This window comes from Cryptomeria japonica, unplaced genomic scaffold (assembly GCF_030272615.1).
Source record: "Cryptomeria japonica unplaced genomic scaffold, Sugi_1.0 HiC_scaffold_623, whole genome shotgun sequence".
Lineage (NCBI taxonomy): Eukaryota > Viridiplantae > Streptophyta > Pinopsida > Cupressales > Cupressaceae > Cryptomeria > Cryptomeria japonica.
The window spans coordinates 1-72,089 of record NW_026729424.1 but is presented as its reverse complement, the minus strand read 5'-3'; the positions used below and the strand labels follow the sequence as shown (position 1 = coordinate 72,089).

At 36.3% G+C, this 72,089-nt stretch overlaps 4 protein-coding genes and 2 long non-coding RNA genes across 6 annotated transcripts; 2 read left to right on the top strand and 4 right to left on the bottom strand.

The window, feature by feature from the left end:
• The first annotated feature begins 18,324 nt into the window (after nt 1–18,324).
• On the top strand, nt 18,325–25,001 carry LOC131872502 (nudix hydrolase 8-like). The gene is made up of 6 exons (XM_059216079.1): nt 18,325–18,431; nt 23,543–23,741; nt 23,836–23,901; nt 23,990–24,127; nt 24,730–24,764; nt 24,881–25,001. Exons 1-6 carry the CDS (start codon nt 18,325–18,327, stop codon nt 24,999–25,001), a joined length of 666 nt encoding a protein of 221 aa, XP_059072062.1.
• Nucleotides 25,002–28,680: 3,679 nt separating this feature from the next.
• On the bottom strand, nt 28,681–29,476 carry LOC131872501 (nudix hydrolase 2-like). The gene is made up of 3 exons (XM_059216078.1): nt 29,418–29,476; nt 29,204–29,312; nt 28,681–29,117 (listed from the first exon to the last, which is right to left on the bottom strand). Exons 1-3 carry the CDS (start codon nt 29,474–29,476, stop codon nt 28,935–28,937), a joined length of 351 nt encoding a protein of 116 aa, XP_059072061.1. The 3' UTR covers nt 28,681–28,934.
• An 83-nt stretch (nt 29,477–29,559) lies between these two features.
• LOC131872498 (uncharacterized) lies at nt 29,560–30,719 on the bottom strand. Its single transcript, XR_009370646.1, has 3 exons — nt 30,646–30,719; nt 29,724–30,571; nt 29,560–29,616 (listed from the first exon to the last, which is right to left on the bottom strand). It is a non-coding gene; the product is annotated as an uncharacterized LOC131872498 (long non-coding RNA).
• Nucleotides 30,720–50,549: 19,830 nt separating this feature from the next.
• Nucleotides 50,550–57,178, top strand: LOC131872500 (nudix hydrolase 8-like). Its single transcript, XM_059216077.1, has 6 exons — nt 50,550–50,656; nt 55,720–55,918; nt 56,013–56,078; nt 56,167–56,304; nt 56,907–56,941; nt 57,058–57,178. Exons 1-6 carry the CDS (start codon nt 50,550–50,552, stop codon nt 57,176–57,178), a joined length of 666 nt encoding a protein of 221 aa, XP_059072060.1.
• Nucleotides 57,179–60,857: 3,679 nt separating this feature from the next.
• LOC131872497 (nudix hydrolase 2-like) lies at nt 60,858–61,653 on the bottom strand. Its single transcript, XM_059216076.1, has 3 exons — nt 61,595–61,653; nt 61,381–61,489; nt 60,858–61,294 (listed from the first exon to the last, which is right to left on the bottom strand). Exons 1-3 carry the CDS (start codon nt 61,651–61,653, stop codon nt 61,112–61,114), a joined length of 351 nt encoding a protein of 116 aa, XP_059072059.1. The 3' UTR covers nt 60,858–61,111.
• An 83-nt stretch (nt 61,654–61,736) lies between these two features.
• LOC131872499 (uncharacterized) lies at nt 61,737–62,896 on the bottom strand. Its single transcript, XR_009370647.1, has 3 exons — nt 62,823–62,896; nt 61,901–62,748; nt 61,737–61,793 (listed from the first exon to the last, which is right to left on the bottom strand). It is a non-coding gene; the product is annotated as an uncharacterized LOC131872499 (long non-coding RNA).
• Nucleotides 62,897–72,089: the final 9,193 nt, after the last annotated feature.

Genomic DNA, 72,089 nt, shown 5'->3' with positions numbered 1-72,089 from the left:
AATATATAACAAAAAAGTTGCAATCATACAAATAATAATATATTGCACTTATTTCTTATATAATTCAACAAAATATTTTATCTTAAAGCATCAAATGATGCTCTCTCACCATCTATGGGTGGTCTAGCATAATATGTGAATTCTTTGTTTGAAATTACTGCTTTAGTAAGTGTCTCCTCTCCAAGTGACTGTACTTTAGGTGAAGCTTAGGATAGAGTGTCCAACAAAGTTTAACATCCGATTGTTTCCATGCAATACTTGTTACAGAGTATTTATTTGTTTTCAGAAAGGGTCAACGCGAACAAATAGTCGTAGCATATATGGAATGTCAATAAAATACGGAGAGTCGCAATCGAAACCTGCGTGGCAAGGTTAAACGCTTACTGCTTCGTTATCACTGTTTCAGCCTTCGAATATTTAGTCACGCGCTTTTCTGTTTTCTTATTGTTATTATTGAAACGTAGTACCTAGCGCGCTTACTTGTTCACTAACAAGAAGTTTCAATAGCCTTTCTGCGAATTTCTGATAAGTTTTTCAGGTATCCAATTCCATTATTGCTACGGTTACGCTGTAAGGAAGGGTAGCGGTAGTTAGTTGTTACCCGCGCCGAAGCATTCGTCTGAAATCCCAGAAACTTTCTCTAGTTGTTGCCACGATTTTATATATATATATAAACTCTACCACATACTATTATTGCACTGGCGCTGATTTAATTCAATCTGTTTTGCACACGATTTGGAAATAGGAAGAAGCCAAATTCAATCCTGCTCGCAGGGGTACTCAGAAGCCAAATTCAATTTGCATCGCTAGTTATTGAATATTTTTTTGGCGGGTGGTGTTTACACTGCACAATGGCATTCCCAACAAACGAGGTTTCGGCTACCACTAATGATGTTGACACTGTTTTGTACGAAATATGTGAAGTGCTCAAAGCCCAGGAAGACAGATATGATGGTGTGGTTGTTGACATTGGGAATATGCAAAACGATGCTACTCGTTTTGCAGCTTCGCTCAGGGCATCACTTTCTCATTGGGCACGCCAGGTCAGTGTTTACTGCTTTGTTAACTCTAAATACAAATCTCTCAAGACATTAGTAAGTAAGTGCACATTTCTTATCATGGGAATGTAGCAAGCTTTGGATAGCAATGTGAGTTGAGAAACACAAGGGTTAAGGTGATAGCATAGTCTTTTTATACATGATTTTATGTGGTTTCCTTAGTTCCTATAGTCATTACCTACACTTTCTCATCATATTTTGCCCATTACCTGCTACAACTAGTATTTTTTGTCGTTGTCACCTACTTTTCTTAGCATTTCACATACACTAATGTTACAATATATTACATTATGTTACAAAAGTGTAAGTTATGTCAACATGCTCCTTTGATCCAATCTTCACCCAATATGATCCAAATTAGGAGGTTTTGTACAATGTTTATTTGTTGATAAGTCTTTGGCCAATGTATGTTTGGATGGGGTTTGATTGGTTTTTGTTTTTGTTTGGTTTGGTTTTGAAGTTTGAGCAAGATTCTTGAATATTTTGTAAAAGAGATTGTTGATTTAACATAACAAAATGCATAACACATAAGGAAGATAAACGAGGACTTTCATTTTTGCTTAAAAGAGCAATGAACATACCATTAACATGTGCTCATAGGTTTGATGTAAAATTCCAGCCAATAAAAATATAGAAATCAACTCCAAATAATGGTAAAAGCCTAAACAGACTCTAAGGTTTGAAATCTTTCATCCCAAAATGTAGCAGCTGACTAAAATAGAGTTGGAAATAGATAGTAATGGCCTCTAGAAGGTTCGCCCTGCAACCAATTGTAGAAAATATGCCCTCAAACTGATTGATTTGCTCATAAATCCTCAAAGAAGGCTGCCATATGTACACTGAAGTCGTATTTTGATGGAAATTGATACCCTGAGAGATGGGTTTTCATCCAAATCGCTCATATCTTCTAGAAGTTGGCGTTCCTAGAAGCCCAAAACTGTTGAAACCCTCATGCAAGCTGTTGATTTGAGATTGGAGAGGTAAGAATGAATCCAAATAATAGACAAAATGCCTTTTCATCTATTTTGGGGTTACTATTTGGCCTTAAAATCATAAAATATCCTTGAGGGTCTAATTTCTCATTGTGAACTTGGCCCCCTTTTAAAAAACAACTGAAGTTACTAGGATGGGGGGCACTTTTTACTATTCATCTTATGTTTCTCTATTACTATTCACATAGGGCCAACTTTAATATTTCAATTTTAACCATGGATTCAACCCCAAAACTCCAATCTAAAAGGCCCAAAAAGCTCCCTACTGAGTTCCACAATCCCTAATTGGGTCCCCAAACCACACTTCTGACCTACAGGACCCCTAATAGTAGGCCAACCTCAGCTCAAGTTTAAGATGCCTAAGGAAGGGACATTATAGTCCTCCCTTCCTGAGATTGCTTGCCCTCAAGCAAACACCAAACAACTCGTTTCTCCACTCTAATTAAAATACTCAAGCACCACAAACCACATGAAGCAACATATTGGAATCCATATGGAATAATGTACCAAGCAAATCAATATCTAGATCCCATACCAAAATGAAAAATTTGTTGTAGAAGATGAAGTAGGGGAATATCAAATGATCACCATGAAGTAACCATACAAGCATGTAGAATACCAAAACAATGTGAAAGCGAACCCCCACATGCCAATGAACCAACATAAATGGCCACTCAACTTCGCTATCATAACTTTGATCAACAATACATGAGATATCAAACCTGTCAACAAACCAATGCCAATCAACAAAAATAACCACACACTCCAACTCTATCCCGAAGGTATATCTCCAAACACTCTCATACCACTGGGAAACTGATGTAGACAATGAAAAGTCTGGATATGCCATATGATTCCAACTAGGACAGTCACTAGTCCATAAGGAATCGAAGAATATGAAGTCACCAATCAACAAAGATATCACTGCCATATCAAGTGAAATAGGTGACAAACTCAAAAGTGAAGTATGTATGCCAACACTGCTCAACACAAACAGCTCTTGAGTGGCTGGCCCACTAAGAAAAAAATCAACAAAATCACTATCATCACTGAGAGAATGAGCAAATACTTCAAATGGAAACTTTGAATTAAGCAACTCATGTCTCTCATCATCAAATGAAAGGTGAAAATCGCAAACATGTTGAAGATTGATCTTGGCTTGTTGAGCCAATAACATGGCTTGCCTTGCCCTTTCTAGCCAATCATCATTCATTATTTGGGTCTGAGTTATATCAGTTGATCTAAAGTTTCTAAACCCACTCCTAAAATGAGATATACCATGTGACTTATCATGACCAAAGCATTCTTCATGAATACCCACCATAATAGAATTATTATGACTCATTTCCCAATGATTAGGAGTGCCAACATCATGAAAAGGGGAGGATAAATCACTGTTCTTATAAGTCAACGAATGAGGACTTAATTGTTCCCTTGTATTCATACCTTTAGATTCATCAAGCATATTGGCTACATCAAGGGTTGGTTTTAAAGATATAACTACTAAAGTTACCAAAGCATGATGCAATTCCTTTGTACCAATGAGTTTTTTGAATGTATACCTTTATTAAGTCCCATTGCCAAGAATGAAGTATCATCACATGAAGATATTATATCGCCACTAGCACCATGTACCAAAGTTTTCATGTTATGAGTATAAGGAGATATATTGTTGCTGTCATAAATGGAATTATAATCCGATTTATCCCCATACCTCCAATTGGTATTATCATCATCAAGATATGCTTGCGTACACTTGGCTGCCACAATTTTTGGGTTATCATTATTGGTAGCCTTTCTTGAGACATGGACCAGCTAGGACTCGAACCTAGGACCTTCCATATGTTGTTGGAGTGCTCTACCACTGAGCTATTGGCCCCTCTTGGACCAGTCCATCATCGATCCGGGTGTGGCTTATTTCCAACACCAACACCCCCTCCTTAAGCCACACCTCTCGTGTGCTTGGGGCTCCTAGCCTGGACCTAGCACTGATACCATGTTGAGACATGGACCAGCTAGGACTCAAACCTAGGACCTTCCATACGATGTTGGAGTGCTCTACCACTGAGCTACTGGCCCCTCTTGGACTAGTCCATCGTCGGTCTGGGTGTGGCTTATTTCCAACACCAACAGCCTTCAACACAATTTGTTTACTTCTATAGGTAAACTCAAGCTCCATGTTGTCTTCTTCCCTAACCAATTATGTCTTCCAAGTGTGATCAAGGAATGATATAATTATGAAACAAAGACACAATGCCCAACCTTGCATGCAATGGGGTTCTTTAATTCTTATCACATGCTCTTGCATAACAAGATGAATGAAACCATGTAAAAATGGGAGATGGTTAATCATCATCATGAGACCCACCTTTATTTTGTACCTTCCAAGTTTGCCTTCATAGATGCTTTCATAGCTTGTTGTCCAAAGGTGCATGATATACTGAAAACTCCCCTCATGAGCTATCAAATTTATCACCTCAAAGTTGTTGTTATAAATTAGATCGGCAACTAAAATGAACTCAATGATGTATGCATAACCATGCATAAGAAAGAAACCCATCTCATACACCTTACCTATTGAGTAAATGTGTCTCCACACTCTCCAATCCAACCCATAAACTGAGGTAGACCTAGATAAATCTAGAAATACAATGTATAACAACGTAGGACAGCCATGTGTCAACCATGAATCCATGAAAATTATGTCACATCCCAACCAATAAACAGCTGCATAAGCATATGAAATAGGTGATAAATCCATAGTTGTATTGTAGTTATCTCCCTTAATACCCAAAGTCAACGAATGAGTGGTTGATCCACTAAACATGTAACCCATTAAATCATGATACACCTTATTAAAATTGCCAATATCAACTAAAAACTTAGAATTTTGGATGTTAGACAACTCTTGCTTCTCATCATTTATGGAGCCGTGTGAATCAAACTCTTGTTGAAGGTGAAGCTTGGCTTGATGAGCCATCAATTGGGCATTCCTTGCCTTCACTTGCCAACCCTCTTCCATTCTTTGCAACTGATTTAATGTTATTGTCCCTAAGTTTACAAATTCACTCCTCTCATAGGATGCATTATCACAAATATTATGTCTAACCTTTGCATCTTTTACCCCATTAATTGGAGAGCCCATAGCACTTACTTTTTCATGAAAATAGGCAGCTAACTCATGGGTATATAGAGATATAGTGTTGCGGTCCTTAATCGGGGATTCAAGATTGATTGCACCCTTTCTTTCGGTGCTTTGTAAGTCTTCAATATTAGAGTACACTTGCATACACTTGGCATCCCAAACTTGTAGCATTTCATGTCTTGAAGCCAAGTCATTATCATGCGCCATCGATTTATCACAAATTGATTCATGCCCTTCTTCAACTGCTGATATAAAATTAGATTGTTGGCAATTTGAAGTTTCAACCTTTACCTCATTCTTGTGAATCCACTCACTAATGTCTACCATGCTACATTTCTTGTCACCACTATCCCTCTTGGATTTGTGCCCATGTGATGTCACAATATTGTTGTCCGGACTCAAAGAACCAAAATTATGCTCATACCTTTCCAAGGTGTCTTTATTGCTCTTTCTTTTATCTTTTTGAAGGAAGATGGTTCCTCCATGAGTGTTGGCCTATGAGGTGTGACCTGATGCAAGTAACATAAATTTCTAGCTGCTAAAGTTGATCTATCTTTCATTACAAACCAAACATTATCAAGTTGTAAGATCTTATTATTAGGGAATCTCTTAGTCTCTATAGTCAATTGTCTGATACAAAATGCCTCATATGATCTTAGCAATTGTTCTTTCATTGTAGATAATGCATGTTTAATGAAAACAAAATCAATAATGTCTCCTTCTACACAAATGGGTATAATAGTAGTGGTTGGTCCACCAAGTGCGTGTCCATTATCATCATAGTTTTGAACCTTGAAAGAACTCTCTAAAAGAGGAAACTCATGATCCTCATGATGCAAACTAGATAAACATTCTGAACTTTCTAAATTATACCCCTTCCCTTGTTCACACACAACATGTTCTTCTTGTTTGTTTACCTCAAGAAGGTCTTCCTTTGCATGCTCCACTTGTATACATTCTTCTCTTGGAAGAAATAATGATCTAATGTATGATTCCCTTTGTTTCCTTGCATTATCTAGCCGATTGCATAGTTCCTTGCCTCTTGTAGATGTTGTCTTGCTTGGGCAGCAAGCATCTTTGCCTTCTTAGCTCTTTGTAACCACCCATCACACATATCTTGTGTCCTTTTAACATCTTCCATGTTATGATGTACAAGGTTAGAACCTTTGTGGCTTGAATCCACAATATATACTTCATGTTTGACTCCTAAATCTAGAGTGCCATGTTTCGGTTTTTCTTCATGTGTAGGAATTTTGTCATCATAGGAATGAACTATCACACTAGAAGATGCATTGTGATCACCTAAAGAATCCATACCATTATTATCCATACTAATCTCACGCCATACATCAAGGGGAGCCATGCTTATCTCTCCTATAAAGTCTTCTTATGGATCTTCATGCAAAAATGATGAAGCCTCATGTGAGTCATTCCCCAATGCTATCCTTTTATCTTCAAGAACCAGATTTGCATGCTTATCAAATTCTTCATGTAGATTTCTGCATACTTCATTTGAATAATATTTCCTCTTACAGTGGTGATTTGAACTTATAGATACCAACTCATCATCATCATCTTCGGATATACCCATAAATTGTGTGAAGGAAAGGAAGTAACATATCTTCTTAGGAAGGGGGCAATACTTATGATAGTTGTTCATAATTGCATCATTTGTTGCCATGGCATGAGGTCTCTTAATTGACCTTGTAGATGGAGATGAACTCAAACCAAACTGAGGTGAAAAGAACTGATCTTTACCCAACAGGTTGGCAAGATCATGGCTCTGATACTACTGAAAGATCCCCAATCCAATTTTCACCCAATCTAATCCAAATTAAGAGGTTTTGTGCAATGCTTATTTGATGCTAAGTCTTTGGTCGGTGTATGTTTGGATGGGGTTTGACTGGTTTTTGTTTTTGTTTGGTTTGGTTTTGAAGTTTAAGCAAGATTCTTGAATATTGTGTAAAAGAGATTGTTGATTTAAAATAATAAAATGCATAACACATAAGGAAGATAAACAAGAACTTTCTTTTTTGCTTAAAAGAGCAATGAACATACCATTAACATGTGCTCATAGGTCTAATGTAAAAGTCCAGCCAATAAAAATATAGAAATCAGCTCCAAATAATGGTAAAACCCTAAATAGACTCTAGGGTTTGAAATCCTTCATCCCAAAATGTAGTGGCTAACTAAAATAGAGTTGGATTTAGATAGTAATGACCTCTAGAAGGTCTACCCTGCAACCAATTGTAGAAAATCTACCCTCAAACTGATAGATCTGCTCATAAATCCTCAAAGAAGGTTGTCATATGTACATTGAAGTTGTATTCTGATGGAAATCGATACCCTAAGATATGGGTTTTCGTCCAAATCTCCCAAATCTTCCAGAAGTTGGCGTTCCTAGAAGCCCAAAGCTATTGAAACCCTCATGCAAACTTTTGATTTGAAATTGGAGAGGTAAGAATAAATCCAAGTAATAAACAAAATGTCTTTTTATTTATTTTGGGGCTACTATTTGGCCTTAAAATCATAAAATATCTTTGAGGGTCTAATTTCTCATTGTGAACTTGGCCCCCTTTTAAAAAACAACTCAAGTTACTAGGATGGGGGACACTTTTTACTATTCATCTTATGTTTCTATGTTACTATTCACATAAGACAACTTTAATATTTCAATTTTAACCATGGATTCAACCCCAGAACTCCAATCTAAAAGGCCCAAAAAGCTCCCTGTTGAGTTTCACAACCCTTGATTGGGTCCCCAAACCACACTGTTGACCTACGAGACCCTAATAGTAAGCCAACCTTCGCTCAAGTCTAAGATGCCTAAGGCACATTATAGTCACCTAAAATCACCACAGTCTTGTGTGTTGGGATTTAGTTTATTTGTATATGCTTCTTTGTTTTAATATAATTTTGACCTTCTTCTAGTTTCTTCTATGCCTTGAGTTTGGTCTAGTTTAAATTAAGAATGCTCTCTGAAATCTATAGACTCTCTAGGAAGTGACTTCAGGTTTGCATTGCATACATGCTTCTAATATTTCATCACTATCAATGCTATCAATTTCGCTCTTGAGCTCCAATTCTCCTTCAATATTCAAATTTTCCTCCTCTTGTTCATCCAAAAGGCTAGAGTTAGTATAGAGATTCTTAACATACTCTCTAGCCTAGTCTTGCGCGATTTCCTCAATATAGCTTGTATCCTCCAGGTTAGCTAAAGGGATTCTAATTATTATGGTGTCATCAACAAATTATGAGATATCCTCTTTTTGGCAGTCTACAATACCATTTGATTTTACAAACAATCTCAGGCCTAGTAGAGCCTGGAATGTGTTAAAAGGTTCCACCACCTCAAAGTCAACACATTGTTTGATTCCTTTGATATTAACCTCTACATTCTTCCATGTGCCTAAAGTTTTCATTCCAAAGCCATTAGCTAAACAAACATTCATGGGTGTTTTAACTAGTTTCAATCTGCCTAATTTTTCCCATGTTGCAGAGGGTATGATATTGAGGTCCACTCCAAGATAAATCATTACATACTTAACCTTATGATCATTTAATTGGACATGTATAAGTAAGGGACCATCCTTCTAATTCTAGTCCTCTGAAAGTTTATTCACATATGGCTACTTTAACTTAACTACCAAATCTTTCTCTCTAGCCATGGCAGCCTGATCCTTTAATATCCTAACATCTTGTTTAGTAAAACATGCCACGTCTTCCTATATCTATTGCTAAATGGATTGCTTTGCCTATTCTATTACCTTATCATGATGCTTCTTATCCAATTGGAACAATGTCAATTTATTGGCTTCCTTAGCTTCTTCTAGGCTATAATAGTCATTGAATCCTTCTTTGTTAAATTTTAGGATCAGACTGATAAATATAGATAGCAAAATTAGAGAATCAAATCCTTGAACACAAAGAACACCAAAATACCCTAAAAAACACCTCCCTCTTGGAGATGAAAAACCTAGCAACTAAATCCAGATCTTTATTAGACAAATCAGTATGAGACTTTACAACTATACTTCAACACTTGAAGTATTCAGAACAGCAGGGTAAGCATAGTAGAATAACACAATAAGAACTTATCTGGAACACAACTTGCAAATCAAGGAGAATATTCTGTGTCTTTCAAGTTTGTTGACCCTAGAATGAAGTCGTTGTCATTAGGGATGACTTTGTTGTTCTTGACAGTATCTTCACTGTCCTTAAGTATATCTTCGTTGACTGTGGAATGATGTCCGCTGACCTTAGGAGAAGGTTGTTGCTGATAGGAATATAATTCGTTGATCACTGTGTAAATGCATTATTAAGATGGACCCAAGCATGTAACAAGCAAAGCAATCAAATGTGATTATTGGGCTAGACCCAAATGTGTAACGTGAGGTAGCATGGAAGGAAATTAAATATAATTATTGAGCTAGACCCAAATGTAACGTGAGGAATGTATTATGACAATGTAATATAATTTAGATAAACATGCAAGCCGACTTAGTGGTAATTGGGGCCAAATGGTTGACATAAAACTATCAACAAATCGAGTCATTCTACAATCATATACCACGGATATAATTTCCTCTTCTATATCAGCCAACTCTCCTTGTGTGAAATTACTTAAGGATATTGATAGGCGAAGTTGAAGGCTCTCCTTGTGCGAACTTGAAGGCTCTCCCTATGTGATTCTGCTCCAGCCTATCTCAGACATCTGTTGTTGATCTCCTTTAGTCATATGTTGTTGATTAGAGTTGCATCCATCATTGCTCCGCTAACTTGTTGTTTGGAAAGCAATCTGAGATAAGTTCGCCATATTGTAATTGCCTACATTTGAGACAATACATATTATATTTAAGGTTGGGTTTTTCACCTCCAAGAGGGAGTTTTTCCCAGGGTATTGGTGTTTTTTGTCATGTGCTTTATTGTTGTTATTGTTTATTCATAGTTTAATTATAATCTAATTGCTTAAATTAACATCTGATTGCTTAAAATTAACATGGTATCAGAGCTTTAGGTTCATTCAAAATAATCAAATTATTAGTTGTCCTTCACTTTCAGTTTGATGGTTTAGTTTTGCAAGATGGTTACAGGTCTGAAAGTAGAGGATAGACTTGAAGGTGCCCTCAATTTTACATCATGGAAGGTTTGTGTCCTCCTTGCTCTTGAAGAATTAGAGCTATTACAGTTTGTGGAAGACATGGATCTGACTGAACCTTCGGATCCGGAAGAGCTAAAGCAATTCAAGAAGAATGCTCTCAAAGCAAAGAAGTTCCTTATTGATTCTATGAAGGATCATCTTGTTCCAGTCATCTCCAAATTGAAGACAAATCGAGAGATGTTTAAATATCTAGAAGGGATAAATGAGATCAACAACATGAACTGGACACTTACATTGAGGCAGCAACTTCTTCAAGTCAAAATGTGCAAAGGAGATTCAGTCATGTCCTTCTTCATGAAGATTTCAGAATTGAAGGACCAACTCAGCGCCATTGGAAGCGAAGTTGTGGACAAGGATATTGTCATGATTGTTTGAATGGTCTTCCTGACTCTTGGGATCCTTTCATTCAAAGCATAAGTGGAAGAGTTGAATTCCCTTCCTTCGATCACCTTCGATCAGATTGCATTCAAGAGGAGTCACGCCTTGCTACCAGAGAAATGCATAAAGGCTCTCCTGGAGGAGATCAACATGTGCTTGCATCTCAACATGTTCGAAGAAAGGGAGACCATTGGAAGAAGAACAACTTCAAAAGAGATCTAGAGATTTCAGACCTCCTACTTTCGATTCAAGGAAGAAGCCAAAGGGATCTTTCACGTGTCTGTTGCTTCATATGCGACAAGTTTGGACATTATGCCAAAGAATGTCAGAATCCGCCCATGCAAAAGGGGGCCAACCTAAATGAAGTTGCAAAATCAGAGGATAATGAAGACTATCTCTTCATTTATGCCTTGTCTAGCAATGTGCCAATCGATAGTAACACTTGGTTGATAGACAGTGGTGCATCTAAACACATCACGGGATATCGGGAGCATCTCTCAGACTTGATGGAGAAAGAGTCCAATCTTCATGTGGTAATTGGTGATGATGCTCAGTATTCGGTAAGAGGTTTTGGTAGCACTTCTTTAAATTTAGAATCTGGCATGTCCTTACATCTTAGTGATATTGTATTTGTCCCTGGAATTAAGAGGAATTTAATTTCTATTTCTGCCCTAGAAGATAAAGGTTATCAAATAGCATTTTTTGAGGGTAAAGTACTTGCATGGCCTAAGAAATATAGTATTAAATATTCTCATGTTATTGGAAATAGATATGATAGTTTGTATAAGCTTTCAGCTAACCCCATTTGAGCACTCATTCATGAAGCCCTTGAATCTTGCGAACTATGGCATAGAAGGCTCGGTCATCTTCACTATCAGGCACTTCCTTCACTTGAAAAGATGGTTAAAGGTATACCTAAACTTAATCAATCTCATGATGATGCTTGCAAAGATTGTGCATTAGGTAAGAACACTAAAAGTCCATTTCATAAAAGTGAAAGTAGAGCTAAGGAAAAATTAGCACTTGTTCATTCTAATCTATGTGGACCCGTGTTTGTTCCTTCACCTAGCAGATTTCTATACTATGTTACATTTATTGATGATTTCTCTAGAAAGACTTGGATTTACTTTCTAAAATTTAAAGAATCTAATGAAGTGTTAAGTAGGTTCAAAGAATTTAAAGCTCTAGCTGAAAATATGTATGGTGAAAGGATTAAAGTGTTAAGATCTGACAATGGAGGTTAATACACCTCAAGTGGCTTCAATGACTTTTGTGTAGAAATAGGAATTAAGAGGGAGTTCTACGTTCCCTACAATCCTCAGCAAAATGGTGTAGTTGAACAAAAGAATAGAGCCATTGTTGAAGTTGCCAAAGCTATGATTCACGATCAAGACCTGCAAACCTCCTTATGGGCTGAAGTATCCAAGACTGCAGTGTACATTCAGAATAGATGCCCTCATCGTGTCCTAAAGAACACAACTCCCGAGGAAGCTTTCACTGGAGTCAAACCAGATATCAGCCACCTAAAGATCTTTAGAAGTCCTGTATATGTTCATGTGCCAAAGGAAAAGAGTATTAAGTTAGAGTCTTTAAAGTATTTAATGGTGAAATGCTAATTCTCGTTCTATATGTGGATGATTTATTTCTAACTGGTGAAGATAATCTCATCATTAGGTGTAAGAAAAAATTAACTACTGAATTTGAAATGAAGGATCTAGGTATAATGCATTACTTTCTAGGGTTAGAAGTGTGGCAAAGACCTAATGAAATTATTCTAAGTCAAGGTAAATATGCTATTGATATTTTGAAAAGATTTGGTATGATGGATTGTAAACCTATGTCTACTGTTATGGAAACTAACTTGAAGAAGTTGAGTATTTTTGCAACTAACTCTGATTTTGCAGATCCTTCAGAGTACAGGCAGTTGATTGGATCCTTGATGTATCTAGTCAACACTAGACCAAATATTTGCTATGCAATGAGTGCACTTAGCCAATTCATGAATCAGCCAAAGAATGTTCACTTGGTGGCAGCCAAGCACATCCTGAGATACTTGCGTGGAACAGTTGGCTATGGACTGACGTATCCAATCAACACAGTAATCAATTTGGAAGGCTACTCTGATTTTGATTGGGCTGGAAGTGTTACTGACAGGAAAAGCACTTCAGGAATCTATTTCAGCTTGGGTTCCGCTATGATCTCTTGGGCCAGTAGGAAACAGTCCTCAGTTGCATTAAGTACTGCAGAAGCTGAATACATTGCTTCAAGTGTGGCAACTAGAGAAGCAGTTTGGCTTCGCAAGCTAATTGTTGGGTTGTTTGGACAACCTTGGGAATTCACTATTATTTATTGTGATAATCAGAGTTGTATTAAAATGTCTAATGATCGTGTGTTGCATGACAGGTCAAAACATGTGGAAACTCACTATCACTATGTTCTTGATATGGCACAAAGAGGTGCCATCCAGCTGAAATATATCAGCACTGATGAATAGGTTTCATATGTTTTCACCAAGCCTCTAGCTCGAGTGAAGTTTGAGTACTTCAGAGAGAAGCTTGGAATTGTGGAGAACACAACATTGATTGAGAGGGAGTCTCAGTATCAGTGATGCCATTTAGTTTGCATCCTCCACCCTCTGCGAGTAATGCAAGGTGGAGTCACCCTCTGCGGGCAATGCAAGGTGACATTGTATCCTTCCCTAGGAGAAGGTTGAGGTGTAAGACCTCTTCCACCCTGTTGGGTCTCAAATCAGTAGATTGGATAGGTTCTAAGGAAATGTCAACTCCTATGATCAAACCCTCCAATTGACTTGGCCAACTTATAGAGCGAACCTATTTGGTTACTAACTCTCTCACTTTAGGCTCTGCGGGACCTAGGAGGGTATTCCTACTCACTAGTTGTTCCTTCAACTAGTGCTTTTTATAGAAGATTTAGTGTCTTAATCTGATATCTCCCAGTCTTAGAATGGCATAAGTTTCTTAAACAGGCTTATTTGAGATGTGTGTATTGATCTATGTATCTTACAAAAGTATATATGTTACACTTTGGCTAAATTACCTACTATACCTACTCTACTAATCCTAATGCTTAAAAGTAAAGGGTAATTGTTATGGTTAAAGGGTTTGTTTACAAATGAGCAGTGTATTTCCTCTTATTTAGGCTACAGAGTCTTATATTTCACTAGGACTTCATGTATGCTTCTATGAGACAATTTTCAAATCTACCCCTTTGGTAAATCTGTCAGTTACTTTCCCTCAAAAAGATTCGTTAACTGTTTTATTCTATAATTTGCTTGAATGAATTTAACCCTTACTTTAAGAGACCATTCAAGGAAGAATTACCAGGAACAATTACAATTCACAAGTAAGTCTTTTATTCAAACTTATAACGATAAGAACATAAACTTCACTAAGAAGACACAAGCAACCTTATCTTCTTCGAGATAATATCGTAGAACAACTGCCTACTGAAAATATGTTAACTCTCAACACATATGAGAAAGAAAATGCAACTGGTTATTTTTGATAAAAAGTTTAAAAGTACAAAATTGCCTCCATCTCAAGTATCTCTCCTCCCCCTCTCTTTACATTTTACATCGCACATATATATGTGATTGAATGGTTTTCATACCCCTTTGGGTGAAAAGACACCCCCCTTTTAAATAAAAATAATTCCAAATACCGAAATTGCCTTAGTTTATGTAATTAATTGTCACTTTACAAGTTGTTTAGGCATATTAGAGGTATTTTAAGGCTATTTTATGGGTATATAATGGATAAATGGTCTTTAAATGATGTAAATACCCTCTTTTACTCTATGGAGCTTATATATTCATTCTTGCAGGCAATGCAAGATGAAAGTCATGAATGGATCATGACAAGTGGCAGAATTCCTCCCTAGCTAAGAGGGAGTGTTGAAAATAATAGCTAGCTCGGATACCTGATTATTGAATTTTAATGTTGTCAATGACAATTAAAATTCATATGTATTATCTCTCATGTAAATGCATTATTAAGATGGACCCAAGCATCTAATGTGCAAAGTAATCAAATGTGATTATTGGGCTAGACCCAAATGTGTAACGTGAGGTAGCATGGAAGGTAATTAAATATAATTATTGGGTTGGACCCAAATGTAACGTGAGGAATGTATTATGACAATGCAATATAATTTAGATAAACATGCAAACCGACTTAGTGGTAATTGGCGCCAAAAGGTTGATATAAAACTATCAACAAATGAAGTCATTCTACAATCATATACCACGGATATAATTTGCTCTTCTATATCAGTGAACTCTCCTTACTTGTGTGAAATTACTTAAAGGTATTGATAGGCGAAGTTGAAGGCTCTCCTTGTGCGATTTTGCTCCAGCCTATCTCAGACAACTATTGTTGATCTCCTTTAGTCATTTGTTGTTGATTAGAGCTGCATCCTTCATTGCTCCGCTAACTTGTTGTTTGAACAGCAATCTGAGATAAGTTTGCCATATTGTAATCTAAGATAAGTTTGCCATATTATATTTAAGGTTGGGTTTTTCACCTCCAAGAGGGAGGTTTTCTCAGGGTATTGGTGTCTTTTGTCTTGTGCTTTATTGTTGTTATTATTTATTCACAGTTTGATTATAATCTAATTGCTTAAATTAACATCTTTCACCAGGGATTTCTTCTTGTTTTTCCCAGTATCAGTGCTAGTCTAGTGAACACATATAAGCTTTCTTCTTTCCTATGTTTTTCTTCTTCTTCTTTTTTATTATCAAGTCTCCTCTGAAGTTGTACTCCTATGAAGTCTACAGAGTCCACATGTCTGTCCAGTGGCAGCCTTTTATGTTAAAATTAGACTTTCAGATTTAATGGAAAACTCATAAACTGAATCTTAATTGATTTGTTGTTTAGTTTAGTGACTTTCAGAATTAGGCATAAACATAAAGATGAACAATAATGAAACACGACACGCAAATACCCTAGGAAAACCTCCTAAGAGGAAAAACCCAGCAATAAAGGCCCATAGGTTTGATTATGCATTCAATTCCAAAAGGTAACAATGTGTACTTAGTTGCAACTCAAATCTGAGATCTATATTCTGCACACTTGCATAAATCTGATCTGCTTCTTTATCATGAACAGGTTTGCACTAGGTTCTTACTTCCACAGGGAATAAGTCTGCCCTTTCAAGTGAATATATTTGCTTCGGGTCTATATCAAATCTGCACCTTGAAGAACTTGCTATCAACAGAAACAAAGTATCATATCTGCACCTTGAAGGACTTGCTATCAGCAGCAACAATATTCGCTATGATCTTGAACAAATTCGCTATAATCTCCTTGAACAGATTCGCCAAGTTCAGTAACAACTTTCACACCTTTAAAGCATATATCCTTTTTCGTTGTTTGTGTGTGTATTGAATAGCAAATGACTTTGTTATATATGAGTTCTAACGTGCAAGTTTACCTTTGGGGTCGGCCCCATATTTTGGCACCCATATTTTATATTTAACCTTCACACGTTACCTTAATTGTTCTGCCCTATTTAAGGGTCACATGCTACATGGGAATAGGACCCAGTTGAGTTTCCACATTACATCAAGAAGAAGGGCCTAGCCCTATAAGGATTCGAATCCTTATTTATTTTCCTCTCTAAGTTACAATAGACTAACACTCCCTCTTAACTAGGGAGGAAAATAAATACATAACCAAATTCACATGGAGAATCCCATGGCATGAATAATTACAATGTTTAAGATTAGGGCCCAGCCCTAATAGTACAATCAATATACAATTTGTGATTTGATCACACAATTACATTACAATGAACCTTTACATGATCTTCTCTTGCAATGCCTGCAAAGGATGAAGCCAACACTTCATAACTTCACACTTTCCTGGGGACCTGCATGTAACACCATGATCTTTCATCATGCACATCCGTAGAGGATGACAGAGACCTTTCCATACGCACACCTACAATAATTAATACTCAAAGATATATATAACTATACAACATAAATCATGCACAACCGCAAAGGATACATATGTTTTTTTACTGAGAAGAACAACCTGTCACCTTGCACACCGTAGAGGGTGAACTCACCTTGCACTCCATAGAGGGTGAGAAATAACTGCCACCTTGCACTCCGCAGAGGGTGGAAAGAACTGCCACCTTGCACTTCGCAGAGGGTGGACTCACCTTGCACTCCGCAGAGGGCGAGAGAGAACTGCCACCTTGCACTCCGCAGAGGAAGGACTCACCTTGCACTCCGCAGAGGGTAGATGATACACCCAGTGTATTATAGAATATAACCAGAACACTTGTTAGTTTCAACATAGAATAAAGGAAAACATTTGTAATAATCAAGTAACACATTTATCAATTCCATCATTAGAGCAATAGATCACAATGATTAGAAACCAACAATAAGATTTTACTGAGATAAAGAGTATTTTAAAGATGTCATGGGACTCCCTCTAAAACCCTATCTAGAAGATAAATCCACAACAAATTTATGACTTAAAGTTGGAACCAAACTTAAATCTAAAACAAAATTTAACTTAAAGATGGATCAACAAACCAATAGATCAAAGGAGGAAATCTTCACGATTGTGAGGATTTGATACGTCATTTATGTTTGCATCTTCTTGCTCATCCTGAATTTGATAGTCCCTTGCAAAGTGGCCACGCTTGTTGCATCGGAAGCATCGGATGTGGGATAAGTCTCTTGGTCTTTTCTTTGAAGGAGGGGTAGGAGAGCTGAAATCTCTATTTATCTTGAAAACATTCTTCTTCCAATGGATGTCTTCCTTCTTAGCCAAGAGGACATGTTGCTCATCATAAGGGTTCTTAATTTTTCCTTTCGCAGCCAACCGAGACTCTTCTTGAATGCAATCTCCCATTACTTGATCAAACTTAGGAAGCTCAACTCTGGCACAGATTCCTTGAACAAATGGTTCCAAAGAGGGAGGAAAACCATTTAGGGTAGTCATAGATAAGTCATTGTCTTCAACACTCTTCCCAATGGTGGCAAGTTGATCTCTCAGCTCAGAGATTCTCATGAAGTAAGCAGCAACAAGTTCTTCTTTCTCTAATTTGATGTAGGAGAGTTGATTCCTTAAGGCAAGGATGTAGCTGGTATTTTTGACTTCGTACATCTTTTCCAATGTAGAGAACATCTCCCTAGAGGACTTCGTCATGGAGATGGATGGCAGCAAATGGTTTTTGACGGAGTTTATTATTATCCTTTGAGCTTGGAAGTCCTTCTTCTTCCAATCTTCTTTCTCACTTGCACCCTCAGGTTCCTTAGCATTCTTGCTAACATATGCAGCAAGATCATTCAATGCCATCATTATCTTGACCTTCCAAGAAGAGAAATTTGTGTGACCTTCCAACCTATCTTCAGACCTAATATAAGAAGCCATGGGGACTAAACTTTTGATCAGCAGGTTAGAAGGAAGCACAAATCTGATTACAGCCTCTATACGAACCTAGGGCTCTGATACCATGTTGAAATTAGACTTTCAGATTTAATGGAAAACTCGGAAACTGAATCTTAATTGATTTGTTGTTTAGTTTAGTGACTTTCAAAATTAGGCATAGATGAATAATAATGAAACACGGCACGCAAATACCCTGGGAAAACCTCCTGAGAGGAAAAACCCAGCAATAAAGGCCCACAAGTCTGATTATGCATTCAATTCCAAAAGGTAACAATGTGTACTTAGCTGCAACTCAAATCTGAGATCTGTATTCTGCACACTTGCATAAATCTGATCTACTTCTTTATCATGAACAGGTTTGCACTAGGTTCTTACTTCCACAGGGAATAAGTTTGCCCTTTCAAGTGAATATATTTGCTTCGGGTTTGTATCAAATCTGCACCTTGAAGAACTTGCTATCAACAACAACAAAGTATCAAATCTACACCTTGAAGGACTTTCTATCAACAGCAACAATATTCGCTATGATCTTGAACAAATTCGCTATAATCTCCTTGAACAGATTCGCCAAGTTCAGTAACAACTTTCGCACCTTTAAAGCAGATATCCTTTTTCGTTGTTTGTGTGTGTTGGCTTGACGATGATTGTAATGTATTCATCACTTGTTGTCATTGATGAAACACTCTCACACACACATATGATTACATTGACTACCAGTGTAACTTCAATTGGTTTACACTGACAATCGGCATGTTTAAGGTCTATCTCTAACCGGTACTTTGTGTCAACCGACATGTGCTTAAGAGATAACATGTGGCTACACTAAGTCAGCATCAAAATGAAGATGAAGATGGAGATGGAGATCAAGCGGAAGATTCCAGGACAACGATTCACATGTTTTGTTCCAACCAGTATTGACTGTTCTAACCGGTATTTGATTTTGTGATGAGTTACTAGCACTGTTTTCTTGGCAGTCATTTTGTAATGAGTTATGATTACTTGTCTAGATACACTGCACCTAGGAAATTGTGTTTTGATTTCCTTAGGCCGGCATAAGATTTGAATGTCTATTTAAAGACATCTTAGTGAATCATTTCAAATATAATACTGAAAGTGATAGAGAGGAGATTATGCGAAAAGAGTGAAAGCTTTTGTTGAAAAGCGAAAAGTGTTAAAGATGAAGAGCATTGTTGAATGTACTTAGAATGATCTGATCAAGCAAGTATTGTGCTACGCAGAACAGATCAAACATTCTTGTTGTTTTCTAATCACTGCAACAAAATCAAATCCCCTAACCGGGTAAGCTCTAACAAGCTTCATTGTACAAATCCTCTAACAAGGTGATCTATCAGTTTGGATTCTTAAATCCTCCAGCGAGTTTACTCCTAAATGGGTCTTCAGAAATAAGCTGAATGAGGATGGCACAGTGATTAGAAACAAAGCCAAACTAGTGTGCAAAGGATATGCCCAAGAGTAAGGAGAAGACTATGGAGAAACCTTTGCTCTTGTAGCTAGATTGGAAGGAGTTCGTATGCTTCTTGCATATGCATCTTTTAAAGGCTTCAAAGTATATCAAATGGATGTAAAATCTGCATTCCTAAATGGTGTACTTGATGAGGAGGTGTATATAGAGCAACCAGATGGATTTGCCCTATCTGAAGATAGTGACATGGTGTGTAGGCTACATAAAGCCTTATATGGTCTAAAGCAAGCACCTAGAGCATGGTATGAACACCTGCATTCCCATCTTGTGAAGATTGGATTTGAGAGAACAAGTGAAGATGGCAATATCTACTTGAAGTCTGAAGGAGATCAGATCCTGATCTGTGAGGTATTTGTTGATGACATTATCTTTGGTGGAGATGACAAGATGAGACATGAATTTGCATATGAGATGAAGAAAGAGTTTGAGATGTCACTCATAGGGGAGATTAAGTTCTTCATTGGACTACAGATCCAGCAAAGGAAAGATGGAATCTTTATCACTCGGTCCAAGTATGTCAAAGAGGTGTTGAAGACCTTTGGCATGGAAGATAGCAAACCGGTTGGTACACCGATGGTGACCGGTTGTAAACTATCCAAAGAGGATGACTCTGTATTGGTTGATAAGAAGGAATACCGATCAATGATTGGTAAGATGCATTATGTAGTGCATAGCAAACTGGATATTGCACATGCAGTTGGCATTACTGCAAGGTTCCAAAAAAGTCCAAGAGAATCTCACTTGGTTGCAGTCAAGCGGATTCTTAGGTATCTGAAAGGAACTATTGACTATGGGTTATGGTATCTATACAATAATGATTTTAACCTGAAAGTGTTCATAGATGTTGATTGGGCTGGTAATGTAGATGATCGGAAGAGCACAACTGGGTGTGCATTCTTCCTCGGTGGTAGACTGGTCTCATGGATGAGTAAAAAGCAGAGTTGTATCTCTCAGTCTACAGCGGAAGCAGAGTATGTTGCAGCTTTCATGAATTGCACTCAAACAATTTGGATGAAGCATGTATTGAATGGCTTCAAAGTTCCAGTGTCTGAACTGGTAAGTATATTTTGTGACAATACTAGTGCAATTAATATCTCCAAGAATCCGGTTTTACATTCTAGAACCAAGCACTTTGAGCTTAAGTATCAGTTCTTGAGGGAAAAGGTTCAGAATAAAGAGATTGCACTGGAGCATGTTTCCAGTAAGGAGCAGTTAGCAGACATATTCACTGAGCCTCTCCCAAAGAATACATTTATATACTTAAGAGGTGAATTAGGGGTACTACCCCTTCAGGAGGTGAACTAAAGGTATATGCTCCACACCAGTCATGTATTGCATAGACAAATTTTTCTTTAGGATTGATGTGTTGAAGGACGCTACTCCTCAGGGGGAGCGGCATAATGGAACAGGGAAGCTTGTGCCTCCACTTTGACATTGTTGTCAAAGGGGTAGAAGATGTGAAGCGGAGAAGATATCTGCAGAAATTGGGGGAGAAGATGTGAAGTGGAGAGATATCTTTGTATATTGTCATCAATGCCAAAGGGGGAGATTGTTGGCATTATGTGAACCGGTATGTGGACATCATGACATTGTATGTTGTCATTGATGTCAATATGTTCAAGAGGTGTGAATTGGCAGATGTGAGAACTGGTATAACACTGTGAACCGACATTTGTGCCAAAGTGAAATGGTGTGTTTGTTCAAGGTGAATCGGCATACAATTATGGCAACCGGCACATGGAAGTGTTGTATGACTACTGGTTGGTAGTCTCAACTTCAGGGTTTCTGGTTGATGTGCTTCAAGCCTATGTGGCTCAACTGGTGATATTGTGTGATGAGTTAGCATTGTAAAGAAGAACAGATCGTGTTGCCACATAATCCTGTGTGCGTGAAGGATCTTGCATGAGGGAGATTGTTTCTATCTACCTCAGGAATGTGCGAAGTCTGTTAAACAGTGATAACGTGTGATTGGTTATCAGCCGCCATAAAATCGGTGGAAATGGACGATGGAGAATGTCTTGAGATTGGATCAAGACTGTCGCATTTAAAGCACTATGCTCAACGGTCAGGATTGAACCGTTTGAATTCCTTAACCTAACAGGTTTAGGGTTTAGGGTTTATGCTACTGACCTATCTATTTTCCTATGAGGTCAATGTTGTGTCTTGCTCTAAATTTGTTGGCAAAAGTTGTGTGTGTGTGTATCCAAGAGAAGGGATACGTAATTCTTGCCAAACCAAAAGGAGAGAAGTGATACCTACAGAGTGTAAGTGCAGAAGGTGAAGAGGAGCTTAAGTGGATCTGCATTGATATTGAGTGTTGTTACCAGATCATTGTAATACCTGTTGATGTCTAACCACCTCAACAGTTGGAAAATCCCTTAACAGGGTAGCCTTAACCGGCTTGTTGAAAATCCTTTAACAGGGTAATTCAAAGCTACCGAGTTCGAAATCCTTTAGCTATTGAGTTCTTTAAATCCTCTAACAAGGTAACCTTTAACAGGGTTTAACCCTTAATCGAGTATTGTAGCCATCCCTTGACTGGGTGATCTCTAACAGGATCGGTTCCTAGCAGAACCTATTGTAATGTCTCTAACCAGACAAGGATCCTAACAGAGCGGACTTCCAAAGAGTTCAAAAATAGTTTGTGGGTATTCATCCCCACCGTGGTTTTTCCCAGTTGGGTTTCCACGTGAAAAATATGTGTGTCGTGTGTGATGCTTTTATCTTGTGATGCTTTGCTATTGTCTGTCAAGCATATGATGGTTCTGTGTTTTATGCCTATCAATAAAACATGTTGAACTAGCTGTTATTATGATCTGATGATAGATTACCTGTTTATGCATAAGGGTGAAATGGTAGTGTAGTCTCGAGTTGAGTGAAAAGCTAAGTGAGTAACCAATTAATGCTTGTCTCAAACATTCTTAGCTTTACCAGTTGCACTCTGTTTCAAACCGGTGTCGTTGTCTGCCAGTCATTTGAAGTGTCTACGGTTAAACCGGTTTAGGACTGTATTTTTTTCTGTACTGATTCATCCCCCCCCTCTCAGTACCGGTTTGGTACTATTCGCTCATCATTGAGTTATCATTCTCTCAATTTCAGCTAGTCAAGTTCTAACTAATTTGAAACCGTTAATTAAGATTGATTGCTTAATATTTTACATACCTTTTTTTTCATCATTGTCATTGTTAAGCTTGAAGTCTAAGCATAGAAGGTAGACATAGTCAAGTGAATTATATAGGAAGATGAGAATGACTAGTATTGAAATTTTGAGTCGGATGAATGGCTTGAACAATAGACGATGTAACAAGATGTAAGAAAATGAGGATAAGAAAACCTCAAACCTCTCTCAAAATATTTATTTACTTTTAAAAAAGGTCAATTTCAACAAATAATCGTCGTATATGAAAGTCAATAAACTGTGGCAAGGAGGACACAAGGAGAACGAACCTGCACAAGAATGTTAAATGCTTACTAGTACGTTAATCAGTGTATTTCCTTATTTGAGCTTTCTTTACCTTCACGATGTTCATGCGCTTCCCTGTATCACAATTGTTCATAAGTTTTTCCTTTTTATCCATTTCTTTGCCCACAAGTTTCAAGTTTTCCTATTTCATTTTTCTGACAAAAGGTAGTGGTAGTTGGTTGTTACCATCCCCAAAGAATTCCTCTCAAATCCAAGAAACTTCAGTTGCCACTTTATATATATACATATATATATATATATATATATATATATATATATATATATATATATATATATATATATATATATATATATATATATATATATATATATATATATATATGTCCTCTCTATACCACAAATTATTATTGTAGTCATATCAATTCATTTTGCATTTGCAAATCCAATCTTGCTCATAGTTGTATTCAAAAGGTTGACAAGTCACTGCTTAGTCGCTTACACTAATGATGTTATCAATGATGCTGAAACAATTTTGAGCAAAATATGTGATGTTCTCAAAGCCCACGAAGACAGATATAATGGTGTCATTGTTGATATAGAGAATATGCAAAAGGATGCTTCTCGTTTTGCAGCTTCACTCAAGGCATCACTTTCTCAATGGGCACACCAGGTCAATGATTCCCACTATGTTAACTCTAAAATACAAATCCCTTAGTAATAAATAGTACCTTCAATTCATACTTGTTGGATAGATGCGCGTATAGGGCAAGAAAGCGATCTGGATTAAAGTGCCCAAGGAACAGGTGAAACTAGTCCATGTTGCGATTGAGGTTAGTTTTCCAAAACTTTGCTACAACTATTAATGTTTTACACTCCAAGCCATTTTTTTATGCTTCAATAGTGTTTGGTGAATTGCAGGTGGGATTTTGGTACCACCATGCAGAGCCTTCATATGTGATGTTAGTGAATTGGATCCCTCAAACTCCTCCTACCATCCCTGATAATGCTTCTCATCAAGTGGGAATCACAGCTTTTGTATTCAACAAGGAGGGAGAGGTAAAAACATAATCCAATTCTTATATATTGTAGTTACTCTGCTTAATATTCTCCTCCTATCCATAGCAATGTAACTGTCAAGTGTGAAAAGACATTCACTATTTTGAGTGGTTGTTCGTGTTAAGAGGATTTTCTTTTCTTACATAACTGGGAAAATGTAAAGTTACTATAATGATTACCCATAAATTTTATTTTAATAGTGGTTGTGGGTTAGTGGTTTGAAGTGAAAAATCTGATACATAAATTATCGTGACAATGGCAATATAGGTTCTAGTAGTTCAAGAAAAGTGTGGCCCTTACAAAGATTTCGGGTTGTGGAAGATGCAAATAGGAAGGATTAACTAGGTATCAGGTTTAAATATCCTCATCAAACTAAATTTATGGCAATGCCCTTTTTCATGAACGCCCACTAATGCAATTATCGACTATTTATTTCTGATAAGGGGAAGGCATTAAGGAAGGGGTCATACGAGAAGTTCAGGAAGAAACAGGTAAATGTCACCTAGCTAACCATTTTCCTCTGAATCAGGATTTTTACCTTCTGTTCAATATAATTTTCAACTTTTTTTGATAATTTGAAGAATATTCATGCGCTTTTATAGATTGATACAGAATTTGTCCAAGTGGTTGGGTTTAGGTAAGAAAAACTTTCATTACAGAAAGTTGTAACTTGTTTCATGGTTGGTACGAAGAAGGATAAGGTTGAAATAGTAATTTTTAGCTCTCTAATAGTTGTGGGTGCATAAATTGCAGGGATGGTCATAATGCCCCTTTCAAAAAATCTGATCTGCTCTTCGTGTGCATGTTGAGATCTGTTTCTTCTAACATTGTTGTGCAAGATACAAAAATTTCAGCAGCCAAGGTACATGTTTAAGCATATGGTGGTAATTCTATGTCGCTAAATTGGAATTTAATTTGGGTTCAAGCAATTTTTTGTTTTTTTTTTTCAATGGATGGCGATGGAAGAATTTGCATCTCAACCTAAAAACCAACAAAGCAGACTTCTAAAAGATATAATCGGCATGTGTGTTGCCAACATGGAGGGACGATGTAAATGATTTTCGAGCATTAGGATATCGTCTAACTCACGCAAACCCTCTGCTTTTTATTGCGGTGTCGTTGATTCTCAATAATCGGACTTTGCAAATTTGAAAACATAGACAGAATGGATGTCAGCAACTTATTACATCCACTGTAATCAGGGCTAGATATTATTAGTCCTAGTCGTTTAAGTCAATTGGTTTTGTATTTAGAATATTTAGGGATTAATTTTTACTTTACTTGTATTGATTAAAAAATTTATATAAAAATAATAATAGTTTTTGAAAATGAATATTCATCTTTGATAAATTGAGGATGTAAATTTTTCATAAACAATATTTAAGAAATCAATTAATAGTATTTATTGATATTTTTATTGACTAAATTTTGTTTACTATTAGAACTTTCACATAACACAAGATAATTAATAAGTTTTTGTGCAAGACAATATACATGTCTTTGCTCCTCCCATTTTACAAAAATTGACACTAATGTTTAATGCATGGAAGCATATAAAACATTTTAAAACAACATTTCATCGTTCTAAGTTTAGACTTGATGGTTTATAAATAACAACATTTATTATAATACAAATAAAGTCAACATTGTTATTTATACGTATTTAAATTTTGTATCTCAACATTGAGTTAGTAAAGATTCTATTAATATATGATTACATATTCAAATAGAATCAACAATAACAAATCTAAAAGCATTATTCTTTACCAAACAAAATGAAACTTCATAACATTTTATTTAAATTATTTGTATATTATTAAGTACGATAATATATTTATTTAGTATTTATAATAGATTATTGATTATAAAATTTAATCATGTGAAAATTGAAAAACAAAGATATAATGGATGTCAATTACTTCATTAATATATTTATTGAGGTTAGTTCTAGATAATATTAATGCATGCAATTTATGATCCTTTATTATTTATTCTTAGTTTATGTTTGTCAAAAAATTATTAAAATATTTTCATGTAAAAAAGATATTTTATAAAATTAAGATGTAAATTTCTATTTAAAAATATTTAAAACACTAATTAATGATATTTATTAGCAGTCAAGAGAACAAACATCAAATGGTGTATTTTGAAAGTCACCCCGCAACCATTTACCTATAGGACCACCTTGACCAAAAATTATTTCTAGCAAGGACAGAAATCACAAAGTACTAAAGGTGCCAAAAAACCATGTGAACACAAGCCACATAGATCTAAAGAAACCCAAAAGCTTTATGGTAGAAAAAGTATCTAGCCATTCCAAAAAAACACAAAAAATTATACCCAAGAAATGGACTAGCACAAAAACACTCATAGGGTTTTCAAAGGCATCCCTCAACCTTTTACAATAGAAATCACTATAGCAACGACATCCTGGAGCACCTTGATAGGTCCAATGTCATCAGAACCAAGGGAACACAACATGCCCACAAGTAACTGAATATGGCAAGTACTCAAATAACTAGAAGCAATAGAAGCACAAAATACCACCATAGTGAATTTGCAACAACACAGAGTAGAAAATCTGGTAGGAGCATCAAGAGGGTCCACCGAGCAATAAGAACCTTGCTATCCACCAAATGGTCCAACTCATTATAACTAGGAGTAAACTACATCATACAGACCAATGCCATATTAAGAGCAACCTCAATAGGTTCTTCAACATCAATGAGCACAACAAGTCCCCTAAGAAGATCCACCTTGAAAGAATCCTCGATCAAGTTAGCCTTCCAAATTATCGCCAAGGTAAAAACAACCACAGTTAGGTTAGCAAAAGTAGAGAAATAGAAGATTATCCAAACGTCGTACCAACCCAAGCCACAAACTCAATGCGCAAGATACTGATGCACAAAATACCATCCTATAAAGAAAAAGGATTCAAGCCCCACCTGAAGGCACCAACTATGTAAGGAAACACCAAAGAAGGAATAAAAAACAGTTAGACCAAGGAGTTTTGATTTGGAGTTATTATGTAGCCAGCTTATTCTTTGTTGTGTATAATTTTATTCTATAATTTTGTGATTGTTATCTATTTATTGAAGCCATTGGTTCTCTTGAATAAAAAACTTCTACGTGCCTAAAACATACCTCACTGCATGCCTAAAAATAAACTTTTAACTCACAAGTAGAGTTAATTAATATGATAGGAAATGAAAGCCTTTTATTCCAAAGTACAATTTTCTATCTCTGGACAGTATAGACTTTAGATTATGGATTTTGGATAATTGGAGTCTTGTTGCATCTATTATTGAATTTTTAAAATCTACCTTCTCACAAGAATGGATTGTATTTGGTATGAATTCTTTAAACACAAAAATCCTACTAAGGATTGATCCCTTAAGGTGCAGTTAGCAATGGATAAGTAGATTATTGAAACAAAATTGATTCCATGTTTCTATTTCAAAGTAGTATTATAATACAACCAGTCTCACCACACTGTAACTAGCTAATATCAAAGTTTTATGTATAAAAAAAATTAATTAGTCACTAGAGCTTGGTTAGGAATTAGGGGAAGTAAAATAAATTTATTTCTGATACCTAAATCAAAGCAAGTATGTAAAATAAAAAGTTTGAAAATAGTACAGTTGGAGGAGTTTAGGAGTTGGATGCAAATAGACTATGCAAGAAAGGGCAATATATACACTATAGCAAAAAGATATCTATGAAAGCAATAGGTTTTGATACAAAATATAAGGGAATTCTAAATAAATGTAGAAATAACAAGAAAAAAATGTAGACGCGAAGATAAAAAATATTTCACAAATTTCAAGTGTCATATTTTACAGCATAGATAAGAATGCACATCATACATTTTCAAGTAAATCATACGAGGGTAAATTTTAACAATAAAAAAATCATTCATAAAGACAACATATTTCAAGAAAATATCGCCTTTGATAGAGTGCATGGCCACATTTATATGTATAGAAAAGACTATGGTCTGAATTTGGTATAACAAAGATGTAGTAGAAATTTGCATAGATGTATAGTTGGCTATGACCATTAGATAACTAGTTAGCTAAATAGTTATGAATAGTTGTACTCCGCATGAACATTTTGTAAAGCTACTATTTTTTAAAAAGCATCTTCATGCTTCACATGCAATGAAAGAAAGTCGTTAAAGATGAAGTGGAAGTTATCATAAGTGCGTAGTGCCATGTTATTTCAACTGTACAATGTCATTTTTTTAAAGTAAAGTTTGTGTGTGTACACACTATCGTCTAATGATATATTTGGTGACTCTTTTATTTACATCTTAAGAATACAATTTAAGAGTATGAGAAATAATTTTAGAAAGATGATGTATGAGTTCATTTATAATATATTTATATTACATAAAATCAACCATTTATTTATGTATAAGTCCACTAAAGTCTAATTTTAATGTGTAGAAACAAAATAAATCAACAAACAAATAGTTCTTAAGCTCATTTCATAAAAACAAAAGAAATCATAAATATAAATTCTTCAAACATGAAATTGTTACAAATCTTTGTTTCAAATGATCATAGTGTCAAATATACAATACAAATATTTTTCAAATATAATTGAAAAATTTGTATTTATTTCAAAACTTGATTAAAAAAGATATACTCGTCCAACATGTTAACTTAAATATAATATTCTATCGAGGAAATCATTGTTACACGGAGCGTGCTAGGAATATCTAGACATGACTAGGACGAATGTATTGAATGAAATTGCTGAAATCCATTCTATCTTTGTTCTTCAGTTTGCAAATGCCGATAATTTACTCAGAATTAAGGGCAGTGCAGAAGAAAGCAGAGGGTTTGCGCGAGTTGGACGATATCCCAATGCCTGAAAATCCTTCACATTGTCCGTTGACGTTGGCAACACACACGCCGATCATATCTTTTAGGAGTTTGCTTTGCTGATTTTTAGGTTGAGATGCAAATTCTTCTATTGCCATCCACTGAAAATAAAACAAATTTAAGCCCCACTTAAACGATATTGAAGTTATCCAACTGAACGATATTGAAATAATGTTTAAACACGTACCTTGGCTACTGAAATTTCGGTATCTTGCACAACAATATTAGAAGAAAGAGATCTCAACATACACACGAAGAGCAGATCGGATTTTCCGAAAGGGGCATTGTGACCATCCCTGCAGTTCAATCACAACTATTAGAGAGCTAGATCAAACTTATCCTTCTTCGTACAAACTATGAAACAAGTTACAATTTTTTCTAATGATTAAAGTTTTGCTTACCTGAACCCAACCACTTGTACAAATTCTGTATTAATCTGTAAGAGTACATGAAAATACATAAATTATCAAAAAAAAATGTCGGAAATTATATTGAACATAAGGTAAAAATCCTGATTCAGAGGAAAAAGGTGAGGTAAGTGGCATTTACCCCTGTTTCTTCCTGAACTTCTCTTACGGCCCCTTCCTTAATGCCTTCCCCCTATCAGAAACAAATTGCCGATAAGTACATTAGGTATCGTCTTGTAATTTCATGTAAAAACTGCAGGGTCTTGAATTTAGTTTGATGTGGAAATTTAAACCTGATACCTGGTTAATTCTTCCTGTTGGCATCTTCCACAACCCGGAATCTTTGTAAGGGCCACACTTTTCTTGAACTACTAGAACCTATATTGCCATTGTCACGATAATTTATGTAAGGAAAAAAAAACCTCTTCAAACGAACAACCACTCAAAATAGTGAATGTCTTTTCACACTTCACAGTTACATTGCTACGGACAGGAGGAGAATATTAAGCAGAGTAACTACAATATATAAGAACTGGATTACATCTTTACCTCTCCCTCCTCGTTGAATACAAAAGCTGCAACTCCCGCTTGATGTGAAGCATTATCAGGGATGGTGGGGGGAGTTTGAGGGATCCAATGCACTAACATCACATATGAAGGCTCTGCGTGGTGGTACCCAAATCCCACCTGTAATCCACCAATCAGTATTGAAGCCTAGCCAAATGGGTTGGAGGGAAAAAAACGTCGATGGTAGCAGCGATGTTTTGAAAAACTGACCTCAATCGCAACGGGTACTAGTTTCGCCTGTTCCTTGGGAACTTTAATCCACACCACCTTCTTTCCCTATATACCCAACAAGTATGATGAATTGAGGGTACTATTTATTATTGTCTTGAGGGATATGTATTTAGAGTTAACAAAGCAGTAAGCCCTGACCTGGCGTGCCCATTGAGAAAGTGATGCCTTCAGTGAAGCTGCAAAACGACAAGCATCGTTCTGCATATTCTCTGTGTCAACAATTACACCATCATATCTATCTTCATGGGCTTTGAGCACTTCACATATTTCGTTCAAAACTGTTTCAACATCATTAGTGGTAGCCGAAACCTCGTTCGTTGGGAATGCCATTGTGCAGTGTAAGCAGCGACCTGCCAAAAAATAGTTCAATACCTAGCACAATGAAATGAAAAGGAACCATAGTGGTGCAGGAAGAGATGCTAACCTTCTGAGTAGCTCTGTGAGCAAGATTGAATTTGGCTACTTCCTAACAGACTAAATTAAATTAGTAGTGCAATAGTAATATGTTGTAGAGGGGGGAAGTGTATATATATATATTATTGGCAACAATGAGAGGAGGTTTCTGGGATTTCAGACGAATTCTTCTGCGCTGTTAACAACCAACTACCGCTGCCCTTCCTTACAACGTAAGCGTTACACAAACCAAAAAGGAAAACTGAAAACTTGTATGCAAAGCAACGACAAATAGGGAAAAACTTTATCTTAAAAAATTCTACGGACACGCAAATGATTTATTAGCTTTCTTCGTAAATTCGCAGAGGGGCTATCGAAACTTCTTGTTGATGAAGTAGTATGCTGCGCTAGGGACAAGTATGCTATCGAAACTTCTTGGTAATGAACAACTATGCTGCTACGTCTTAGTAATAATAATACAGAGAAGCGCGTGACCATCTCACAATAAAAAATTCAAAGGCTGAAGGCAAAGCAAATTCAGATTCCGATACACTGATTAATGAAGCAGTAAGCGTTTAACCCTACCGCGCAGCTTCTTGGGACTCTCCCAGTTCGTTCCGCTCGCGACCTTCGTATTTTATTAACTTTCAATATACGACGACTATTTGTTCACGTTGACCTTTTTTAACAAAAATAAAAATAAATATTCTAAAAGAGATTTGAGGTTTCCTTGTCCCCATTTTTTTCCACCACACCATTCATTGTTGCTTCCTTTATCCCCAGATTTTCCCATTACATCACATCATCTATCTTTCATTTTTTCACTCGAAATTTCAATCCTAGTTGTCCTCATTTATATTTTTTGTTGAAAGATTTAATTTCTCTCACTAATGAAATGTAGCCATTAAATGAGAAAGACAAAATATATACACAAAATCTTGTTAATAGAAAAATATTCTAGAAGGAACAAAATAAAGTTAAAATAAAAAAATATTAAATATATGATCAAGTCGGTCTTGATTGTAGAATCATCTATATAATCTCTAAATTCAAAAGACTTCTATATATTCAGGCTTTTGTAATGATTTCAGGCATTAGGTATTAGTTGATGAAGATGATGAAGTGATCAAGAGGATGTGAATGTTGTAGAGTTTAGAGTATTTGTAATATTTATAATCAACGGATGTGTTGTAGCATGCTCAAGAGTTTTGGTAGGACTTTGTGTTTCCTTTAAACGACATCGATCATGTCCTTTTGTTTTGGTTTCTTCGCCATTGGAATTACAATCATAATTTTTCTTATACATCTTACAATCTCATAAAAACTCTTAAACATCTCACAAAGAAAAGATGATCTTACATACCATACTACAATTTTCAAGTGACATGATTTATTTTTGTCATGCCCAAAGAATCTCAAGATTCCTTCCAGTCAGGGTGCCCATTTCCATTTGGCCCCATAAACACAACGTATTATAATATTAAATCAATACAATTTATACTTGGATTCACTAGACATAAAACATGAAATCCTAACTTTAAGCATACTTTCCCATGGTGAATGAAACCTACTCTTTGTTCCACAAGTGGTGTTAGCTAATTGAACACTCGCTAATATATAACAAAAAAGTTGCAATCATACAAATAATAATATATTGCACTTATTTCTTATATAATTCAACAAAATATTTTATCTTAAAGCATCAAATGATGCTCTCTCACCATCTATGGGTGGTCTAGCATAATATGTGAATTCTTTGTTTGAAATTACTGCTTTAGTAAGTGTCTCCTCTCCAAGTGACTGTACTTTAGGTGAAGCTTAGGATAGAGTGTCCAACAAAGTTTAACATCCGATTGTTTCCATGCAATACTTGTTACAGAGTATTTATTTGTTTTCAGAAAGGGTCAACGCGAACAAATAGTCGTAGCATATATGGAATGTCAATAAAATACGGAGAGTCGCAATCGAAACCTGCGTGGCAAGGTTAAACGCTTACTGCTTCGTTATCACTGTTTCAGCCTTCGAATATTTAGTCACGCGCTTTTCTGTTTTCTTATTGTTATTATTGAAACGTAGTACCTAGCGCGCTTACTTGTTCACTAACAAGAAGTTTCAATAGCCTTTCTGCGAATTTCTGATAAGTTTTTCAGGTATCCAATTCCATTATTGCTACGGTTACGCTGTAAGGAAGGGTAGCGGTAGTTAGTTGTTACCCGCGCCGAAGCATTCGTCTGAAATCCCAGAAACTTTCTCTAGTTGTTGCCACGATTTTATATATATATATAAACTCTACCACATACTATTATTGCACTGGCGCTGATTTAATTCAATCTGTTTTGCACACGATTTGGAAATAGGAAGAAGCCAAATTCAATCCTGCTCGCAGGGGTACTCAGAAGCCAAATTCAATTTGCATCGCTAGTTATTGAATATTTTTTTGGCGGGTGGTGTTTACACTGCACAATGGCATTCCCAACAAACGAGGTTTCGGCTACCACTAATGATGTTGACACTGTTTTGTACGAAATATGTGAAGTGCTCAAAGCCCAGGAAGACAGATATGATGGTGTGGTTGTTGACATTGGGAATATGCAAAACGATGCTACTCGTTTTGCAGCTTCGCTCAGGGCATCACTTTCTCATTGGGCACGCCAGGTCAGTGTTTACTGCTTTGTTAACTCTAAATACAAATCTCTCAAGACATTAGTAAGTAAGTGCACATTTCTTATCATGGGAATGTAGCAAGCTTTGGATAGCAATGTGAGTTGAGAAACACAAGGGTTAAGGTGATAGCATAGTCTTTTTATACATGATTTTATGTGGTTTCCTTAGTTCCTATAGTCATTACCTACACTTTCTCATCATATTTTGCCCATTACCTGCTACAACTAGTATTTTTTGTCGTTGTCACCTACTTTTCTTAGCATTTCACATACACTAATGTTACAATATATTACATTATGTTACAAAAGTGTAAGTTATGTCAACATGCTCCTTTGATCCAATCTTCACCCAATATGATCCAAATTAGGAGGTTTTGTACAATGTTTATTTGTTGATAAGTCTTTGGCCAATGTATGTTTGGATGGGGTTTGATTGGTTTTTGTTTTTGTTTGGTTTGGTTTTGAAGTTTGAGCAAGATTCTTGAATATTTTGTAAAAGAGATTGTTGATTTAACATAACAAAATGCATAACACATAAGGAAGATAAACGAGGACTTTCATTTTTGCTTAAAAGAGCAATGAACATACCATTAACATGTGCTCATAGGTTTGATGTAAAATTCCAGCCAATAAAAATATAGAAATCAACTCCAAATAATGGTAAAAGCCTAAACAGACTCTAAGGTTTGAAATCTTTCATCCCAAAATGTAGCAGCTGACTAAAATAGAGTTGGAAATAGATAGTAATGGCCTCTAGAAGGTTCGCCCTGCAACCAATTGTAGAAAATATGCCCTCAAACTGATTGATTTGCTCATAAATCCTCAAAGAAGGCTGCCATATGTACACTGAAGTCGTATTTTGATGGAAATTGATACCCTGAGAGATGGGTTTTCATCCAAATCGCTCATATCTTCTAGAAGTTGGCGTTCCTAGAAGCCCAAAACTGTTGAAACCCTCATGCAAGCTGTTGATTTGAGATTGGAGAGGTAAGAATGAATCCAAATAATAGACAAAATGCCTTTTCATCTATTTTGGGGTTACTATTTGGCCTTAAAATCATAAAATATCCTTGAGGGTCTAATTTCTCATTGTGAACTTGGCCCCCTTTTAAAAAACAACTGAAGTTACTAGGATGGGGGGCACTTTTTACTATTCATCTTATGTTTCTCTATTACTATTCACATAGGGCCAACTTTAATATTTCAATTTTAACCATGGATTCAACCCCAAAACTCCAATCTAAAAGGCCCAAAAAGCTCCCTACTGAGTTCCACAATCCCTAATTGGGTCCCCAAACCACACTTCTGACCTACAGGACCCCTAATAGTAGGCCAACCTCAGCTCAAGTTTAAGATGCCTAAGGAAGGGACATTATAGTCCTCCCTTCCTGAGATTGCTTGCCCTCAAGCAAACACCAAACAACTCGTTTCTCCACTCTAATTAAAATACTCAAGCACCACAAACCACATGAAGCAACATATTGGAATCCATATGGAATAATGTACCAAGCAAATCAATATCTAGATCCCATACCAAAATGAAAAATTTGTTGTAGAAGATGAAGTAGGGGAATATCAAATGATCACCATGAAGTAACCATACAAGCATGTAGAATACCAAAACAATGTGAAAGCGAACCCCCACATGCCAATGAACCAACATAAATGGCCACTCAACTTCGCTATCATAACTTTGATCAACAATACATGAGATATCAAACCTGTCAACAAACCAATGCCAATCAACAAAAATAACCACACACTCCAACTCTATCCCGAAGGTATATCTCCAAACACTCTCATACCACTGGGAAACTGATGTAGACAATGAAAAGTCTGGATATGCCATATGATTCCAACTAGGACAGTCACTAGTCCATAAGGAATCGAAGAATATGAAGTCACCAATCAACAAAGATATCACTGCCATATCAAGTGAAATAGGTGACAAACTCAAAAGTGAAGTATGTATGCCAACACTGCTCAACACAAACAGCTCTTGAGTGGCTGGCCCACTAAGAAAAAAATCAACAAAATCACTATCATCACTGAGAGAATGAGCAAATACTTCAAATGGAAACTTTGAATTAAGCAACTCATGTCTCTCATCATCAAATGAAAGGTGAAAATCGCAAACATGTTGAAGATTGATCTTGGCTTGTTGAGCCAATAACATGGCTTGCCTTGCCCTTTCTAGCCAATCATCATTCATTATTTGGGTCTGAGTTATATCAGTTGATCTAAAGTTTCTAAACCCACTCCTAAAATGAGATATACCATGTGACTTATCATGACCAAAGCATTCTTCATGAATACCCACCATAATAGAATTATTATGACTCATTTCCCAATGATTAGGAGTGCCAACATCATGAAAAGGGGAGGATAAATCACTGTTCTTATAAGTCAACGAATGAGGACTTAATTGTTCCCTTGTATTCATACCTTTAGATTCATCAAGCATATTGGCTACATCAAGGGTTGGTTTTAAAGATATAACTACTAAAGTTACCAAAGCATGATGCAATTCCTTTGTACCAATGAGTTTTTTGAATGTATACCTTTATTAAGTCCCATTGCCAAGAATGAAGTATCATCACATGAAGATATTATATCGCCACTAGCACCATGTACCAAAGTTTTCATGTTATGAGTATAAGGAGATATATTGTTGCTGTCATAAATGGAATTATAATCCGATTTATCCCCATACCTCCAATTGGTATTATCATCATCAAGATATGCTTGCGTACACTTGGCTGCCACAATTTTTGGGTTATCATTATTGGTAGCCTTTCTTGAGACATGGACCAGCTAGGACTCGAACCTAGGACCTTCCATATGTTGTTGGAGTGCTCTACCACTGAGCTATTGGCCCCTCTTGGACCAGTCCATCATCGATCCGGGTGTGGCTTATTTCCAACACCAACACCCCCTCCTTAAGCCACACCTCTCGTGTGCTTGGGGCTCCTAGCCTGGACCTAGCACTGATACCATGTTGAGACATGGACCAGCTAGGACTCAAACCTAGGACCTTCCATACGATGTTGGAGTGCTCTACCACTGAGCTACTGGCCCCTCTTGGACTAGTCCATCGTCGGTCTGGGTGTGGCTTATTTCCAACACCAACAGCCTTCAACACAATTTGTTTACTTCTATAGGTAAACTCAAGCTCCATGTTGTCTTCTTCCCTAACCAATTATGTCTTCCAAGTGTGATCAAGGAATGATATAATTATGAAACAAAGACACAATGCCCAACCTTGCATGCAATGGGGTTCTTTAATTCTTATCACATGCTCTTGCATAACAAGATGAATGAAACCATGTAAAAATGGGAGATGGTTAATCATCATCATGAGACCCACCTTTATTTTGTACCTTCCAAGTTTGCCTTCATAGATGCTTTCATAGCTTGTTGTCCAAAGGTGCATGATATACTGAAAACTCCCCTCATGAGCTATCAAATTTATCACCTCAAAGTTGTTGTTATAAATTAGATCGGCAACTAAAATGAACTCAATGATGTATGCATAACCATGCATAAGAAAGAAACCCATCTCATACACCTTACCTATTGAGTAAATGTGTCTCCACACTCTCCAATCCAACCCATAAACTGAGGTAGACCTAGATAAATCTAGAAATACAATGTATAACAACGTAGGACAGCCATGTGTCAACCATGAATCCATGAAAATTATGTCACATCCCAACCAATAAACAGCTGCATAAGCATATGAAATAGGTGATAAATCCATAGTTGTATTGTAGTTATCTCCCTTAATACCCAAAGTCAACGAATGAGTGGTTGATCCACTAAACATGTAACCCATTAAATCATGATACACCTTATTAAAATTGCCAATATCAACTAAAAACTTAGAATTTTGGATGTTAGACAACTCTTGCTTCTCATCATTTATGGAGCCGTGTGAATCAAACTCTTGTTGAAGGTGAAGCTTGGCTTGATGAGCCATCAATTGGGCATTCCTTGCCTTCACTTGCCAACCCTCTTCCATTCTTTGCAACTGATTTAATGTTATTGTCCCTAAGTTTACAAATTCACTCCTCTCATAGGATGCATTATCACAAATATTATGTCTAACCTTTGCATCTTTTACCCCATTAATTGGAGAGCCCATAGCACTTACTTTTTCATGAAAATAGGCAGCTAACTCATGGGTATATAGAGATATAGTGTTGCGGTCCTTAATCGGGGATTCAAGATTGATTGCACCCTTTCTTTCGGTGCTTTGTAAGTCTTCAATATTAGAGTACACTTGCATACACTTGGCATCCCAAACTTGTAGCATTTCATGTCTTGAAGCCAAGTCATTATCATGCGCCATCGATTTATCACAAATTGATTCATGCCCTTCTTCAACTGCTGATATAAAATTAGATTGTTGGCAATTTGAAGTTTCAACCTTTACCTCATTCTTGTGAATCCACTCACTAATGTCTACCATGCTACATTTCTTGTCACCACTATCCCTCTTGGATTTGTGCCCATGTGATGTCACAATATTGTTGTCCGGACTCAAAGAACCAAAATTATGCTCATACCTTTCCAAGGTGTCTTTATTGCTCTTTCTTTTATCTTTTTGAAGGAAGATGGTTCCTCCATGAGTGTTGGCCTATGAGGTGTGACCTGATGCAAGTAACATAAATTTCTAGCTGCTAAAGTTGATCTATCTTTCATTACAAACCAAACATTATCAAGTTGTAAGATCTTATTATTAGGGAATCTCTTAGTCTCTATAGTCAATTGTCTGATACAAAATGCCTCATATGATCTTAGCAATTGTTCTTTCATTGTAGATAATGCATGTTTAATGAAAACAAAATCAATAATGTCTCCTTCTACACAAATGGGTATAATAGTAGTGGTTGGTCCACCAAGTGCGTGTCCATTATCATCATAGTTTTGAACCTTGAAAGAACTCTCTAAAAGAGGAAACTCATGATCCTCATGATGCAAACTAGATAAACATTCTGAACTTTCTAAATTATACCCCTTCCCTTGTTCACACACAACATGTTCTTCTTGTTTGTTTACCTCAAGAAGGTCTTCCTTTGCATGCTCCACTTGTATACATTCTTCTCTTGGAAGAAATAATGATCTAATGTATGATTCCCTTTGTTTCCTTGCATTATCTAGCCGATTGCATAGTTCCTTGCCTCTTGTAGATGTTGTCTTGCTTGGGCAGCAAGCATCTTTGCCTTCTTAGCTCTTTGTAACCACCCATCACACATATCTTGTGTCCTTTTAACATCTTCCATGTTATGATGTACAAGGTTAGAACCTTTGTGGCTTGAATCCACAATATATACTTCATGTTTGACTCCTAAATCTAGAGTGCCATGTTTCGGTTTTTCTTCATGTGTAGGAATTTTGTCATCATAGGAATGAACTATCACACTAGAAGATGCATTGTGATCACCTAAAGAATCCATACCATTATTATCCATACTAATCTCACGCCATACATCAAGGGGAGCCATGCTTATCTCTCCTATAAAGTCTTCTTATGGATCTTCATGCAAAAATGATGAAGCCTCATGTGAGTCATTCCCCAATGCTATCCTTTTATCTTCAAGAACCAGATTTGCATGCTTATCAAATTCTTCATGTAGATTTCTGCATACTTCATTTGAATAATATTTCCTCTTACAGTGGTGATTTGAACTTATAGATACCAACTCATCATCATCATCTTCGGATATACCCATAAATTGTGTGAAGGAAAGGAAGTAACATATCTTCTTAGGAAGGGGGCAATACTTATGATAGTTGTTCATAATTGCATCATTTGTTGCCATGGCATGAGGTCTCTTAATTGACCTTGTAGATGGAGATGAACTCAAACCAAACTGAGGTGAAAAGAACTGATCTTTACCCAACAGGTTGGCAAGATCATGGCTCTGATACTACTGAAAGATCCCCAATCCAATTTTCACCCAATCTAATCCAAATTAAGAGGTTTTGTGCAATGCTTATTTGATGCTAAGTCTTTGGTCGGTGTATGTTTGGATGGGGTTTGACTGGTTTTTGTTTTTGTTTGGTTTGGTTTTGAAGTTTAAGCAAGATTCTTGAATATTGTGTAAAAGAGATTGTTGATTTAAAATAATAAAATGCATAACACATAAGGAAGATAAACAAGAACTTTCTTTTTTGCTTAAAAGAGCAATGAACATACCATTAACATGTGCTCATAGGTCTAATGTAAAAGTCCAGCCAATAAAAATATAGAAATCAGCTCCAAATAATGGTAAAACCCTAAATAGACTCTAGGGTTTGAAATCCTTCATCCCAAAATGTAGTGGCTAACTAAAATAGAGTTGGATTTAGATAGTAATGACCTCTAGAAGGTCTACCCTGCAACCAATTGTAGAAAATCTACCCTCAAACTGATAGATCTGCTCATAAATCCTCAAAGAAGGTTGTCATATGTACATTGAAGTTGTATTCTGATGGAAATCGATACCCTAAGATATGGGTTTTCGTCCAAATCTCCCAAATCTTCCAGAAGTTGGCGTTCCTAGAAGCCCAAAGCTATTGAAACCCTCATGCAAACTTTTGATTTGAAATTGGAGAGGTAAGAATAAATCCAAGTAATAAACAAAATGTCTTTTTATTTATTTTGGGGCTACTATTTGGCCTTAAAATCATAAAATATCTTTGAGGGTCTAATTTCTCATTGTGAACTTGGCCCCCTTTTAAAAAACAACTCAAGTTACTAGGATGGGGGACACTTTTTACTATTCATCTTATGTTTCTATGTTACTATTCACATAAGACAACTTTAATATTTCAATTTTAACCATGGATTCAACCCCAGAACTCCAATCTAAAAGGCCCAAAAAGCTCCCTGTTGAGTTTCACAACCCTTGATTGGGTCCCCAAACCACACTGTTGACCTACGAGACCCTAATAGTAAGCCAACCTTCGCTCAAGTCTAAGATGCCTAAGGCACATTATAGTCACCTAAAATCACCACAGTCTTGTGTGTTGGGATTTAGTTTATTTGTATATGCTTCTTTGTTTTAATATAATTTTGACCTTCTTCTAGTTTCTTCTATGCCTTGAGTTTGGTCTAGTTTAAATTAAGAATGCTCTCTGAAATCTATAGACTCTCTAGGAAGTGACTTCAGGTTTGCATTGCATACATGCTTCTAATATTTCATCACTATCAATGCTATCAATTTCGCTCTTGAGCTCCAATTCTCCTTCAATATTCAAATTTTCCTCCTCTTGTTCATCCAAAAGGCTAGAGTTAGTATAGAGATTCTTAACATACTCTCTAGCCTAGTCTTGCGCGATTTCCTCAATATAGCTTGTATCCTCCAGGTTAGCTAAAGGGATTCTAATTATTATGGTGTCATCAACAAATTATGAGATATCCTCTTTTTGGCAGTCTACAATACCATTTGATTTTACAAACAATCTCAGGCCTAGTAGAGCCTGGAATGTGTTAAAAGGTTCCACCACCTCAAAGTCAACACATTGTTTGATTCCTTTGATATTAACCTCTACATTCTTCCATGTGCCTAAAGTTTTCATTCCAAAGCCATTAGCTAAACAAACATTCATGGGTGTTTTAACTAGTTTCAATCTGCCTAATTTTTCCCATGTTGCAGAGGGTATGATATTGAGGTCCACTCCAAGATAAATCATTACATACTTAACCTTATGATCATTTAATTGGACATGTATAAGTAAGGGACCACCCTTCTAATTCTAGTCCTCTGAAAGTTTATTCACATATGGCTACTTTAACTTGACTACCAAATCTTTCTCTCTAGCCATGGCAGCCTGATCCTTTAATATCCTAACATCTTGTTTAGTAAAACATGCCACGTCTTCCTATATCTATTGCTAAATGGATTGCTTTGCCTATTCTATTACCTTATCATGATGCTTCTTATCCAATTGGAACAATGTCAATTTATTGGCTTCCTTAGCTTCTTCTAGGCTATAATAGTCATTGAATCCTTCTTTGTTAAATTTTAGGATCAGACTGATAAATATAGATAGCAAAATTAGAGAATCAAATCCTTGAACACAAAGAACACCAAAATACCCTAAAAAACACCTCCCTCTTGGAGATGAAAAACCTAGCAACTAAATCCAGATCTTTATTAGACAAATCAGTATGAGACTTTACAACTATACTTCAACACTTGAAGTATTCAGAACAGCAGGGTAAGCATAGTAGAATAACACAATAAGAACTTATCTGGAACACAACTTGCAAATCAAGGAGAATATTCTGTGTCTTTCAAGTTTGTTGACCCTAGAATGAAGTCGTTGTCATTAGGGATGACTTTGTTGTTCTTGACAGTATCTTCACTGTCCTTAAGTATATCTTCGTTGACTGTGGAATGATGTCCGCTGACCTTAGGAGAAGGTTGTTGCTGATAGGAATATAATTCGTTGATCACTGTGTAAATGCATTATTAAGATGGACCCAAGCATGTAACAAGCAAAGCAATCAAATGTGATTATTGGGCTAGACCCAAATGTGTAACGTGAGGTAGCATGGAAGGAAATTAAATATAATTATTGAGCTAGACCCAAATGTAACGTGAGGAATGTATTATGACAATGTAATATAATTTAGATAAACATGCAAGCCGACTTAGTGGTAATTGGGGCCAAATGGTTGACATAAAACTATCAACAAATCGAGTCATTCTACAATCATATACCACGGATATAATTTCCTCTTCTATATCAGCCAACTCTCCTTGTGTGAAATTACTTAAGGATATTGATAGGCGAAGTTGAAGGCTCTCCTTGTGCGAACTTGAAGGCTCTCCCTATGTGATTCTGCTCCAGCCTATCTCAGACATCTGTTGTTGATCTCCTTTAGTCATATGTTGTTGATTAGAGTTGCATCCATCATTGCTCCGCTAACTTGTTGTTTGGAAAGCAATCTGAGATAAGTTCGCCATATTGTAATTGCCTACATTTGAGACAATACATATTATATTTAAGGTTGGGTTTTTCACCTCCAAGAGGGAGTTTTTCCCAGGGTATTGGTGTTTTTTGTCATGTGCTTTATTGTTGTTATTGTTTATTCATAGTTTAATTATAATCTAATTGCTTAAATTAACATCTGATTGCTTAAAATTAACATGGTATCAGAGCTTTAGGTTCATTCAAAATAATCAAATTATTAGTTGTCCTTCACTTTCAGTTTGATGGTTTAGTTTTGCAAGATGGTTACAGGTCTGAAAGTAGAGGATAGACTTGAAGGTGCCCTCAATTTTACATCATGGAAGGTTTGTGTCCTCCTTGCTCTTGAAGAATTAGAGCTATTACAGTTTGTGGAAGACATGGATCTGACTGAACCTTCGGATCCGGAAGAGCTAAAGCAATTCAAGAAGAATGCTCTCAAAGCAAAGAAGTTCCTTATTGATTCTATGAAGGATCATCTTGTTCCAGTCATCTCCAAATTGAAGACAAATCGAGAGATGTTTAAATATCTAGAAGGGATAAATGAGATCAACAACATGAACTGGACACTTACATTGAGGCAGCAACTTCTTCAAGTCAAAATGTGCAAAGGAGATTCAGTCATGTCCTTCTTCATGAAGATTTCAGAATTGAAGGACCAACTCAGCGCCATTGGAAGCGAAGTTGTGGACAAGGATATTGTCATGATTGTTTGAATGGTCTTCCTGACTCTTGGGATCCTTTCATTCAAAGCATAAGTGGAAGAGTTGAATTCCCTTCCTTCGATCACCTTCGATCAGATTGCATTCAAGAGGAGTCACGCCTTGCTACCAGAGAAATGCATAAAGGCTCTCCTGGAGGAGATCAACATGTGCTTGCATCTCAACATGTTCGAAGAAAGGGAGACCATTGGAAGAAGAACAACTTCAAAAGAGATCTAGAGATTTCAGACCTCCTACTTTCGATTCAAGGAAGAAGCCAAAGGGATCTTTCACGTGTCTGTTGCTTCATATGCGACAAGTTTGGACATTATGCCAAAGAATGTCAGAATCCGCCCATGCAAAAGGGGGCCAACCTAAATGAAGTTGCAAAATCAGAGGATAATGAAGACTATCTCTTCATTTATGCCTTGTCTAGCAATGTGCCAATCGATAGTAACACTTGGTTGATAGACAGTGGTGCATCTAAACACATCACGGGATATCGGGAGCATCTCTCAGACTTGATGGAGAAAGAGTCCAATCTTCATGTGGTAATTGGTGATGATGCTCAGTATTCGGTAAGAGGTTTTGGTAGCACTTCTTTAAATTTAGAATCTGGCATGTCCTTACATCTTAGTGATATTGTATTTGTCCCTGGAATTAAGAGGAATTTAATTTCTATTTCTGCCCTAGAAGATAAAGGTTATCAAATAGCATTTTTTGAGGGTAAAGTACTTGCATGGCCTAAGAAATATAGTATTAAATATTCTCATGTTATTGGAAATAGATATGATAGTTTGTATAAGCTTTCAGCTAACCCCATTTGAGCACTCATTCATGAAGCCCTTGAATCTTGCGAACTATGGCATAGAAGGCTCGGTCATCTTCACTATCAGGCACTTCCTTCACTTGAAAAGATGGTTAAAGGTATACCTAAACTTAATCAATCTCATGATGATGCTTGCAAAGATTGTGCATTAGGTAAGAACACTAAAAGTCCATTTCATAAAAGTGAAAGTAGAGCTAAGGAAAAATTAGCACTTGTTCATTCTAATCTATGTGGACCCGTGTTTGTTCCTTCACCTAGCAGATTTCTATACTATGTTACATTTATTGATGATTTCTCTAGAAAGACTTGGATTTACTTTCTAAAATTTAAAGAATCTAATGAAGTGTTAAGTAGGTTCAAAGAATTTAAAGCTCTAGCTGAAAATATGTATGGTGAAAGGATTAAAGTGTTAAGATCTGACAATGGAGGTTAATACACCTCAAGTGGCTTCAATGACTTTTGTGTAGAAATAGGAATTAAGAGGGAGTTCTACGTTCCCTACAATCCTCAGCAAAATGGTGTAGTTGAACAAAAGAATAGAGCCATTGTTGAAGTTGCCAAAGCTATGATTCACGATCAAGACCTGCAAACCTCCTTATGGGCTGAAGTATCCAAGACTGCAGTGTACATTCAGAATAGATGCCCTCATCGTGTCCTAAAGAACACAACTCCCGAGGAAGCTTTCACTGGAGTCAAACCAGATATCAGCCACCTAAAGATCTTTAGAAGTCCTGTATATGTTCATGTGCCAAAGGAAAAGAGTATTAAGTTAGAGTCTTTAGGTATTTAATGGTGAAATGCTAATTCTCGTTCTATATGTGGATGATTTATTTCTAACTGGTGAAGATAATCTCATCATTAGGTGTAAGAAAAAATTAACTACTGAATTTGAAATGAAGGATCTAGGTATAATGCATTACTTTCTAGGGTTAGAAGTGTGGCAAAGACCTAATGAAATTATTCTAAGTCAAGGTAAATATGCTATTGATATTTTGAAAAGATTTGGTATGATGGATTGTAAACCTATGTCTACTGTTATGGAAACTAACTTGAAGAAGTTGAGTATTTTTGCAACTAACTCTGATTTTGCAGATCCTTCAGAGTACAGGCAGTTGATTGGATCCTTGATGTATCTAGTCAACACTAGACCAAATATTTGCTATGCAATGAGTGCACTTAGCCAATTCATGAATCAGCCAAAGAATGTTCACTTGGTGGCAGCCAAGCACATCCTGAGATACTTGCGTGGAACAGTTGGCTATGGACTGACGTATCCAATCAACACAGTAATCAATTTGGAAGGCTACTCTGATTTTGATTGGGCTGGAAGTGTTACTGACAGGAAAAGCACTTCAGGAATCTATTTCAGCTTGGGTTCCGCTATGATCTCTTGGGCCAGTAGGAAACAGTCCTCAGTTGCATTAAGTACTGCAGAAGCTGAATACATTGCTTCAAGTGTGGCAACTAGAGAAGCAGTTTGGCTTCGCAAGCTAATTGTTGGGTTGTTTGGACAACCTTGGGAATTCACTGTTATTTATTGTGATAATCAGAGTTGTATTAAAATGTCTAATGATCGTGTGTTGCATGACAGGTCAAAACATGTGGAAACTCACTATCACTATGTTCTTGATATGGCACAAAGAGGTGCCATCCAGCTGAAATATATCAGCACTGATGAATAGGTTTCATATGTTTTCACCAAGCCTCTAGCTCGAGTGAAGTTTGAGTACTTCAGAGAGAAGCTTGGAATTGTGGAGAACACAACATTGATTGAGAGGGAGTCTCAGTATCAGTGATGCCATTTAGTTTGCATCCTCCACCCTCTGCGAGTAATGCAAGGTGGAGTCACCCTCTGCGGGCAATGCAAGGTGACATTGTATCCTTCCCTAGGAGAAGGTTGAGGTGTAAGACCTCTTCCACCCTGTTGGGTCTCAAATCAGTAGATTGGATAGGTTCTAAGGAAATGTCAACTCCTATGATCAAACCCTCCAATTGACTTGGCCAACTTATAGAGCGAACCTATTTGGTTACTAACTCTCTCACTTTAGGCTCTGCGGGACCTAGGAGGGTATTCCTACTCACTAGTTGTTCCTTCAACTAGTGCTTTTTATAGAAGATTTAGTGTCTTAATCTGATATCTCCCAGTCTTAGAATGGCATAAGTTTCTTAAACAGGCTTATTTGAGATGTGTGTATTGATCTATGTATCTTACAAAAGTATATATGTTACACTTTGGCTAAATTACCTACTATACCTACTCTACTAATCCTAATGCTTAAAAGTAAAGGGTAATTGTTATGGTTAAAGGGTTTGTTTACAAATGAGCAGTGTATTTCCTCTTATTTAGGCTACAGAGTCTTATATTTCACTAGGACTTCATGTATGCTTCTATGAGACAATTTTCAAATCTACCCCTTTGGTAAATCTGTCAGTTACTTTCCCTCAAAAAGATTCGTTAACTGTTTTATTCTATAATTTGCTTGAATGAATTTAACCCTTACTTTAAGAGACCATTCAAGGAAGAATTACCAGGAACAATTACAATTCACAAGTAAGTCTTTTATTCAAACTTATAACGATAAGAACATAAACTTCACTAAGAAGACACAAGCAACCTTATCTTCTTCGAGATAATATCGTAGAACAACTGCCTACTGAAAATATGTTAACTCTCAACACATATGAGAAAGAAAATGCAACTGGTTATTTTTGATAAAAAGTTTAAAAGTACAAAATTGCCTCCATCTCAAGTATCTCTCCTCCCCCTCTCTTTACATTTTACATCGCACATATATATGTGATTGAATGGTTTTCATACCCCTTTGGGTGAAAAGACACCCCCCTTTTAAATAAAAATAATTCCAAATACCGAAATTGCCTTAGTTTATGTAATTAATTGTCACTTTACAAGTTGTTTAGGCATATTAGAGGTATTTTAAGGCTATTTTATGGGTATATAATGGATAAATGGTCTTTAAATGATGTAAATACCCTCTTTTACTCTATGGAGCTTATATATTCATTCTTGCAGGCAATGCAAGATGAAAGTCATGAATGGATCATGACAAGTGGCAGAATTCCTCCCTAGCTAAGAGGGAGTGTTGAAAATAATAGCTAGCTCGGATACCTGATTATTGAATTTTAATGTTGTCAATGACAATTAAAATTCATATGTATTATCTCTCATGTAAATGCATTATTAAGATGGACCCAAGCATCTAATGTGCAAAGTAATCAAATGTGATTATTGGGCTAGACCCAAATGTGTAACGTGAGGTAGCATGGAAGGTAATTAAATATAATTATTGGGTTGGACCCAAATGTAACGTGAGGAATGTATTATGACAATGCAATATAATTTAGATAAACATGCAAACCGACTTAGTGGTAATTGGCGCCAAAAGGTTGATATAAAACTATCAACAAATGAAGTCATTCTACAATCATATACCACGGATATAATTTGCTCTTCTATATCAGTGAACTCTCCTTACTTGTGTGAAATTACTTAAAGGTATTGATAGGCGAAGTTGAAGGCTCTCCTTGTGCGATTTTGCTCCAGCCTATCTCAGACAACTATTGTTGATCTCCTTTAGTCATTTGTTGTTGATTAGAGCTGCATCCTTCATTGCTCCGCTAACTTGTTGTTTGAACAGCAATCTGAGATAAGTTTGCCATATTGTAATCTAAGATAAGTTTGCCATATTATATTTAAGGTTGGGTTTTTCACCTCCAAGAGGGAGGTTTTCTCAGGGTATTGGTGTCTTTTGTCTTGTGCTTTATTGTTGTTATTATTTATTCACAGTTTGATTATAATCTAATTGCTTAAATTAACATCTTTCACCAGGGATTTCTTCTTGTTTTTCCCAGTATCAGTGCTAGTCTAGTGAACACATATAAGCTTTCTTCTTTCCTATGTTTTTCTTCTTCTTCTTTTTTATTATCAAGTCTCCTCTGAAGTTGTACTCCTATGAAGTCTACAGAGTCCACATGTTCGTCCAGTGGCAGCCTTTTATGTTAAAATTAGACTTTCAGATTTAATGGAAAACTCATAAACTGAATCTTAATTGATTTGTTGTTTAGTTTAGTGACTTTCAGAATTAGGCATAAACATAAAGATGAACAATAATGAAACACGACACGCAAATACCCTAGGAAAACCTCCTAAGAGGAAAAACCCAGCAATAAAGGCCCATAGGTTTGATTATGCATTCAATTCCAAAAGGTAACAATGTGTACTTAGTTGCAACTCAAATCTGAGATCTATATTCTGCACACTTGCATAAATCTGATCTGCTTCTTTATCATGAACAGGTTTGCACTAGGTTCTTACTTCCACAGGGAATAAGTCTGCCCTTTCAAGTGAATATATTTGCTTCGGGTCTATATCAAATCTGCACCTTGAAGAACTTGCTATCAACAGAAACAAAGTATCATATCTGCACCTTGAAGGACTTGCTATCAGCAGCAACAATATTCGCTATGATCTTGAACAAATTCGCTATAATCTCCTTGAACAGATTCGCCAAGTTCAGTAACAACTTTCACACCTTTAAAGCATATATCCTTTTTCGTTGTTTGTGTGTGTATTGAATAGCAAATGACTTTGTTATATATGAGTTCTAACGTGCAAGTTTACCTTTGGGGTCGGCCCCATATTTTGGCACCCATATTTTATATTTAACCTTCACACGTTACCTTAATTGTTCTGCCCTATTTAAGGGTCACATGCTACATGGGAATAGGACCCAGTTGAGTTTCCACATTACATCAAGAAGAAGGGCCTAGCCCTATAAGGATTCGAATCCTTATTTATTTTCCTCACTAAGTTACAATAGACTAACACTCCCTCTTAACTAGGGAGGAAAATAAATACATAACCAAATTCACATGGAGAATCCCATGGCATGAATAATTACAATGTTTAAGATTAGGGCCCAGCCCTAATAGTACAATCAATATACAATTTGTGATTTGATCACACAATTACATTACAATGAACCTTTACATGATCTTCTCTTGCAATGCCTGCAAAGGATGAAGCCAACACTTCATAACTTCACACTTTCCTGGGGACCTGCATGTAACACCATGATCTTTCATCATGCACATCCGTAGAGGATGACAGAGACCTTTCCATACGCACACCTACAATAATTAATACTCAAAGATATATATAACTATACAACATAAATCATGCACAACCGCAAAGGATACATATGTTTTTTTACTGAGAAGAACAACCTGTCACCTTGCACACCGTAGAGGGTGAACTCACCTTGCACTCCATAGAGGGTGAGAAATAACTGCCACCTTGCACTCCGCAGAGGGTGGAAAGAACTGCCACCTTGCACTTCGCAGAGGGTGGACTCACCTTGCACTCCGCAGAGGGCGAGAGAGAACTGCCACCTTGCACTCCGCAGAGGAAGGACTCACCTTGCACTCCGCAGAGGGTAGATGATACACCCAGTGTATTATAGAATATAACCAGAACACTTGTTAGTTTCAACATAGAATAAAGGAAAACATTTGTAATAATCAAGTAACACATTTATCAATTCCATCATTAGAGCAATAGATCACAATGATTAGAAACCAACAATAAGATTTTACTGAGATAAAGAGTATTTTAAAGATGTCATGGGACTCCCTCTAAAACCCTATCTAGAAGATAAATCCACAAAAAATTTATGACTTAAAGTTGGAACCAAACTTAAATCTAAAACAAAATTTAACTTAAAGATGGATCAACAAACCAATAGATCAAAGGAGGAAATCTTCACGATTGTGAGGATTTGATACGTCATTTATGTTTGCATCTTCTTGCTCATCCTGAATTTGATAGTCCCTTGCAAAGTGGCCACGCTTGTTGCATCGGAAGCATCGGATGTGGGATAAGTCTCTTGGTCTTTTCTTTGAAGGAGGGGTAGGAGAGCTGAAATCTCTATTTATCTTGAAAACATTCTTCTTCCAATGGATGTCTTCCTTCTTAGCCAAGAGGACATGTTGCTCATCATAAGGGTTCTTAATTTTTCCTTTCGCAGCCAACCGAGACTCTTCTTGAATGCAATCTCCCATTACTTGATCAAACTTAGGAAGCTCAACTCTGGCACAGATTCCTTGAACAAATGGTTCCAAAGAGGGAGGAAAACCATTTAGGGTAGTCATAGATAAGTCATTGTCTTCAACACTCTTCCCAATGGTGGCAAGTTGATCTCTCAGCTCAGAGATTCTCATGAAGTAAGCAGCAACAAGTTCTTCTTTCTCTAATTTGATGTAGGAGAGTTGATTCCTTAAGGCAAGGATGTAGCTGGTATTTTTGACTTCGTACATCTTTTCCAATGTAGAGAACATCTCCCTAGAGGACTTCGTCATGGAGATGGATGGCAGCAAATGGTTTTTGACGGAGTTTATTATTATCCTTTGAGCTTGGAAGTCCTTCTTCTTCCAATCTTCTTTCTCACTTGCACCCTCAGGTTCCTTAGCATTCTTGCTAACATATGCAGCAAGATCATTCAATGCCATCATTATCTTGACCTTCCAAGAAGAGAAATTTGTGTGACCTTCCAACCTATCTTCAGACCTAATATAAGAAGCCATGGGGACTAAACTTTTGATCAGCAGGTTAGAAGGAAGCACAAATCTGATTACAGCCTCTATACGAACCTAGGGCTCTGATACCATGTTGAAATTAGACTTTCAGATTTAATGGAAAACTCGGAAACTGAATCTTAATTGATTTGTTGTTTAGTTTAGTGACTTTCAAAATTAGGCATAGATGAATAATAATGAAACACGGCACGCAAATACCCTGGGAAAACCTCCTGAGAGGAAAAACCCAGCAATAAAGGCCCACAAGTCTGATTATGCATTCAATTCCAAAAGGTAACAATGTGTACTTAGCTGCAACTCAAATCTGAGATCTGTATTCTGCACACTTGCATAAATCTGATCTACTTCTTTATCATGAACAGGTTTGCACTAGGTTCTTACTTCCACAGGGAATAAGTTTGCCCTTTCAAGTGAATATATTTGCTTCGGGTTTGTATCAAATCTGCACCTTGAAGAACTTGCTATCAACAACAACAAAGTATCAAATCTACACCTTGAAGGACTTTCTATCAACAGCAACAATATTCGCTATGATCTTGAACAAATTCGCTATAATCTCCTTGAACAGATTCGCCAAGTTCAGTAACAACTTTCGCACCTTTAAAGCAGATATCCTTTTTCGTTGTTTGTGTGTGTTGGCTTGACGATGATTGTAATGTATTCATCACTTGTTGTCATTGATGAAACACTCTCACACACACATATGATTACATTGACTACCAGTGTAACTTCAATTGGTTTACACTGACAATCGGCATGTTTAAGGTCTATCTCTAACCGGTACTTTGTGTCAACCGACATGTGCTTAAGAGATAACATGTGGCTACACTAAGTCAGCATCAAAATGAAGATGAAGATGGAGATGGAGATCAAGCGGAAGATTCCAGGACAACGATTCACATGTTTTGTTCCAACCAGTATTGACTGTTCTAACCGGTATTTGATTTTGTGATGAGTTACTAGCACTGTTTTCTTGGCAGTCATTTTGTAATGAGTTATGATTACTTGTCTAGATACACTGCACCTAGGAAATTGTGTTTTGATTTCCTTAGGCCGGCATAAGATTTGAATGTCTATTTAAAGACATCTTAGTGAATCATTTCAAATATAATACTGAAAGTGATAGAGAGGAGATTATGCGAAAAGAGTGAAAGCTTTTGTTGAAAAGCGAAAAGTGTTAAAGATGAAGAGCATTGTTGAATGTACTTAGAATGATCTGATCAAGCAAGTATTGTGCTACGCAGAACAGATCAAACATTCTTGTTGTTTTCTAATCACTGCAACAAAATCAAATCCCCTAACCGGGTAAGCTCTAACAAGCTTCATTGTACAAATCCTCTAACAAGGTGATCTATCAGTTTGGATTCTTAAATCCTCCAGCGAGTTTACTCCTAAATGGGTCTTCAGAAATAAGCTGAATGAGGATGGCACAGTGATTAGAAACAAAGCCAAACTGGTGTGCAAAGGATATGCCCAAGAGTAAGGAGAAGACTATGGAGAAACCTTTGCTCCTGTAGCTAGATTGGAAGGAGTTCGTATGCTTCTTGCATATGCATCTTTTAAAGGCTTCAAAGTATATCAAATGGATGTAAAATCTGCATTCCTAAATGGTGTACTTGATGAGGAGGTGTATATAGAGCAACCAGATGGATTTGCCCTATCTGAAGATAGTGACATGGTGTGTAGGCTACATAAAGCCTTATATGGTCTAAAGCAAGCACCTAGAGCATGGTATGAACACCTGCATTCCCATCTTGTGAAGATTGGATTTGAGAGAACAAGTGAAGATGGCAATATCTACTTGAAGTCTGAAGGAGATCAGATCCTGATCTGTGAGGTATTTGTTGATGACATTATCTTTGGTGGAGATGACAAGATGAGACATGAATTTGCATATGAGATGAAGAAAGAGTTTGAGATGTCACTCATAGGGGAGATTAAGTTCTTCATTGGACTACAGATCCAGCAAAGGAAAGATGGAATCTTTATCACTCAGTCCAAGTATGTCAAAGAGGTGTTGAAGACCTTTGGCATGGAAGATAGCAAACCGGTTGGTACACCGATGGTGACCGGTTGTAAACTATCCAAAGAGGATGACTCTGTATTGGTTGATAAGAAGGAATACCGATCAATGATTGGTAAGATGCATTATGTAGTGCATAGCAAACTGGATATTGCACATGCAGTTGGCATTACTGCAAGGTTCCAAAAAAGTCCAAGAGAATCTCACTTGGTTGCAGTCAAGCGGATTCTTAGGTATCTGAAAGGAACTATTGACTATGGGTTATGGTATCTATACAATAATGATTTTAACCTGAAAGTGTTCATAGATGTTGATTGGGCTGGTAATGTAGATGATCGGAAGAGCACAACTGGGTGTGCATTCTTCCTCGGTGGTAGACTGGTCTCATGGATGAGTAAAAAGCAGAGTTGTATCTCTCAGTCTACAGCGGAAGCAGAGTATGTTGCAGCTTTCATGAATTGCACTCAAACAATTTGGATGAAGCATGTATTGAATGGCTTCAAAGTTCCAGTGTCTGAACTGGTAAGTATATTTTGTGACAATACTAGTGCAATTAATATCTCCAAGAATCCGGTTTTACATTCTAGAACCAAGCACTTTGAGCTTAAGTATCAGTTCTTGAGGGAAAAGGTTCAGAATAAAGAGATTGCACTGGAGCATGTTTCCAGTAAGGAGCAGTTAGCAGACATATTCACTGAGCCTCTCCCAAAGAATACATTTATATACTTAAGAGGTGAATTAGGGGTACTACCCCTTCAGGAGGTGAACTAAAGGTATATGCTCCACACCAGTCATGTATTGCATAGACAAATTTTTCTTTAGGATTGATGTGTTGAAGGACGCTACTCCTCAGGGGGAGCGGCATAATGGAACAGGGAAGCTTGTGCCTCCACTTTGACATTGTTGTCAAAGGGGTAGAAGATGTGAAGCGGAGAAGATATCTGCAGAAATTGGGGGAGAAGATGTGAAGTGGAGAGATATCTTTGTATATTGTCATCAATGCCAAAGGGGGAGATTGTTGGCATTATGTGAACCGGTATGTGGACATCATGACATTGTATGTTGTCATTGATGTCAATATGTTCAAGAGGTGTGAATTGGCAGATGTGAGAACTGGTATAACACTGTGAACCGACATTTGTGCCAAAGTGAAATGGTGTGTTTGTTCAAGGTGAATCGGCATACAATTATGGCAACCGGCACATGGAAGTGTTGTATGACTACTGGTTGGTAGTCTCAACTTCAGGGTTTCTGGTTGATGTGCTTCAAGCCTATGTGGCTCAACTGGTGATATTGTGTGATGAGTTAGCATTGTAAAGAAGAACAGATCGTGTTGCCACATAATCCTGTGTGCGTGAAGGATCTTGCATGAGGGAGATTGTTTCTATCTACCTCAGGAATGTGCGAAGTCTGTTAAACAGTGATAACGTGTGATGGGTTATCAGCCGCCATAAAATCGGTGGAAATGGACGATGGAGAATGTCTTGAGATTGGATCAAGACTGTCGCATTTAAAGCACTGTGCTCAACGGTCAGGATTGAACCGTTTGAATTCCTTAACCTAACAGGTTTAGGGTTTAGGGTTTATGCTACTGACCTATCTATTTTCCTATGAGGTCAATGTTGTGTCTTGCTCTAAATTTGTTGGCAAAAGTTGTGTGTGTGTGTATCCAAGAGAAGGGATACGTAATTCTTGCCAAACCAAAAGGAGAGAAGTGATACCTACAGAGTGTAAGTGCAGAAGGTGAAGAGGAGCTTAAGTGGATCTGCATTGATATTGAGTGTTGTTACCAGATCATTGTAATACCTGTTGATGTCTAACCACCTCAACAGTTGGAAAATCCCTTAACAGGGTAGCCTTAACCGGCTTGTTGAAAATCCTTTAACAGGGTAATTCAAAGCTACCGAGTTCGAAATCCTTTAGCTATTGAGTTCTTTAAATCCTCTAACAAGGTAACCTTTAACAGGGTTTAACCCTTAATCGAGTATTGTAGCCATCCCTTGACTGGGTGATCTCTAACAGGATCGGTTCCTAGCAGAACCTATTGTAATGTCTCTAACCAGACAAGGATCCTAACAGAGCGGACTTCCAAAGAGTTCAAAAATAGTTTGTGGGTATTCATCCCCACCGTGGTTTTTCCCAGTTGGGTTTCCACGTGAAAAATATGTGTGTCGTGTGTGATGCTTTTATCTTGTGATGCTTTGCTATTGTCTGTCAAGCATATGATGGTTCTGTGTTTTATGCCTATCAATAAAACATGTTGAACTAGCTGTTATTATGATCTGATGATAGATTACCTGTTTATGCATAAGGGTGAAATGGTAGTGTAGTCTCGAGTTGAGTGAAAAGCTAAGTGAGTAACCAATTAATGCTTGTCTCAAACATTCTTAGCTTTACCAGTTGCACTCTGTTTCAAACCGGTGTCGTTGTCTGCCAGTCATTTGAAGTGTCTACGGTTAAACCGGTTTAGGACTGTATTTTTTTCTGTACTGATTCATCCCCCCCCTCTCAGTACCGGTTTGGTACTATTCGCTCATCATTGAGTTATCATTCTCTCAATTTCAGCTAGTCAAGTTCTAACTAATTTGAAACCGTTAATTAAGATTGATTGCTTAATATTTTACATACCTTTTTTTTCATCATTGTCATTGTTAAGCTTGAAGTCTAAGCATAGAAGGTAGACATAGTCAAGTGAATTATATAGGAAGATGAGAATGACTAGTATTGAAATTTTGAGTCGGATGAATGGCTTGAACAATAGACGATGTAACAAGATGTAAGAAAATGAGGATAAGAAAACCTCAAACCTCTCTCAAAATATTTATTTACTTTTAAAAAAGGTCAATTTCAACAAATAATCGTCGTATATGAAAGTCAATAAACTGTGGCAAGGAGGACACAAGGAGAACGAACCTGCACAAGAATGTTAAATGCTTACTAGTACGTTAATCAGTGTATTTCCTTATTTGAGCTTTCTTTACCTTCACGATGTTCATGCGCTTCCCTGTATCACAATTGTTCATAAGTTTTTCCTTTTTATCCATTTCTTTGCCCACAAGTTTCAAGTTTTCCTATTTCATTTTTCTGACAAAAGGTAGTGGTAGTTGGTTGTTACCATCCCCAAAGAATTCCTCTCAAATCCAAGAAACTTCAGTTGCCACTTTATATATATACATATATATATATATATATATATATATATATATATATATATATATATATATGTCCTCTCTATACCACAAATTATTATTGTAGTCATATCAATTCATTTTGCATTTGCAAATCCAATCTTGCTCATAGTTGTATTCAAAAGGTTGACAAGTCACTGCTTAGTCGCTTACACTAATGATGTTATCAATGATGCTGAAACAATTTTGAGCAAAATATGTGATGTTCTCAAAGCCCACGAAGACAGATATAATGGTGTCATTGTTGATATAGAGAATATGCAAAAGGATGCTTCTCGTTTTGCAGCTTCACTCAAGGCATCACTTTCTCAATGGGCACACCAGGTCAATGATTCCCACTATGTTAACTCTAAAATACAAATCCCTTAGTAATAAATAGTACCTTCAATTCATACTTGTTGGATAGATGCGCGTATAGGGCAAGAAAGCGATCTGGATTAAAGTGCCCAAGGAACAGGTGAAACTAGTCCATGTTGCGATTGAGGTTAGTTTTCCAAAACTTTGCTACAACTATTAATGTTTTACACTCCAAGCCATTTTTTTATGCTTCAATAGTGTTTGGTGAATTGCAGGTGGGATTTTGGTACCACCATGCAGAGCCTTCATATGTGATGTTAGTGAATTGGATCCCTCAAACTCCTCCTACCATCCCTGATAATGCTTCTCATCAAGTGGGAATCACAGCTTTTGTATTCAACAAGGAGGGAGAGGTAAAAACATAATCCAATTCTTATATATTGTAGTTACTCTGCTTAATATTCTCCTCCTATCCATAGCAATGTAACTGTCAAGTGTGAAAAGACATTCACTATTTTGAGTGGTTGTTCGTGTTAAGAGGATTTTCTTTTCTTACATAACTGGGAAAATGTAAAGTTACTATAATGATTACCCATAAATTTTATTTTAATAGTGGTTGTGGGTTAGTGGTTTGAAGTGAAAAATCTGATACATAAATTATCGTGACAATGGCAATATAGGTTCTAGTAGTTCAAGAAAAGTGTGGCCCTTACAAAGATTTCGGGTTGTGGAAGATGCAAATAGGAAGGATTAACTAGGTATCAGGTTTAAATATCCTCATCAAACTAAATTTATGGCAATGCCCTTTTTCATGAACGCCCACTAATGCAATTATCGACTATTTATTTCTGATAAGGGGAAGGCATTAAGGAAGGGGTCATACGAGAAGTTCAGGAAGAAACAGGTAAATGTCACCTAGCTAACCATTTTCCTCTGAATCAGGATTTTTACCTTCTGTTCAATATAATTTTCAACTTTTTTTGATAATTTGAAGAATATTCATGCGCTTTTATAGATTGATACAGAATTTGTCCAAGTGGTTGGGTTTAGGTAAGAAAAACTTTCATTACAGAAAGTTGTAACTTGTTTCATGGTTGGTACGAAGAAGGATAAGGTTGAAATAGTAATTTTTAGCTCTCTAATAGTTGTGGGTGCATAAATTGCAGGGATAGTCATAATGCCCCTTTCAAAAAATCTGATCTGCTCTTCGTGTGCATGTTGAGATCTGTTTCTTCTAACATTGTTGTGCAAGATACAAAAATTTCAGCAGCCAAGGTACATGTTTAAGCATATGGTGGTAATTCTATGTCGCTAAATTGGAATTTAATTTGGGTTCAAGCAATTTTTTGTTTTTGTTTTTCAATGGATGGCGATGGAAGAATTTGCATCTCAACCTAAAAACCAACAAAGCAGACTTCTAAAAGATATAATCGGCATGTGTGTTGCCAACATGGAGGGACGATGTAAATGATTTTCGAGCATTAGGATATCGTCTAACTCACGCAAACCCTCTGCTTTTTATTGCGGTGTCGTTGATTCTCAATAATCGGACTTTGCAAATTTGAAAACATAGACAGAATGGATGTCAGCAACTTATTACATCCACTGTAATCAGGGCTAGATATTATTAGTCCTAGTCGTTTAAGTCAATTGGTTTTGTATTTAGAATATTTAGGGATTAATTTTTACTTTACTTGTATTGATTAAAAAATTTATATAAAAATAATAATAGTTTTTGAAAATGAATATTCATCTTTGATAAATTGAGGATGTAAATTTTTCATAAACAATATTTAAGAAATCAATTAATAGTATTTATTGATATTTTTATTGACTAAATTTTGTTTACTATTAGAACTTTCACATAACACAAGATAATTAATAAGTTTTTGTGCAAGACAATATACATGTCTTTGCTCCTCCCATTTTACAAAAATTGACACTAATGTTTAATGCATGGAAGCATATAAAACATTTTAAAACAACATTTCATCGTTCTAAGTTTAGACTTGATGGTTTATAAATAACAACATTTATTATAATACAAATAAAGTCAACATTGTTATTTATACGTATTTAAATTTTGTATCTCAACATTGAGTTAGTAAAGATTCTATTAATATATGATTACATATTCAAATAGAATCAACAATAACAAATCTAAAAGCATTATTCTTTACCAAACAAAATGAAACTTCATAACATTTTATTTAAATTATTTGTATATTATTAAGTACGATAATATATTTATTTAGTATTTATAATAGATTATTGATTATAAAATTTAATCATGTGAAAATTGAAAAACAAAGATATAATGGATGTCAATTACTTCATTAATATATTTATTGAGGTTAGTTCTAGATAATATTAATGCATGCAATTTATGATCCTTTATTATTTATTCTTAGTTTATGTTTGTCAAAAAATTATTAAAATATTTTCATGTAAAAAAGATATTTTATAAAATTAAGATGTAAATTTCTATTTAAAAATATTTAAAACACTAATTAATGATATTTATTAGCAGTCAAGAGAACAAACATCAAATGGTGTATTTTGAAAGTCACCCCGCAACCATTTACCTATAGGACCACCTTGACCAAAAATTATTTCTAGCAAGGACAGAAATCACAAAGTACTAAAGGTGCCAAAAAACCATGTGAACACAAGCCACATAGATCTAAAGAAACCCAAAAGCTTTATGGTAGAAAAAGTATCTAGCCATTCCAAAAAAACACAAAAAATTATACCCAAGAAATGGACTAGCACAAAAACACTCATAGGGTTTTCAAAGGCATCCCTCAACCTTTTACAATAGAAATCACTATAGCAACGACATCCTGGAGCACCTTGATAGGTCCAATGTCATCAGAACCAAGGGAACACAACATGCCCACAAGTAACTGAATATGGCAAGTACTCAAATAACTAGAAGCAATAGAAGCACAAAATACCACCATAGTGAATTTGCAACAACACAGAGTAGAAAATCTGGTAGGAGCATCAAGAGGGTCCACCGAGCAATAAGAACCTTGCTATCCACCAAATGGTCCAACTCATTATAACTAGGAGTAAACTACATCATACAGACCAATGCCATATTAAGAGCAACCTCAATAGGTTCTTCAACATCAATGAGCACAACAAGTCCCCTAAGAAGATCCACCTTGAAAGAATCCTCGATCAAGTTAGCCTTCCAAATTATCGCCAAGGTAAAAACAACCACAGTTAGGTTAGCAAAAGTAGAGAAATAGAAGATTATCCAAACGTCGTACCAACCCAAGCCACAAACTCAATGCGCAAGATACTGATGCACAAAATACCATCCTATAAAGAAAAAGGATTCAAGCCCCACCTGAAGGCACCAACTATGTAAGGAAACACCAAAGAAGGAATAAAAAACAGTTAGACCAAGGAGTTTTGATTTGGAGTTATTATGTAGCCAGCTTATTCTTTGTTGTGTATAATTTTATTCTATAATTTTGTGATTGTTATCTATTTATTGAAGCCATTGGTTCTCTTGAATAAAAAACTTCTACGTGCCTAAAACATACCTCACTGCATGCCTAAAAATAAACTTTTAACTCACAAGTAGAGTTAATTAATATGATAGGAAATGAAAGCCTTTTATTCCAAAGTACAATTTTCTATCTCTGGACAGTATAGACTTTAGATTATGGATTTTGGATAATTGGAGTCTTGTTGCATCTATTATTGAATTTTTAAAATCTACCTTCTCACAAGAATGGATTGTATTTGGTATGAATTCTTTAAACACAAAAATCCTACTAAGGATTGATCCCTTAAGGTGCAGTTAGCAATGGATAAGTAGATTATTGAAACAAAATTGATTCCATGTTTCTATTTCAAAGTAGTATTATAATACAACCAGTCTCACCACACTGTAACTAGCTAATATCAAAGTTTTATGTATAAAAAAAATTAATTAGTCACTAGAGCTTGGTTAGGAATTAGGGGAAGTAAAATAAATTTATTTCTGATACCTAAATCAAAGCAAGTATGTAAAATAAAAAGTTTGAAAATAGTACAGTTGGAGGAGTTTAGGAGTTGGATGCAAATAGACTATGCAAGAAAGGGCAATATATACACTATAGCAAAAAGATATCTATGAAAGCAATAGGTTTTGATACAAAATATAAGGGAATTCTAAATAAATGTAGAAATAACAAGAAAAAAATGTAGACGCGAAGATAAAAAATATTTCACAAATTTCAAGTGTCATATTTTACAGCATAGATAAGAATGCACATCATACATTTTCAAGTAAATCATACGAGGGTAAATTTTAACAATAAAAAAATCATTCATAAAGACAACATATTTCAAGAAAATATCGCCTTTGATAGAGTGCATGGCCACATTTATATGTATAGAAAAGACTATGGTCTGAATTTGGTATAACAAAGATGTAGTAGAAATTTGCATAGATGTATAGTTGGCTATGACCATTAGATAACTAGTTAGCTAAATAGTTATGAATAGTTGTACTCCGCATGAACATTTTGTAAAGCTACTATTTTTTAAAAAGCATCTTCATGCTTCACATGCAATGAAAGAAAGTCGTTAAAGATGAAGTGGAAGTTATCATAAGTGCGTAGTGCCATGTTATTTCAACTGTACAATGTCATTTTTTTAAAGTAAAGTTTGTGTGTGTACACACTATCGTCTAATGATATATTTGGTGACTCTTTTATTTACATCTTAAGAATACAATTTAAGAGTATGAGAAATAATTTTAGAAAGATGATGTATGAGTTCATTTATAATATATTTATATTACATAAAATCAACCATTTATTTATGTATAAGTCCACTAAAGTCTAATTTTAATGTGTAGAAACAAAATAAATCAACAAACAAATAGTTCTTAAGCTCATTTCATAAAAACAAAAGAAATCATAAATATAAATTCTTCAAACATGAAATTGTTACAAATCTTTGTTTCAAATGATCATAGTGTCAAATATACAATACAAATATTTTTCAAATATAATTGAAAAATTTGTATTTATTTCAAAACTTGATTAAAAAAGATATACTCGTCCAACATGTTAACTTAAATATAATATTCTATCGAGGAAATCATTGTTACACGGAGCGTGCTAGGAATATCTAGACATGACTAGGACGAATGTATTGAATGAAATTGCTGAAATCCATTCTATCTTTGTTCTTCAGTTTGCAAATGCCGATAATTTACTCAGAATTAAGGGCAGTGCAGAAGAAAGCAGAGGGTTTGCGCGAGTTGGACGATATCCCAATGCCTGAAAATCCTTCACATTGTCCGTTGACGTTGGCAACACACACGCCGATCATATCTTTTAGGAGTTTGCTTTGCTGATTTTTAGGTTGAGATGCAAATTCTTCTATTGCCATCCACTGAAAATAAAACAAATTTAAGCCCCACTTAAACGATATTGAAGTTATCCAACTGAACGATATTGAAATAATGTTTAAACACGTACCTTGGCTACTGAAATTTCGGTATCTTGCACAACAATATTAGAAGAAAGAGATCTCAACATACACACGAAGAGCAGATCGGATTTTCCGAAAGGGGCATTGTGACCATCCCTGCAGTTCAATCACAACTATTAGAGAGCTAGATCAAACTTATCCTTCTTCGTACAAACTATGAAACAAGTTACAATTTTTTCTAATGATTAAAGTTTTGCTTACCTGAACCCAACCACTTGTACAAATTCTGTATTAATCTGTAAGAGTACATGAAAATACATAAATTATCAAAAAAAAATGTCGGAAATTATATTGAACATAAGGTAAAAATCCTGATTCAGAGGAAAAAGGTGAGGTAAGTGGCATTTACCCCTGTTTCTTCCTGAACTTCTCTTACGGCCCCTTCCTTAATGCCTTCCCCCTATCAGAAACAAATTGCCGATAAGTACATTAGGTATCGTCTTGTAATTTCATGTAAAAACTGCAGGGTCTTGAATTTAGTTTGATGTGGAAATTTAAACCTGATACCTGGTTAATTCTTCCTGTTGGCATCTTCCACAACCCGGAATCTTTGTAAGGGCCACACTTTTCTTGAACTACTAGAACCTATATTGCCATTGTCACGATAATTTATGTAAGGAAAAAAAAACCTCTTCAAACGAACAACCACTCAAAATAGTGAATGTCTTTTCACACTTCACAGTTACATTGCTACGGACAGGAGGAGAATATTAAGCAGAGTAACTACAATATATAAGAACTGGATTACATCTTTACCTCTCCCTCCTCGTTGAATACAAAAGCTGCAACTCCCGCTTGATGTGAAGCATTATCAGGGATGGTGGGGGGAGTTTGAGGGATCCAATGCACTAACATCACATATGAAGGCTCTGCGTGGTGGTACCCAAATCCCACCTGTAATCCACCAATCAGTATTGAAGCCTAGCCAAATGGGTTGGAGGGAAAAAAACGTCGATGGTAGCAGCGATGTTTTGAAAAACTGACCTCAATCGCAACGGGTACTAGTTTCGCCTGTTCCTTGGGAACTTTAATCCACACCACCTTCTTTCCCTATATACCCAACAAGTATGATGAATTGAGGGTACTATTTATTATTGTCTTGAGGGATATGTATTTAGAGTTAACAAAGCAGTAAGCCCTGACCTGGCGTGCCCATTGAGAAAGTGATGCCTTCAGTGAAGCTGCAAAACGACAAGCATCGTTCTGCATATTCTCTGTGTCAACAATTACACCATCATATCTATCTTCATGGGCTTTGAGCACTTCACATATTTCGTTCAAAACTGTTTCAACATCATTAGTGGTAGCCGAAACCTCGTTCGTTGGGAATGCCATTGTGCAGTGTAAGCAGCGACCTGCCAAAAAATAGTTCAATACCTAGCACAATGAAATGAAAAGGAACCATAGTGGTGCAGGAAGAGATGCTAACCTTCTGAGTAGCTCTGTGAGCAAGATTGAATTTGGCTACTTCCTAACAGACTAAATTAAATTAGTAGTGCAATAGTAATATGTTGTAGAGGGGGGAAGTGTATATATATATATTATTGGCAACAATGAGAGGAGGTTTCTGGGATTTCAGACGAATTCTTCTGCGCTGTTAACAACCAACTACCGCTGCCCTTCCTTACAACGTAAGCGTTACACAAACCAAAAAGGAAAACTGAAAACTTGTATGCAAAGCAACGACAAATAGGGAAAAACTTTATCTTAAAAAATTCTACGGACACGCAAATGATTTATTAGCTTTCTTCGTAAATTCGCAGAGGGGCTATCGAAACTTCTTGTTGATGAAGTAGTATGCTGCGCTAGGGACAAGTATGCTATCGAAACTTCTTGGTAATGAACAACTATGCTGCTACGTCTTAGTAATAATAATACAGAGAAGCGCGTGACCATCTCACAATAAAAAATTCAAAGGCTGAAGGCAAAGCAAATTCAGATTCCGATACACTGATTAATGAAGCAGTAAGCGTTTAACCCTACCGCGCAGCTTCTTGGGACTCTCCCAGTTCGTTCCGCTCGCGACCTTCGTATTTTATTAACTTTCAATATACGACGACTATTTGTTCACGTTGACCTTTTTTAACAAAAATAAAAATAAATATTCTAAAAGAGATTTGAGGTTTCCTTGTCCCCATTTTTTTCCACCACACCATTCATTGTTGCTTCCTTTATCCCCAGATTTTCCCATTACATCACATCATCTATCTTTCATTTTTTCACTCGAAATTTCAATCCTAGTTGTCCTCATTTATATTTTTTGTTGAAAGATTTAATTTCTCTCACTAATGAAATGTAGCCATTAAATGAGAAAGACAAAATATATACACAAAATCTTGTTAATAGAAAAATATTCTAGAAGGAACAAAATAAAGTTAAAATAAAAAAATATTAAATATATGATCAAGTCGGTCTTGATTGTAGAATCATCTATATAATCTCTAAATTCAAAAGACTTCTATATATTCAGGCTTTTGTAATGATTTCAGGCATTAGGTATTAGTTGATGAAGATGATGAAGTGATCAAGAGGATGTGAATGTTGTAGAGTTTAGAGTATTTGTAATATTTATAATCAACGGATGTGTTGTAGCATGCTCAAGAGTTTTGGTAGGACTTTGTGTTTCCTTTAAACGACATCGATCATGTCCTTTTGTTTTGGTTTCTTCGCCATTGGAATTACAATCATAATTTTTCTTATACATCTTACAATCTCATAAAAACTCTTAAACATCTCACAAAGAAAAGATGATCTTACATACCATACTACAATTTTCAAGTGACATGATTTATTTTTGTCATGCCCAAAGAATCTCAAGATTCCTTCCAGTCAGGGTGCCCATTTCCATTTGGCCCCATAAACACAACGTATTATAATATTAAATCAATACAATTTATACTTGGATTCACTAGACATAAAACATGAAATCCTAACTTTAAGCATACTTTCCCATGGTGAATGAAACCTACTCTTTGTTCCACAAGTGGTGTTAGCTAATTGAACACTCGCTAATATATAACAAAAAAGTTGCAATCATACAAATAATAATATATTGCACTTATTTCTTATATAATTCAACAAAATATTTTATCTTAAAGCATCAAATGATGCTCTCTCACCATCTATGGGTGGTCTAGCATAATATGTGAATTCTTTGTTTGAAATTACTGCTTTAGTAAGTGTCTCCTCTCCAAGTGACTGTACTTTAGGTGAAGCTTAGGATAGAGTGTCCAACAAAGTTTAACATCCGATTGTTTCCATGCAATACTTGTTACAGAGTATTTATTTGTTTTCAGAAAGGGTCAACGCGAACAAATAGTCGTAGCATATATGGAATGTCAATAAAATACGGAGAGTCGCAATCGAAACCTGCGTGGCAAGGTTAAACGCTTACTGCTTCGTTATCACTGTTTCAGCCTTCGAATATTTAGTCACGCGCTTTTCTGTTTTCTTATTGTTATTATTGAAACGTAGTACCTAGCGCGCTTACTTGTTCACTAACAAGAAGTTTCAATAGCCTTTCTGCGAATTTCTGATAAGTTTTTCAGGTATCCAATTCCATTATTGCTACGGTTACGCTGTAAGGAAGGGTAGCGGTAGTTAGTTGTTACCCGCGCCGAAGCATTCGTCTGAAATCCCAGAAACTTTCTCTAGTTGTTGCCACGATTTTATATATATATATAAACTCTACCACATACTATTATTGCACTGGCGCTGATTTAATTCAATCTGTTTTGCACACGATTTGGAAATAGGAAGAAGCCAAATTCAATCCTGCTCGCAGGGGTACTCAGAAGCCAAATTCAATTTGCATCGCTAGTTATTGAATATTTTTTTGGCGGGTGGTGTTTACACTGCACAATGGCATTCCCAACAAACGAGGTTTCGGCTACCACTAATGATGTTGACACTGTTTTGTACGAAATATGTGAAGTGCTCAAAGCCCAGGAAGACAGATATGATGGTGTGGTTGTTGACATTGGGAATATGCAAAACGATGCTACTCGTTTTGCAGCTTCGCTCAGGGCATCACTTTCTCATTGGGCACGCCAGGTCAGTGTTTACTGCTTTGTTAACTCTAAATACAAATCTCTCAAGACATTAGTAAGTAAGTGCACATTTCTTATCATGGGAATGTAGCAAGCTTTGGATAGCAATGTGAGTTGAGAAACACAAGGGTTAAGGTGATAGCATAGTCTTTTTATACATGATTTTATGTGGTTTCCTTAGTTCCTATAGTCATTACCTACACTTTCTCATCATATTTTGCCCATTACCTGCTACAACTAGTATTTTTTGTCGTTGTCACCTACTTTTCTTAGCATTTCACATACACTAATGTTACAATATATTACATTATGTTACAAAAGTGTAAGTTATGTCAACATGCTCCTTTGATCCAATCTTCACCCAATATGATCCAAATTAGGAGGTTTTGTACAATGTTTATTTGTTGATAAGTCTTTGGCCAATGTATGTTTGGATGGGGTTTGATTGGTTTTTGTTTTTGTTTGGTTTGGTTTTGAAGTTTGAGCAAGATTCTTGAATATTTTGTAAAAGAGATTGTTGATTTAACATAACAAAATGCATAACACATAAGGAAGATAAACGAGGACTTTCATTTTTGCTTAAAAGAGCAATGAACATACCATTAACATGTGCTCATAGGTTTGATGTAAAATTCCAGCCAATAAAAATATAGAAATCAACTCCAAATAATGGTAAAAGCCTAAACAGACTCTAAGGTTTGAAATCTTTCATCCCAAAATGTAGCAGCTGACTAAAATAGAGTTGGAAATAGATAGTAATGGCCTCTAGAAGGTTCGCCCTGCAACCAATTGTAGAAAATATGCCCTCAAACTGATTGATTTGCTCATAAATCCTCAAAGAAGGCTGCCATATGTACACTGAAGTCGTATTTTGATGGAAATTGATACCCTGAGAGATGGGTTTTCATCCAAATCGCTCATATCTTCTAGAAGTTGGCGTTCCTAGAAGCCCAAAACTGTTGAAACCCTCATGCAAGCTGTTGATTTGAGATTGGAGAGGTAAGAATGAATCCAAATAATAGACAAAATGCCTTTTCATCTATTTTGGGGTTACTATTTGGCCTTAAAATCATAAAATATCCTTGAGGGTCTAATTTCTCATTGTGAACTTGGCCCCCTTTTAAAAAACAACTGAAGTTACTAGGATGGGGGGCACTTTTTACTATTCATCTTATGTTTCTCTATTACTATTCACATAGGGCCAACTTTAATATTTCAATTTTAACCATGGATTCAACCCCAAAACTCCAATCTAAAAGGCCCAAAAAGCTCCCTACTGAGTTCCACAATCCCTAATTGGGTCCCCAAACCACACTTCTGACCTACAGGACCCCTAATAGTAGGCCAACCTCAGCTCAAGTTTAAGATGCCTAAGGAAGGGACATTATAGTCCTCCCTTCCTGAGATTGCTTGCCCTCAAGCAAACACCAAACAACTCGTTTCTCCACTCTAATTAAAATACTCAAGCACCACAAACCACATGAAGCAACATATTGGAATCCATATGGAATAATGTACCAAGCAAATCAATATCTAGATCCCATACCAAAATGAAAAATTTGTTGTAGAAGATGAAGTAGGGGAATATCAAATGATCACCATGAAGTAACCATACAAGCATGTAGAATACCAAAACAATGTGAAAGCGAACCCCCACATGCCAATGAACCAACATAAATGGCCACTCAACTTCGCTATCATAACTTTGATCAACAATACATGAGATATCAAACCTGTCAACAAACCAATGCCAATCAACAAAAATAACCACACACTCCAACTCTATCCCGAAGGTATATCTCCAAACACTCTCATACCACTGGGAAACTGATGTAGACAATGAAAAGTCTGGATATGCCATATGATTCCAACTAGGACAGTCACTAGTCCATAAGGAATCGAAGAATATGAAGTCACCAATCAACAAAGATATCACTGCCATATCAAGTGAAATAGGTGACAAACTCAAAAGTGAAGTATGTATGCCAACACTGCTCAACACAAACAGCTCTTGAGTGGCTGGCCCACTAAGAAAAAAATCAACAAAATCACTATCATCACTGAGAGAATGAGCAAATACTTCAAATGGAAACTTTGAATTAAGCAACTCATGTCTCTCATCATCAAATGAAAGGTGAAAATCGCAAACATGTTGAAGATTGATCTTGGCTTGTTGAGCCAATAACATGGCTTGCCTTGCCCTTTCTAGCCAATCATCATTCATTATTTGGGTCTGAGTTATATCAGTTGATCTAAAGTTTCTAAACCCACTCCTAAAATGAGATATACCATGTGACTTATCATGACCAAAGCATTCTTCATGAATACCCACCATAATAGAATTATTATGACTCATTTCCCAATGATTAGGAGTGCCAACATCATGAAAAGGGGAGGATAAATCACTGTTCTTATAAGTCAACGAATGAGGACTTAATTGTTCCCTTGTATTCATACCTTTAGATTCATCAAGCATATTGGCTACATCAAGGGTTGGTTTTAAAGATATAACTACTAAAGTTACCAAAGCATGATGCAATTCCTTTGTACCAATGAGTTTTTTGAATGTATACCTTTATTAAGTCCCATTGCCAAGAATGAAGTATCATCACATGAAGATATTATATCGCCACTAGCACCATGTACCAAAGTTTTCATGTTATGAGTATAAGGAGATATATTGTTGCTGTCATAAATGGAATTATAATCCGATTTATCCCCATACCTCCAATTGGTATTATCATCATCAAGATATGCTTGCGTACACTTGGCTGCCACAATTTTTGGGTTATCATTATTGGTAGCCTTTCTTGAGACATGGACCAGCTAGGACTCGAACCTAGGACCTTCCATATGTTGTTGGAGTGCTCTACCACTGAGCTATTGGCCCCTCTTGGACCAGTCCATCATCGATCCGGGTGTGGCTTATTTCCAACACCAACACCCCCTCCTTAAGCCACACCTCTCGTGTGCTTGGGGCTCCTAGCCTGGACCTAGCACTGATACCATGTTGAGACATGGACCAGCTAGGACTCAAACCTAGGACCTTCCATACGATGTTGGAGTGCTCTACCACTGAGCTACTGGCCCCTCTTGGACTAGTCCATCGTCGGTCTGGGTGTGGCTTATTTCCAACACCAACAGCCTTCAACACAATTTGTTTACTTCTATAGGTAAACTCAAGCTCCATGTTGTCTTCTTCCCTAACCAATTATGTCTTCCAAGTGTGATCAAGGAATGATATAATTATGAAACAAAGACACAATGCCCAACCTTGCATGCAATGGGGTTCTTTAATTCTTATCACATGCTCTTGCATAACAAGATGAATGAAACCATGTAAAAATGGGAGATGGTTAATCATCATCATGAGACCCACCTTTATTTTGTACCTTCCAAGTTTGCCTTCATAGATGCTTTCATAGCTTGTTGTCCAAAGGTGCATGATATACTGAAAACTCCCCTCATGAGCTATCAAATTTATCACCTCAAAGTTGTTGTTATAAATTAGATCGGCAACTAAAATGAACTCAATGATGTATGCATAACCATGCATAAGAAAGAAACCCATCTCATACACCTTACCTATTGAGTAAATGTGTCTCCACACTCTCCAATCCAACCCATAAACTGAGGTAGACCTAGATAAATCTAGAAATACAATGTATAACAACGTAGGACAGCCATGTGTCAACCATGAATCCATGAAAATTATGTCACATCCCAACCAATAAACAGCTGCATAAGCATATGAAATAGGTGATAAATCCATAGTTGTATTGTAGTTATCTCCCTTAATACCCAAAGTCAACGAATGAGTGGTTGATCCACTAAACATGTAACCCATTAAATCATGATACACCTTATTAAAATTGCCAATATCAACTAAAAACTTAGAATTTTGGATGTTAGACAACTCTTGCTTCTCATCATTTATGGAGCCGTGTGAATCAAACTCTTGTTGAAGGTGAAGCTTGGCTTGATGAGCCATCAATTGGGCATTCCTTGCCTTCACTTGCCAACCCTCTTCCATTCTTTGCAACTGATTTAATGTTATTGTCCCTAAGTTTACAAATTCACTCCTCTCATAGGATGCATTATCACAAATATTATGTCTAACCTTTGCATCTTTTACCCCATTAATTGGAGAGCCCATAGCACTTACTTTTTCATGAAAATAGGCAGCTAACTCATGGGTATATAGAGATATAGTGTTGCGGTCCTTAATCGGGGATTCAAGATTGATTGCACCCTTTCTTTCGGTGCTTTGTAAGTCTTCAATATTAGAGTACACTTGCATACACTTGGCATCCCAAACTTGTAGCATTTCATGTCTTGAAGCCAAGTCATTATCATGCGCCATCGATTTATCACAAATTGATTCATGCCCTTCTTCAACTGCTGATATAAAATTAGATTGTTGGCAATTTGAAGTTTCAACCTTTACCTCATTCTTGTGAATCCACTCACTAATGTCTACCATGCTACATTTCTTGTCACCACTATCCCTCTTGGATTTGTGCCCATGTGATGTCACAATATTGTTGTCCGGACTCAAAGAACCAAAATTATGCTCATACCTTTCCAAGGTGTCTTTATTGCTCTTTCTTTTATCTTTTTGAAGGAAGATGGTTCCTCCATGAGTGTTGGCCTATGAGGTGTGACCTGATGCAAGTAACATAAATTTCTAGCTGCTAAAGTTGATCTATCTTTCATTACAAACCAAACATTATCAAGTTGTAAGATCTTATTATTAGGGAATCTCTTAGTCTCTATAGTCAATTGTCTGATACAAAATGCCTCATATGATCTTAGCAATTGTTCTTTCATTGTAGATAATGCATGTTTAATGAAAACAAAATCAATAATGTCTCCTTCTACACAAATGGGTATAATAGTAGTGGTTGGTCCACCAAGTGCGTGTCCATTATCATCATAGTTTTGAACCTTGAAAGAACTCTCTAAAAGAGGAAACTCATGATCCTCATGATGCAAACTAGATAAACATTCTGAACTTTCTAAATTATACCCCTTCCCTTGTTCACACACAACATGTTCTTCTTGTTTGTTTACCTCAAGAAGGTCTTCCTTTGCATGCTCCACTTGTATACATTCTTCTCTTGGAAGAAATAATGATCTAATGTATGATTCCCTTTGTTTCCTTGCATTATCTAGCCGATTGCATAGTTCCTTGCCTCTTGTAGATGTTGTCTTGCTTGGGCAGCAAGCATCTTTGCCTTCTTAGCTCTTTGTAACCACCCATCACACATATCTTGTGTCCTTTTAACATCTTCCATGTTATGATGTACAAGGTTAGAACCTTTGTGGCTTGAATCCACAATATATACTTCATGTTTGACTCCTAAATCTAGAGTGCCATGTTTCGGTTTTTCTTCATGTGTAGGAATTTTGTCATCATAGGAATGAACTATCACACTAGAAGATGCATTGTGATCACCTAAAGAATCCATACCATTATTATCCATACTAATCTCACGCCATACATCAAGGGGAGCCATGCTTATCTCTCCTATAAAGTCTTCTTATGGATCTTCATGCAAAAATGATGAAGCCTCATGTGAGTCATTCCCCAATGCTATCCTTTTATCTTCAAGAACCAGATTTGCATGCTTATCAAATTCTTCATGTAGATTTCTGCATACTTCATTTGAATAATATTTCCTCTTACAGTGGTGATTTGAACTTATAGATACCAACTCATCATCATCATCTTCGGATATACCCATAAATTGTGTGAAGGAAAGGAAGTAACATATCTTCTTAGGAAGGGGGCAATACTTATGATAGTTGTTCATAATTGCATCATTTGTTGCCATGGCATGAGGTCTCTTAATTGACCTTGTAGATGGAGATGAACTCAAACCAAACTGAGGTGAAAAGAACTGATCTTTACCCAACAGGTTGGCAAGATCATGGCTCTGATACTACTGAAAGATCCCCAATCCAATTTTCACCCAATCTAATCCAAATTAAGAGGTTTTGTGCAATGCTTATTTGATGCTAAGTCTTTGGTCGGTGTATGTTTGGATGGGGTTTGACTGGTTTTTGTTTTTGTTTGGTTTGGTTTTGAAGTTTAAGCAAGATTCTTGAATATTGTGTAAAAGAGATTGTTGATTTAAAATAATAAAATGCATAACACATAAGGAAGATAAACAAGAACTTTCTTTTTTGCTTAAAAGAGCAATGAACATACCATTAACATGTGCTCATAGGTCTAATGTAAAAGTCCAGCCAATAAAAATATAGAAATCAGCTCCAAATAATGGTAAAACCCTAAATAGACTCTAGGGTTTGAAATCCTTCATCCCAAAATGTAGTGGCTAACTAAAATAGAGTTGGATTTAGATAGTAATGACCTCTAGAAGGTCTACCCTGCAACCAATTGTAGAAAATCTACCCTCAAACTGATAGATCTGCTCATAAATCCTCAAAGAAGGTTGTCATATGTACATTGAAGTTGTATTCTGATGGAAATCGATACCCTAAGATATGGGTTTTCGTCCAAATCTCCCAAATCTTCCAGAAGTTGGCGTTCCTAGAAGCCCAAAGCTATTGAAACCCTCATGCAAACTTTTGATTTGAAATTGGAGAGGTAAGAATAAATCCAAGTAATAAACAAAATGTCT

Excerpts from the sequence above, each read along its gene's own strand:
- LOC131872502 (XM_059216079.1), top strand. The coding sequence starts at position 18,325 with ATGAATAATAATGAAACACGGCACGCAAATACCCTGGGAAAACCTCCT. Across the intron at positions 23,902-23,989 it reads TAGTCCATGTTGCGATTGAG|GTGGGATTTTGGTACCACCA; the intron begins GTTAGTTTTCCA and ends GGTGAATTGCAG. Across the intron at positions 24,765-24,880 it reads GTCCAAGTGGTTGGGTTTAG|GGATGGTCATAATGCCCCTT; the intron begins GTAAGAAAAACT and ends CATAAATTGCAG.
- LOC131872500 (XM_059216077.1), top strand. The coding sequence starts at position 50,550 with ATGAATAATAATGAAACACGGCACGCAAATACCCTGGGAAAACCTCCT. Across the intron at positions 55,919-56,012 it reads TTTCTCAATGGGCACACCAG|GGCAAGAAAGCGATCTGGAT; the intron begins GTCAATGATTCC and ends ATGCGCGTATAG. Across the intron at positions 56,942-57,057 it reads GTCCAAGTGGTTGGGTTTAG|GGATAGTCATAATGCCCCTT; the intron begins GTAAGAAAAACT and ends CATAAATTGCAG.
- LOC131872497 (XM_059216076.1), bottom strand. The coding sequence starts at position 61,653 with ATGTATTTTCATGTACTCTTACAGATTAATACAGAATTTGTACAAGTG. Across the intron at positions 61,490-61,594 it reads GTACAAGTGGTTGGGTTCAG|GGATGGTCACAATGCCCCTT; the intron begins GTAAGCAAAACT and ends ATTGAACTGCAG. Across the intron at positions 61,295-61,380 it reads CCGAAATTTCAGTAGCCAAG|TGGATGGCAATAGAAGAATT; the intron begins GTACGTGTTTAA and ends TTTTATTTTCAG.
- LOC131872501 (XM_059216078.1), bottom strand. The coding sequence starts at position 29,476 with ATGTATTTTCATGTACTCTTACAGATTAATACAGAATTTGTACAAGTG. Across the intron at positions 29,313-29,417 it reads GTACAAGTGGTTGGGTTCAG|GGATGGTCACAATGCCCCTT; the intron begins GTAAGCAAAACT and ends ATTGAACTGCAG. Across the intron at positions 29,118-29,203 it reads CCGAAATTTCAGTAGCCAAG|TGGATGGCAATAGAAGAATT; the intron begins GTACGTGTTTAA and ends TTTTATTTTCAG.